The 72089-nt window shown below is 33.8% G+C and overlaps 1 protein-coding gene across 1 annotated transcript; it reads right to left on the bottom strand.

The window, feature by feature from the left end:
• Positions 1 to 13816: 13816 nt before the first annotated feature.
• Positions 13817 to 56971, bottom strand: LOC129223894 (methionine--tRNA ligase, mitochondrial-like). The gene is made up of 13 exons (XM_054858269.1): positions 56809 to 56971; positions 55635 to 55762; positions 41152 to 41267; positions 40969 to 41040; positions 39845 to 39931; positions 39643 to 39768; positions 38818 to 38923; positions 34334 to 34464; positions 25966 to 26075; positions 24627 to 24726; positions 21530 to 21641; positions 20340 to 20531; positions 13817 to 14241 (listed from the first exon to the last, which is right to left on the bottom strand). The coding sequence occupies exons 1-13, from the start codon at positions 56820 to 56822 to the stop codon at positions 13862 to 13864; spliced, it is 1674 nt and encodes a 557-aa protein (XP_054714244.1). The 5' UTR covers positions 56823 to 56971; the 3' UTR covers positions 13817 to 13861.
• Between the last annotated feature and the right edge of the window lie 15118 nt (positions 56972 to 72089).

Raw genomic sequence — 72089 nt, 5'->3', positions numbered from 1 at the left:
CAAAAATAAAGTACTAGAAAAGATGCAGTAGTTAAAATGAAGTAATGAGTTGAAAACTCCGACAATGCTGTGCAATGTTAGACTTTGCACTTTATAACATAGGAACATGAAATAAAATAAATAAATATCAGTTAAAAAAAGGCAGAATGAATTTAGAATGAATTAAGATATGCCAATAAAAGTATTTAAAATTTGAAATAAGCAATAGGATAAAATAAAATTACAAAATATTTCAGCTAAATTGCTTTATAGCGTATTTCTCCATAGAAGTAAAAATAAATCATTCAATTCTAAAGTGGACCGAAAAATAGAAACTTATGAAAGTTGGTTTAGTATCTGGGGAAAATATTTTAAGAGTAAAAAATAACTCCAAAAAGTTGAAGTAAGTCAATTTAATAACTGTCTGTAGAATTCAAAAATGTGGTTCAGTTTCAGTCACTTCAGTTTCACTACCTGGTTACCGGTTTTAAAGGGGTAGCCAAGCTCAGTATCAGTAGTCAAATGTGTTTAATAAAATATTTGTTTAATAAAATATTTTAGGCATTTAAAGAAAATTAAATTGATTACTGATTTTGCTCTATTAAGTTTGCTAGAGTTTATTTTTTGTGATGGAGAACTTCTTAGACGGTAAATATTGTGAAGAGTTTAAACATAAAGAAGCTCCTACACAAAAACATATTTATGTTTAAAATATGAGTTATAAAAAACTATTTTACATAATTCTAACTATACGAAATATTTTAGTTAAAATATAAAATTATTTTTACAACATGCAAATTTGAGAAGAAGAAAACTTATTTTTTTTCAACGTACAAGCTTTAATTTCCATGTCAGTTTATTAATATACTGCTATGCGATAACAAAAATATTCGCTTTTTTTACAACCAATTGTTCTAGCTCTTGTGGACATAAAAAATGATGTTAACAGATAAATTGAAAGATATTGTTTTCTCTTACGAGGTTTTATCACGCTAATACGAAATGCTTTTCTTTTGTTTAATCGGAACATCGGAACAATCAGCAACTGTAGTAAAAAAGGCAATTCATAAAGCCTGCTATTTATAAGAATTCACGTTCGTTAAAAAACATATTAAACATTAATTTTCTTGTTTAGTCTTTCCTATTATATTCATCGCTCAACATAAGCTTTCTCGTCCACATAAGGAAAAATTAAGTAGGGGAATGTGGGGAAAGTGAAATAGTGGGGCAAAGTGGAATGGTAAAATATTTTTACAGCTTGTATCGCCACCTTTCTAGCAATATTTTTTCTATGTTCTTAAACATTAAGTTGATTCAAAATAAATAAAAAATAAATAAATAAATAGAGCTCTTTGTGTAGAGATCAAGGAATATAACAATACAAGTCAAATTCAAAATTTGATACACATATTGTACAGGGTTCGGCTAAAAAACTCGGACAAGCAATGTTTCATGTAACTTTAATGAAAATAAATTATGTACTAGATCGTTAGAAATAAATACATTTAACTGGCTTTAAAGGGGCCGTCGTCTTTAGTAGCGATGCAGAGGCGCAACCGCTTATTGAAAATTTCAGCCATGGCGCATGCGTCTTTTACCTTCAATATATTCTATTCACAGCGAAGAAATTGCTGTAGAGAGTCCTAACTCTTGTGTGGTTTAAAGCAGACTTAAGATTCCTAAAATAGACCATACATTGCCATCTATGGGATTGAGGTGTGCGAGTAAAGGGCTATTCACTTATCATCCGTCCGTCCCGTCCATCCCGTTTTTTGACGTGACGGACTGCCGACGAAAACAGGGTAGCATTTACATACGGTCGCCGTACATCAATCGCGTGGTTGCATTCACTGACACGAGAGAAGAGTGCGCTACTTAGCGGAAACCAATGAAATGCTGTTCTACTTTTGACGGCCGTCAGATATCAAGGTTCTTCCGATCGAAACCGGTCCCGCCCAAGATGGCTTGCTGTCATGGCAACCAGCAAAGAAAACCTGTTTCGGGTGGAAAAACTCGGGATGAACGGGACAGGCGACCGATAAGTGAACACCCATAAGGTGTGCACTCTACAGATGATATCAGGTCAGGAAAATGCTCCTCGTACCACTCTTGTCGTTTTGGCCATGTGAGCAGGTACGGAGTCTCGTTGATACGTCCAGTCTATATGACCGAAGTGCTTATGGGAACACGAAAGTAAAACAGCTTCTAAAATGTCCCACTGGTACACGTTTTGATTCATTTTAACGTCCTCACCAACAAAATCCAGAGATTTTTTGCCGTTTACACAAATTGCGCCACAGACCAAGACCGACTTCAGATTTTGGCAATGTTCAACATTTGTTAAGGTGCTTGGAGTGTCTACAGACCAAATCCTACCGTTGTAGGATTTAAGAGCCGGTTTAACGGTAAAGAGCTGCCCATCAGTGAAAGGAATCTCTCCCAGGCCTAACTTACGGACGGTCCCAAACGTTTTTGGCATCCTCGGAGCCGACGAGTTAATTTCATTCAGTTAAAGACTGAACTTTTTGGAAATTGTAAAGCTTTTGTCCGAGCTCTGCTTTTGCCATAAGCCGCCCTGATCAGTCACATATTCCCGTTTCATAAACGATCAATCTCATAGAAGCCAGGGAATTTCATTGAACCCGCGTTTTGATGACCTTATGATTAACGTAAGCGCTCACTATTCACTGTACTTTATTGTACACTTCCTGGAAGTCGAGCGTCATTTTCAAGCTCCTTGAAACGGCAGATTGCATCTAACATTGCTTGCTGAGCCACATTAAGAGTAATTTTTTTTAAAAAAAAGCTGGACTAAGTGAATGGGGGCCTGATAGTTGACACCATCAATTTTCCTGAAACTTTCAGGATATTTTACTAGTATTGTGATAAGAAAATGTAAAGCTTCTTTCTTCTGAAATTTAACTTGTTCGCCCTCGAGTAGAGGTCAAAGTTTAAGGCCGTGAAAAATAAAATAATAGCTTAAAAAACTAAAAAAACACGCTTTCGTAGCAAAATGAACTAAAAAGTGAAAAATAATCTTTGGATGATAGTAGTTGGCCAATCACTTAATTTTAATGTAATACAAAAAACCGTGGGATGCTGTCTATTTACATTTTTGCATGGACAACAAATTACATTAAAATTAAGTGGTCAACTACCATCATCCAAAGATTATTTTTCACTTTTCAGTTCATTTTGCTACGAAAGCGTGTTTTTTTAGTTTTTTAAACTATTATTTTATTTTATTCTTTTTAGTTAAACTTGTTTTACGAAAAAATATTCATTTCAACATTGTTCAAAATCTTTTATACATGAAATTTGCCCAAAAAAGCGACTAAAGGTCTCGGGTGGCATTCGAAACGTGGTCTCTCGAACTCCAAAAAGAGCAACTGTACCCCTTAAAGTGTAATAGCCGAGCTCTAAAAACATTCAACCTCGCTGATAAATTGCCTGTGGAGTAATTGTTTAATCCAGCTAATCCATCTCAGTCATCGATGTGTATGTGTGCGGAAATCATATCTACATTACTTTGAAAATTTGAGATGCATTTGAATAAAAGTTTTGTTCAACAATGGTCTGATCAGCAATGAATTTCCAATTGAAGGCTCACCTAAATTTTGGCATAAAATTAGTTAAAAACAATTATATTTCATGTTCTAATTACCTTGGAACATTGGAACAAACTTTGTCTGATGCAGAAAAATTAAAGGTTTTTGTTGATATTTTAAAATAATTTTTGCGAGCATTTCTTAATGTATATTTTTTAATTTTTCCTTTTTCACATTGTTGGATTCATTGCAAAATATTGATTAAAATTGGAGGAAACTAAAAATTAAAAGAGTTAATTAATTAATTTGATTATAGAATATTGCATTGTCATCGGGTCTGAGGTCACGTGCCAAATTTCAAAAGAATCCGATTGCAGGAAGTGGGCGAAATTTGAGCTGCAAGATTCCGTTACAATATACATACACACATGCATACAGGTGAAGCTAATAAAAGCGTGTTAAAAAAGAGCTAAATATACTATGATTGCTTTGCTTCAAAAGCATTGAATGAACGAAGCCAATTGTTTTAAAAGTGGATACTACTTGATACTAGGTTCATGCTAGCATAATTATTTTGGTGGTTCACGCACGGCTTTGAGGACAAAGGTCAATTGAAAATGCTACTTTTTAAAAACTTTTTTTTTGCCTTGTTTGAGCCCAGATATCTGCTAAAGCCGTGAGTAACTCTCGGAAATAAGTGTATGATTAGCTACTCACCACAATATAGTACTACGAACAACATAAAATAGCATTGGTTTATCTAGGCTTTAGTAGTTTAACGGTCTCAAACCCGATGACTTTTTAAAAATATCCAAGTAATAAAAAAGCAGAGAGAAAAGCATTGGGCTGAGTACTGAGATTTGGGGAAACCCCTGACTAAGCCTAACTCGGTCAGAAAAGGTCCTGTTAAATTTTACTTTTACAGTCCTGTGGTGTAGGAAATCTGAGATCCAAGCCAAGGTGTTGCAGCGAATGTTGAAGGTGTCATGCAACTTGATTATCAATTTATGTTTCCACACTCTATCAAATGCTTTTGTAAGATCTAAGAGCGCCGAAATTGTGTGATGGGTAGGTTTCATGTTTTGAGCATCGCTGACGTTCTGGCAGAAAAACAGGACTTGATCGATGGTACTGTGTCCTCTCCTGTAGCCATATTGCTCACATGGCATTAAGTTCTCACTGTCTAGAAAGTATTAAACTCCATGTAAGAGCATTTTCTCCATAATTCTGCAAACTGTGCTAGTAAGTGCAATAGGTCGAAAATCTCCAGGCGTCCAAGTCTTTTTGCTAGGTTTTTTCATGGGGATCACCGTAACCGTTTTCCCGTCAGGTGGAAGGGGCCCAATTTTCCAAAGATTGAGGATGTCTAATAGTCTTTGTTTCCCTTGGTGGCCGAGGTTTTCCAGCATTTGGCTAAAGATTCCATCTGGGCCAGGAGATTTAGTCAAGTCTAGAAAGGCCATTGCCAACTACAATTCCTGCATTGAGAAGTTTTTTGTTGAAATACATTGCCTATATCAGCGCTTCTACAGCCGTGAATGATGTTTTTAGCTTTTCTTAAAATAGTTTTATTTCCTCTTGTGAAATCTAGCTTGCTGGTGCTTTGGTAGTATGCTGCAAGGCCGTTTGCTGCAGGTCTGTCGTCAGGATAAACCTGACCGTTATTGTCAGTAACAGAGTTACTTTCCTCAAATTGCTCTTGTTCTCGATTGATGTTCTTAACGATCTTCCATAGTTTAGAATTACTTGTTCTTGAATCAAGACTGCTACACATTTCTCCCCATCCAGCTCTCTTCAGTTGAGCGTATGTTTTCTTTATTTCTGCATTTATTTTGTTAATTTCAGGTCTAGAGTCATTGTTGCCGTCGTCTAAAGAAGTTTTCTCTTTTCAAGGAGAGGTTTTAGGTTTGGAGCGTAATGGGTGAAGATGGGAACGTGATGCTTAAAATTGCCTCTAGGAATAAAGGCTCTGGCATTAGCTAGAATGACGCTCTTGAAGTCTTTTCAGTTATCATTTAGATCATTTGAGTAAGAGGATGAGGCCATATGGTTATCTACTGCGCCTTTGAATGAGGTCCAGTCCGCCTTTTTAAAATTCCAGAACTTTTCGTGTATAATACGTACTCTCTGTTTTTCTTGAAGTTCGATAAGAACCGGTAAATGATCACTTACAATAGTGTCCAAGACACTCCACTCATGGGATCTAATCAGCTTTAATAATTTAACGGTCTCAAAAATTATGATTTCAATATAAAATAGCGTTTTTTCACGAGTTTGTATGCGTTCTTCTGAACATCTTCTGAGCTCCAACTCACATAAATACTAAAACGAATCAACAGCCAAATGTACTTTAAGCTCCCAAAATTTTATGCTTCCAGTGAGATAAAGCTTTTGCAACCTTTACCACAATATGGCAATTCGTCTTATAAGTCTGATCCGTCATTTTGGGGCACAATTTTTTGGTGATTCTAGATCTTCAGGATTACGATCTCCGAAGCTGAAAATTTGCATAGATTAGTTTCAAAGACATCTACAACTCTATAAAATTTATCCTGTTCGGGGATGATCGAGCAGAGACAATTTTAAAAATCAAGTCAGTTGACGTGGAAAGACTTTGATATAACATTACCCAGTTGCATTTTATTTATTATCAATTTGCACTACATTTCCCTACTTGATACAGACTTACTTCAAGGGAATGGGAGGAGAAACATACTCTGCCTTAGAATTTCAGGGCAAGCCTTACTTCTCCAGAAAAAATCCCATAAAGGTTAAATTTTTACCCATTTTCAATTTTAACAAAACAAGAAATGAATTTATTTAATATTTAAATAAAACAGGCAAGGGCACCCAGAACTAAAATTTTTGGGAGTTGAAAATTCTTAAATTACCGTACGAAATTCCAAATTTCACCGAATGATAAAATACGAAAATGCACATATTCGAACAGTTTCAAAAATTCAAATTTTTAAGAATTCCACAAGAAATACATATTTGAAGAAATAGGAGGTTCAGCAATTTTTGTCATGCAAAAGGCATGTTTCAGCTGACATGCTAAAGAAAAAAAAATAGGTAAATAAAAAAATGAAATTAAAAAAAAAAGCATCATCAATGCAATTAGGGGACCAGCAACAAATTGTAAAAACCAAAAAAAGTTTTTTGATAATCCTTCATCGTAAATAGCTGGGAATAAGCTGCAAATTTCAGAAGTTAGTTTACTTACTGAAAATATCACTTATGTTCACGAAGATGTAGGCATCTGTTTTGAAAATATTGACTTTGTTCATCATTACATTAAAATTTGAAATTAAAATATCGAAAATTTGATTTAAAGTAGCACTGCACATAGGTAAAGATAGCAGGTTATAACTTTCAAAATTTCCTTGATATTCAACTGATTTTTTTTTTTACAACTTAACAAATCTATTTGGCAAAGAAATTTCGAAAGTAATAAATTGCCCTGACAATGCCATCTTGGAACTATTTTCCTCCTTTGCCAAAAATTTTTCCATGGTCTCATGGCAGCTCTAGCGAAATATCAAGACAATATATGACCAGTAGTTTTTAAATTAGAGCATTTGAAATTCTTAATTTTAATTACAACCATTCTGTACTTATACCAAAATAAATGACATGATCATAATTTATTTTCCTTAGATTCCGACGTTCATCTCGCAAAGTGACTATGTCGATGCGCCTCTACCACAGACGATCGTCTGCTACAAAAGATCGTTTGCAAGTTCCAAACGGCCTACCTATACCTTGCGGACGTCGCGAATCACTTGGCATGAACAGACCAAGGTCTCAGTCACTGTTTCCTGGTAGTCCAGATTGCCTCATGGTCCCATCCAGGTCTAGGTCGATGTCCTTCAGCGGTGCATCAACAGGAGAATCAAGGACATTGACAGCAACAGAAGAGGAACATATATTTCAGTGCTACACCAGAGTGATGTACATAATACTAGGAGGACTGGCGGCATTGGCGACAGGCCTAGTGCTTTATGGGGTTCATTCCTTCGCCAAGTTGGCCTGAAATTATTTTCAAGCAATTCTGTGATACAATGAACTTCTTTGTAAATAATAGAACAGACTGCATTGTAGCAACATCTGAAGACTTTTAATAAGCTCTGGTTTTAACAAAAATGAAGTATTTTACAATTTGAGGAGATTGTTAGATAAAGATCCTTAAGTTGACTTTACCATACGTGGCTTTTCTTTGGCCGCTAAAATATATTTTAGAAGGCAGTTAAAAAAATGAAGCTATTCATTACACACACACACAAGATAGTTATCACAAAAGCAAAGTTAGAAAACAAATTTGTGCTGAAAGATATTACTTGGCAGTTTATTTTTCGCTCTTTTTATGGATTCTTCATTATATTTATATTGTGGTATAAAATTTTACAAGATCGGTAGATAAATTTGAAATAAACTTTCATGACTCAATTCAAGTACAGCTTTAATTTTTGTAAATATTCAAGACTATCAGTTAATTGTAATCGGCTTAACTGGTCTGTGGCTTATTTAAGACATACCCTGAAAATGTTACCACATTATTTAGAACAAGAGGAAGACACCACACCTGTAAAAAAAAAAATATGCTAAGAAATCGGCGGAGCAAAATATGTCATAGGGAAAACGAAAAGTCAGAAACAAACATCTACCCTAATGTTTTTTCATAAATGAAATTATAAACTAAATTCCTATAATATAGCACTAAAGATTTCATTTTTATAACTCTTTTGTTTAATTCTTTTTTTGCATTAATCTATGTCTTACTGTAAAATTTCATGTTTTACAAATTTTTCTAAAACTTTTCATGAAACTTTGCATATCTATTATTCAAGGAATTCAGTTATCCGGGTCAAGGCATTTCCTGATCATCCCAGAATCGATAGTCAACTGTGTAACTTTTATTCCGCAAATGAATGAACCCAATAACATTAAACAGTTGATAAATAATGCTTTCAATTCAAAAGTTTCTCGAGAAACAAATGAGGAAAATCAACAAAAAAAAAAACTAAAAAGGAAAAGATTATGCTTCTAAGAAATAACCCACAGTCTGGAACTTGCACAGAAATTTTGGGGTGCGTCACAAATGATTTTTCCGGGGCCCCCTTCACATGTTTACCCCTATATTTTACCCTTAGTTTTAAAAATATTGGGCCTCCTTCCAGCTTGGGATCCGGGACAACAGGTTTCAGTTCTCCCCCCCTCCCCCCGTACACGGTGCTGCCTACAGTTTAAGTACATAAGCTTCAGTTTATAAATTCCATCGTCAGAATTTTCTCCAAATATAGAAGCTCTGTGATAAAAATTAGAGCAGCTGGTTTGATAGTCTGTCTGTTGTACAGTAACTTAAATAGCTTTAAATAGATTTTATAATGGCACTTAGCAAACAAGTCTAGATGACACCGGTACTCTTAATTTTGTTAAAAATTTTCAAAGTTATTTTAAACATAATTTATACTTCTTGGAGAGAACGTTTTGGAACGAAGCATTTAAGAACTTAAAATATATCTTTTACAGTTGGAATATAGTGCAAATAGTTCTTCAGCACATTTCCCCACTACAAGAGTTTTGTGATATAAACCATATGTATAATATATATTAGAATATTACAAATGTTTGTAATACAATGCTATGTAAATAAAACTGTAAATAAATGGAAACTGCTTGTTTAGACAAACAAGAATTAATTTGTCTAAATTATTATTTGAAAATTTATTTTAACTTTAATACATGAATTACAGACCTCAGTGCTAGAAAGGGACAGCCACACATTTTAAAACTTTCAACAGTCACAAAAGAAAAAAAAATTTTAAAAATTTATTTTTAAAGATTGTCTAAATATTAAAAAATTGCTGGAATTTGCCTCTATAAAACCAATTTCAGTGATGTTTTAATCAAATATAATATTAGCTACGTGTAATTAATTGCTACATATCGTATAGTGTTTCCAATCCCGCGCCAAACTAAATACTGCAGGAATTCAGGATTGAGGAGCCAGTACCACGGGATTGAGTTTTCTTCAAAAAGTTAAATTTTTAATTTCAAATAGAAAAGGTTGTGCGTTTTAGGAAGGACTGATTTTGTTACTTGAATTGGTAGTTTTATGGAATTCTGTATGCTAGTTGTAGAGAACAACAAAGTCATATCCCAAATAGCAACTATCATTTGGTATGCAAAAGTGTGACCGTTAAAAGGCTAATGCGTCTTAACAAAGCTTTGCGCCTATAGGATGGGGAAGGATTTTTGCGTAAAAAAAAGCTTGATGAAAATGCAAGATCAAGATCCTTATACATATAATAGCCAATGATCTAGTAACGCTCCTGACGTCATTGACAATGAAACTCGCTCCATGGCATGATAATTTGATAAAGGTTTCGGTAAGGCCCCTATATAGCGGCTCTAGGTTTTGATAATGTTTAAAATGCAAGGAAAGGCTTTATTTTGACAAGGAAGAATTGCCTCTGGTAACTTAACTGTTTTACTGGTAAGGCTAATTTTAGGAGAATGAAGAAACGAAAAAGTGATCAGCAATAAAAACTATCTACTGGAGTTCAGGGTTAATCCACTGGAGTCAGGGTTAAAATTTCAACTATCAAAGTATCACCAAACAGGCAATTGCTTTGTTCAAATGTAGAAGCAATTTTTATCCTGCATATCTTGACTGTCGATTTTCTAGTATTGAATAATTGTGAACATTTAGCAAAAACTCCCTATAAACTTCACCACCTTCTAAAATAGATTTCTCTTTTCTCATAACGGTCATGCTTGGTTTTTACTAAAACAGTGCTAATTTCTGGGGAGAAAAAGAAAAAAAAAACGTTTTCTATTTGATTTGTGCATTGCTGTATCCAATTTAACTTGCATTGAGAATACCTTTGCTGCTTCATTAACGTTGATCATTTTACTTCCGCATTTGATTCATTACTGCAGGAGGTGAACATTGTTTGGTTTTACCGAGTCAGTCTCTAGAAAAATTTTTGGATCGCTAATTTTACCGCTTACTTTAAGACATTCAGAAACACAAGCAGCTTAACGTACTGCACCAGTCCTCCTGTGTTTCATCCAATTTTCTATCGCCTCTTTAAGGGTCCTGTCGGATATATACAGGGTTGGCAAAAACCCGGGTTTTTTTAAAAAAGCCCATGGACCCAGGGTTTTTTGAGTTTTTTAAATAAAACCCAAAAAACCCAACTAAAGCTGGGTTTTTTTGTCTTTTTTTAGGGGAAAGGTGGGGTACTCGTAGCATATTGTAGCATAAGTATATGGACAAAGCACAAAAATTGTCTTGATAAAAAAAGCTGGAAAATTCAGCGTTTTCTGAAGAAAGGTATAAAAGACAACAAAATTAAAGAATGGTGAAGTTTCAGATTTTTTTAGTTTCCATGATTACCAACAGTTAAGGCAAAGTTACTTCTTGAGTGATAAAATCTATTGTTTATTTGTTCGTTTTTAATTTCGATATTTTTTTTTGTATTTTACTTTATTGTATTTCATTTTGTTATGCAAAACTACTGTAGAACTTCAAGTAGTTTAAATCCCTTTTTACTGAATTCCAGCTTAATCAAGACATTTCTTTGTATTTTATGTTGCCTGTTTTTCTATTTCTGTGTACAGAGTAAGAAATATTAAACTTTTTCGTAAGATAATGAAAATACTGTACATCCTATTCCATTTTCTGTCCGACCATTTGTAAAACCTGTTAATTTCTAAAAAATATACCTTGTTTATTCGAGTTTTGCGACGTGTTGGTTTGCAGAAAATAATTCACATGAGAGCCTTTTAGCTAAAGTAGTATCCTTTGTACAATCTGCAAATATTGAGAAAATCTGACGTGACAGGACTTAGTCAAGATAATTTGAGCTCCTTATTGACCAGTTGAAGGAAAAAAGTTAAATATATTTATTTAAAATCTTTGAAGCATTTTTTAATGCCTTTAAGAGTTAAGAAATACTATTAAAGTTCAAAATTCATTTTTTATGTCCATTGCCTATTGTGAAGAAGAAATAAAAAAGAAGTTTAAATTGTAAAAGTATTTAAATTAATTATTTTTTAAAAAAAAGTTCTCAGAAAATTTTAAAAAACCCAAAAGTGGGCTAAATAATGGGTTTTTTTAAATGGGTTTTTCAAAAAAACCCATTGGGTCCAACCCAATTGGGTCCAATCCGGCCAACCCTGGATATATATATATTGCAGATTGCGCAGTTTACTCATCCAGCATAATTTTTTCAAGTTACCACCCACATTTACAATATTAACTTCTCGGTGACAAAGACATCAACAGACAGGGTTAGAGAGCATAAATAATGTCAGGTATTTTATTACTTCTTCTGAGGAAAATATTCTGCCCTTTTAGTAAGTTAAAGGTTTTGAGTGTATTCCTTAATCTTACAGAAGTGTTCCAACATTCCATTCAGACTACTCTAGCGGGTGTGGAAAATTGTAATATTACTTTCTCAATTTTTTTCTGAAGTGCAACTTTTTTGGGTTTCATGGTGATGTTTTTTGAAAACGCTTAACATTTATATGCATTCGCCTTGTTGAACGTAGGAAAACTGAAACCTCAAATGAGACTACCAATTCATTCTCAGAAAAATATACTTTATTTTCATTGTGCTCTAAAATGAGAAATTCACTGTTCATCATATGAGAAAGTTTTTCTTGCTCTTCTTGCAGATATATGAGGAAGGCGATTCACATGATAATTCTTAAAATAATCGTTTTATGAACGGAAAATGTAAGAAAACCTTTCCATGGAAAATCTTGGCGGGATTGGAAATCTGGAGAGATTTTGCTCTCAATTCTGCGGGATTAATTCCGCTTTATCGTGCGGGATCTAATGGCAGTTAGAATCGGGATTATGGGATTGGTAAATAGGTACAATACTAGGGTTTGTAGCTGTCCTGTTCTTTCTCCAAGTACATATTATAGTCCAATTATATTTTAGGTTATTAATCAATGCAAGTTTTGCGAAAAAAAGATCAATTTCAAAATTACTGACACTGCATAACAGGAAAACTGCCTCTGACACTATTCAGACTGATTCTCATGTAAATTGAAATCCTCAACCAGAAAATGAGCCCGTTTCCACGACCACTCTCCTTTGGAAACTCTGCTCCCTTTGTCACTTTCCGATAATTTTATTGCAATGATTTCAATTTGGAATGCAGGAATGGAGTATTATTTTAAGAGTTTTTTGTTTCTTCGGAAGTAATAGAAAAATTTAGGCAAGGAAGAAGACCTAAAGAGGGGTGGGGCAGGGAGGAGGTTATCCCTTAAAAAAATTAACAATCATCAACATATAACATTTTTCTTGTTTTTTTTTCCAACACATTTCTCAAACATTTTTTAGAATTGCACAGAACAGAAGTGAATGAATCCAATTTTGAAATAACTAATAAAATAAGCATAAAAAAAGCATAGTCCTATGCTTGTTGGGTAAAAATATCAATGGGAAAATTCATAAATTTTACACCTACTGGTAAAAATTGGCAGTTATGCCATCTGTAAAACAATAAAATATAATTTACAAAAGAATATTATTTTGTATTGGTGCAGAGAATACCAAACTAACTTTTGTAGCAGTTTTTCCTGTTTGGAGCTATTTAGCATAGTTGGAGCAGGAGTGTGATCCGTGCGACAACAGCTAGCAAGCAATAGTAGGAACATGACTTTCTCTCCATAATATTACAAATAGATTCAAACCAGTTTTTTTGGTTTTGGTCTGATAACAGAATTGTCCTTAAATGTAAAAATTAATTGATTTAAGAATGGTCTTGGTGCAACTGCAAAAGCAATGACAGCCTCTTAACTTGGTATTTTACTGCAATGGATAGTTAATCGCTCATGTATTTATAGCAGCATATTGAAGATTGTACCTAGAATGATTGCAGGGGTCATTGTGATCCTTAAGGCACTTTACAGGAGAAATAGTCACTTCTTATAATCATTGTAACATGGCAAGTGCCACCTAATCAATCGAGCTTGACTTTGAATTGCTAGTTGATCATTCTCTTATTAAGCCAGTCTGAATTTTAATTGCATTATTTTTGTAGGATAAATATATTGACACTTTTTTTTTACATATTACCTATTGCATTTCAGTCATTTTCAGAAAAAATCCATTCAGGCACTATTCTTGCAAAATTTATGTAAGTTTTTTAAAGAAAAAACACTTTGAAAAATTTAATTATGAAAAACAAATATTAAAACAAACAAAAACATTAAATTAATTGGGATGATAAAGAAATGGCAAAACTTCAAGAACATATTTTATAGAAATATTTGATGCAACAATACTACAAGTAATATTACAAAAACTAATATCAAGATTTCCTTCTTTCATACAATGGAATATTGTCATTATTCAAAGGCTGCCCTTCTAACTTGTTTGGCAAATTATGAAAGGAAGGGAAACAAATAATATTTTGCCAACTTCTCTCCATTTCTGAAACACCAATTTTTGCCAAAACTTTGGCAGTCAAGGTTGGAATAATCGGCTGAAGCAACAAACTACAGATTCGTAACACTTCCAGTACAGTGTGTAGTATAGTGAATAACTTTTGTTGAGCCTCAGTGTCTTGCTGTTTAACAAGAACCCATGGTTTGGTGTGTTGAACAAATGCATTTGTGTCTCGCAAACAATCTAACATGCTGTCTATGCCTTTGTAGAAGTAACCTTCAAGAAAATGTTTTTTAACTGTTTCTGAAAATTGAAATAAAGAGTATTAATACAGTAATAATTAAAAAATAAAGATAAGTTAACAAATAAAAAGGGCATAATATTATGAACATAAATACACATATTATATATGTGTGAGTGCAGATATATTTTAATGTTTCTGCAAGCATAATTCACACATTTGTAATACACTTCAAAGATGTAGCCAAGTATTTTTTCATGCATTGTATTTTAAATAAAAATTAAGCATCATGGAAAATAGGCGGAAAAAAATTGAGTTTAAAAAATACATTATATTACGCTTTTTGGGGGATGAGGATAAAACGCGATCTATCCGAAAGCGCAATAACGAGGTTTGTCCAGAAAATACGTATAAAAGTTGAATAATAACTTTATTTTACAATTATTCAGGTATTATAATATGGTCTCCTCAAAGTAGACTGAGAGGCCTGAGATCCCTGAGACGAGATGCACTTCTGCCAATGCGGTTTCCACTGTTGATAACAGTTTCGAAAGTCTTCAGTTTTGATGCTGCTCAGTTGCTGTTGTTTCTGCCTTGATAGCTTCCAAATCTCCCAAGTGCCACCCCCAAAGCACCATTTTGCACTTCGGGAACAGGAAGAAGTCCCAAGGGGCTAAATCAGGTGAATAAGGTGGGTGGTCTGTCCGGGTGATTGAGCTTAGGGCCAAAAACTCAACCACAATGAGCGATGTACAAGTCGACACATATCTTCTTTTTAAGTTTTTGCGTCAGAATTTCATGAACGATTATTTTGGGGATTGACAGCTCCTCAGCTATCACTCTGATTGTCAGTCTACGGTCTCTAAGAACACCAAGCCTGAATTCGTTCAACATTTTCATCAGAACTCAATGTTGAGAGGCATCCTGGGTGAGGGTCTCCTTTCACATTTTCTTGATCTTCCCAGAGCCTTTTTAATCACTTGTTCACGGTTGGTTACTGTCTTCTTAAACTGGTTTCAAACACAAAAATCTCATGGCCATTTGTGAATGGTAATGAGCTGTTCCTCAATCAAAAAGAGCTCCATGAAAAGGGTAACTTTTAACAAGCAGCCGTACAGTGCTATTTACACGCTGAGCGCTCTGACCCGAACTGAACGTAGAGGGGATTGGCTACAGCGGCAGTGCCACCTGGTAGCTCCTCCACAATGCCTTGATATGTCACCATGACTTATTTATACGTATTATCCAAACAAACCTCATATAACCAAGGTCATTAAAAAAAGTTATCCACCCAACATACAAGTAAATTAGCATTGATTCTTTTTGATAAAATTTTCAAATAGTTTCAATGCGGTTCACAAATATACTATCACACACATTAAAATTTACACAGGATTAAAATTTAAGTAAATTTTAGCGTCAGAAATGTACAAAAAATAAATGAAGATCATCTTTCTTAGCTACTGTGAGATAAGAGTCAGCATTCCACTACCCTCTTATTCCCATTGGATTTTCTAATCCTTTCGCTTTGATGTAGAAAGGATGTGAAAAGTCTACGTAACCATACTGTTTCCAGAAAACTCTGTCGCCCATCCAGATCATTCTTCCTTTCTTTGATGCAAATCCTAATTTGTGCAACCAAGTACAAATCTTTTCTGTATTAATGGGCAGTCAGAGAAGGGCGTATGTTTTCTTCGACCTGCTGTATCTCACTCACCAGAAAGGCCTCAGTATCAATACAAAAGAAAATGTCAAGCAGTTTACAAACTATCTCACACTGAAATATTCTGCGGGTATGTACATTCGGATGACAGGAATTGTTGCTGCTTTTCCAGTGAATTCGGAAAAGTAGAAGCATTTTTGTTTTGTTCATTGACAAACTAAAGAAGAAAGAGACCTTTTCTGAGTAATACCATGTGTTTTCATAAATGATTTCAAACTTGAAAAAAAAAAAAACTTTCTTTAAGGCTTTAATGTTTCAGAAAACAGAAGAAAAGAGCCTTACTGTCAGCCCTGCTTAATCAGGAAACGGAAAAACAAATACCCCGCTTATACGAATAAAACCTCTCGGAACCGAATATTTCCCCCATAGACACAATGTTAAAAATCCCCGCTTAATTAAATAATTTCCCTGGATAATCGAATTATATTTAACAGCTTTTGCAAATATTTTTCTTAAATCTTTAAAAAATAAATTAGGAGTAAGTTAAGTAAGAACAATTGTTGGCATGAAAATATAAAACAATATTTTTTGCCTTCAACGGGCTTGAAAAAAACTTCTATTTTTCATCAAAATTTATTCTATCTAATTTCTGTTGTCCTTGCCATTACAAAAACAATAAACAGCCGAATTGATAATTAAACAACACAAAGAAATATACATTTCACACGATAATAAATTGAAAAATATTAAACCTAAAGCATGGCAGACGAGAAGGAAGAAAAGGACTTGGAAAAGTATTCCCAAAAGACCTTGGAGCGAGCAATCCACTATAATAGAATTTGTTTCCAAAAATATCTTAATGAAATAAGGTGCTATGACAATTATTTCATAGTTGAAGGTGAAAGTTACTTTTTAATTTTTATATGTACTATAATATCTGAATAAATTAGCAAACTATTTTGTTGTTTACTTAGCTTATTTAAAAAATGTTTTACAAATAACATTAGTTCTTTCCTTCATATAGCTATTGATTCATAATTATTATGTTTAAGACAACTGTTGTCAATTTAGAAAGGTAAAGAAAATTTAACCGCTTTAACAAATATCACGCTTAATTGAATAATATTTCTTGGAACTGACAATATTCGATTAAGCGGAGCCAACAGTATATCCGAATGAGCAATATAACGAGAGGCTACTGTATTACATTTGAACTTTCTTTTTTTTTTAAATATAAAATGTCAAGACATTTTAAACGTAAAAAAATAATTATAGTACAAAGTTCGTCCTTCTCTAACCCTTCTATCTCATCCTTAGAAAGTTTGGCATCTTTATGGAATAGATCATTATTATGGTCTAGTAAACTATCAAGGAGTATTTTCATGCCTTGAAAAAATCCTTAATACCATTTGCGTGTGTAAGTAAATACAGAACGTACATAACTTAAAAGACAAACCATAAAATAAAAGTATACCATGTGAAAATTTCATGAAAAGCGTTAATATTTCAATTTCTGTTTAGGGTTTTTTCACCTACTCATGGGATGAAGGACGGAGGGGGGGGGGAGGAATTTCACATCCAGCAGACAACATTCAGCCTCTGGCAGTAATTTAAATTTTTATGTCTTGAATTCAAATTATGTTTTTCGCATTCACGACATTCCATTTGCGATAACACCCAATTTATTGCAATTTTTGTTTCTACAAATTGCCCCTATCACAATCATAATTGCGAAAAACATAATTTGAATTCAAGACGTCAAAATGGAAATCAATAAGAGGGGCTGGATGCTGGATTTTCTTTTTGTCGGTAAAGTATTGTGTAAAATCAAGAGGGTCAGGTATAAAAAAAATTGATTGCAGGGGACATGGATGCCACCGCTTAGGAGGTGGGATATGCTTTCCCAAGAGGAAGGACCAGTGGAGTTTGCATTATGAGCCTAGATATATAAAATCAAAGGAACAACAATGGAAGTTACATAGAGAAATGAAATTATATAAACCGTAATTCAACACACACAAAAGTGTTAATACAAAAACTAAGTAAATAAGAAAATCAATAAAATTAAATAACACCTTTATACTGTAAATGAGACTGGAATCCTTATGCATGGAAATTTTACTTTAGAGAGAGAAAGATGAGTACTGAAACATTAAATTTAAAAAAAAAACCATGAAAATACCTAGACAGGGTTGCCACGGAAGTTCAAGAATGAAATTCCCCGACATTTCCAGGTTTTCCAGGTGGTTTTGAGAAAAATTCCAGGTTATCGATCTCCACCTTCATTTTGTAACATTAATATATCCATCTCAAATTTTGATAAAACTTACCTCATTTTGAACCTTTACAAACAATGGTTACCAAATTTAATTTACTCAAGCTGAAATAATCAAAAATATGTACTAAGGGTGATTCAATTTTTTTTCTCTCAGCTCGAGTCCAAGACACCCTTTATGTTTTTTAGACTTACTAATAGTATTGTGCTGTAAAAGTTTTAGCTTCTTATTCAAATTTTAAGAGGATGCTCAATGACCCCTTAATTTAACATTAGCTCTAGCATAGAAAGAAAGTCACAAATTTAGAAACATTTAATTTCCCCAGCTGTTTTTTTTTTTTCATGTAAGTAATTATTCTATTGCAATGAATATGCATATAACTCGTGTAGATTATAGTATGTAACATTGTTTTTTCAGTTCAATGTATTTTTTAACCCCCTCCTCATACTTATGAAGTTTGAGGGAGGGGGTCGAGCACCCTCTTTCAGTTGGAATAGGAAGTTAAAATTCTTCCAGTATTTTACTATCCACAAGTCTAAAAACATTGAGTGGTGTCCTGTTCTTTTTTTTTTAAGTGTAATTTTGAACTACCGTAATGTACTCACACAAGTGAAGCAAATAACTGTAATAAACAATTAATGTAAATGTAGCATATCTAATTTTCAATAGCGAGGAGCCACTGCCTTACATCAAGTGAAAGAACTGCAAAATTAACAATTGTGACATCTGTATCACAAAAATAAAGTTAATTGCTAAAATAATCTGGACTGAAAACTTATGAAACGTAAACTTTTTCAATTATTGCCTTCTACCCCTCCAATCCATTGAACTCAAAGCGCTTTTAGACTTTGGCCTGTGAAAAAATCATGCATATTTTAGCTTCACATATTTCCCCTGTTTGTTCCTCATAAAACAGGGGTGCTCCCCCCCCCAAGTTCAATGGCACCCCCCCCCCCAATATTTCTGAACGCCTTAGCGCTTTTTTTAATTTTTAATCCTCTTTTTTTATTTATTTTTTTTACCAATTTATTTATTTTTAATTACTATTGTTTTGAAAGAAAAGTGCGCTCGCTCCCCAATAAAATACACACACAGAGATGAAAATAATAAAGTAAAATAACATGAGTAAATAATTTGAATAAAAATAAAGTAAAATAAATAATTAAAAATCCCCCCCCCCCCAAAAAAAAAATTTTGATGGCGCAACTTGCGCCATAATTTCTCCTGTGGGCACCCTGTCATTAAGTTAAATTTTGAGCATTGATCAGAAACTTCTCTGATGTGCAAATTTTTTTTTTTAATCGGATTACTTTTATTTTGAAAGAAAGAAGCGCATTGGAAGTCTTAAAAGATCACTATCAAAATACTAAAAGATTAGCAATACTTCTGTAAAAAATAAACTTTCTAAGTTTAAAATTGTCTAATGAACTAAATTTACAGAACAAAATTGTTTAGAATAATACGATTTCATTAATTAATTTAAAGAAATAATATAAAATATGAAAAGATTATTGCAGCTCATTAAAAACTTCAGTCGCACTCGCAGACAAAACAATGTGCTGTGCATCATAACAACTTCAGAACTGCCGACGTAAACAAGAAGCGTTTAAACAGAGCCTGCTCGCTCAAACGAGGAGGAAAAGAAATACCTTCTGCGCATGTCCGCCCCCGCCGACTGCTATGGCGCACGCGCTAATGGCAGAGAGTTGATAAAAAGAACTGCAGGGGGAAGAAGAAAGAGGGGAATGACAAAACGACGAATGGGAAGGGAATGGCGGCGAAAAAAACAAGGCTGAAAGTTTTTTTTTTTTTTGGACGTCGCGGGCCGCGCTAAGAACGATCGTAAATATGCAATTTTTCATTTTCCCTGACATTTCCCTGATTTTCGGCCATTTTCATTTTCCCTGACAATTCTAGGTTTTCCCGGTGCGGTGCGTGGCAACCCTGCAAGAGCTTAAAAACAAAATAAAAGCGAATCATGCACCATCAATATGCAAACAATGTAATGCAACTGATGCAACAGACAACCGCAATACATCATTTGCAGCTTGCAACAGACTGAATTACTTAGTCGGTTAGTGTTGTTAGTAGACTGATTTACTACAACATACTTTACTATGACTTACTAATCAATGACATTTTATGTGATGTTGATTTACATGATGTATACCATTGCCACATTATGACTTAATCAAAACTATCTATGGCAGAAAAAACTAACCTGGTAATTTGGATGTAGAATCAATTATATGCTGAATATTTGTTTCTTTTAAAGAACAAAATGCTTCATGAGAGAATGGAGGAAATATTTGCTGAGGATTTAAAGATTTGGCACAGCTACGGCTTAACAAGTTACCAAGTGTATCACACAATTCAGCATTCAGCATTCTGTGAATTTTTGTTTCACTATAATCTGCAAAACAAAATCTCATTTTCAGAGAATATTCAGTAAAGGTATTCTATAAGCACATTAAAATAAAATAAAACAATTTTCAAGAAAATATTTACACAAAAACTTAAACTTATTAGTTTAAAAACTAATCGAATAAAAGATAACCGACTGATAATGCAAGTTTAAAATGAGGAAAGCATTTTACAAATTTGATACTTAGTGCTAAATGGGCAATGATTAATAATTAAAGATGTAAAGTTTACCGAAGATGGCAGAAAAAAACTGGTTTCTTTCTGAAGAAAATTGAGAATTGGATTTTTTGTGAGTTAAAAGGAATTTAATAGCTATATTTTCTTAGAAAACATAAAAAACGAAGCCATAAAAGATACATGCAATCCATGTTATTTTTAAATTTTAAGCATAAATTTATATGAAACTTTTTTTGTTGAAAAAAAAATTTTTTTTTGTTCAGAAAGAAAAAAATTATCTGAATTAAGTCAAATTACTAATCTATTAATATTCAGTAAAATGTGTTTTTTTTTTTTTAAATTGTTCATTCATTTTTTTTTTTTTTGACAAAGCTTTTTTTTTTTTTTTGCAAATTATGAGATTTTGAACAGAAAGTTTATTTTATTAATATTTTTTTTAATTTGTTACATGCATTTAAATATATTTGTGTGTGCATATACACACATACATTAAAAAGAAATATATTTTAAATGTTTACTTAAACATTTCTGCTATCTGACAATAATATAGACATTCTGTTCCGAGTACATTAGCAGCATGATTTTGTTTTATAATACCAATTTCAAATCAGCGATAGAAATCTCCCCCCTCCTTTTTAATTACTTTTTTTTTAAACTTCTGGCAAAGCATTTTGTATGGCCACAACTTAATGATTACAATTATAAATCATTACTTAACACATTTTACTGTTTGTGCAGAAATTAAATTTTAAGTAAGGGTATTTGCAATACATACATACATATTCCTGAAATATTGGTTAATATACTAACTTGTATCAGAATTAGGCACAGATGCTCGCAGCAGGAAATACCTAAAACCATCAACGTCATACTTGTCAATCAACAATTTTGGGTCAATCACATTTCCTTTGCTTTTAGACATCTGAAAATAATAGACATGAGGTATGAGCTTAAACATAGAAAATATGACAAAAGAATAAATTTTTTGCAATACAATAAAAAAAAAAACATTACAGAGTTAAGTGCAATCATTTTTACTTTCTTCTATAGGTAATACTATATAGAGGAAAATATTAGATTCGTGAAAATTTTTGCATTTTGACCGATTTGCACGCTTTGAGGTGTGCTGAGTCTATGTTGACCATTTTTGGAAAATGTCTCTGTATGTGTGTGTGTGTGTGTGTATTTTTATTTGTTTTTTTTTTTTTTGCCACTCTAGAGCAAAAACTATTGCAAAATATTTAACGAAACTCAATACACATATGTACCCACATGTGCTATAACTCAGGAAGTAACAAGAAAATTCAAACAAAATTTTGTTCATATGTTGATCCTAGATGGTACAGGCACCGATTTGATTTTGGTGCAAACAGCTCAAAAGGAAGGAGAGCAAACGAATGTTACTTCTTGTTACTTTTGACCGCTATATTGCAAGAACTAATAAATGGAATGAGATGTATTTCGATAACTATTAGAAACTCACTATCAAATTTTCCCGACCATCAGTAAGAAATTCTTAAGTTGTACAGGGCTTTAAATCTACACGAAGCTTAGAGAAATTATTTTATGTTTTTAAGTACAATTTAAAAAACATGGTATATTAAAACTTAATTTTATTAATTATTTTCTGATTTTTAGTGTTGTGTCTAGAACGCTTCTGTCATTTTTAAATATTTCATTCAGACAGTGACATAGACTGTTAACTTGATGACAGACCATGGCAAATTCCTTCAGTCGATAAAATAGCCTTTAAAAATAAACTGCACCATAATTAAATAGCATTGCAACCCCCCCACCCCCCAAAAAAAGCCCTATTTACATTTTTTGTGTACAACATAAGTTCAATGCGAGTAGATTATTTTTAAAGTGGTAATACTCTACAAATGGTATTTCTCTGCATATCAACTGAAAACACAGAGCAGATTACGAAAATGTACCAGCTATAAGCCAAGCTGAAACAAAAACATGTCTGCAAAAAGATGCAACTCAACCTAATATTTAAAAAAAAACTAATTTTTCAGCAATTGCATTGAAAGTTTGCTAATATGCTTTGCACATACTAATTTGATATTGTTTCAAATTGTTTTTCACCAATCATTTCTTTGGACTGCCAAGCTTATACATCACCAAAAAAAAAAAAAAAAGAAGGCACGCAATATTAAAATAAGTGACACTTATTACTATATTTAAAACTCCTTTTTGGCGAGAATTATTCAATACAATATATAGAATTAAATGAAGCGCAGCCTTCAAATAATTTTGCTTACAATCACTTTAACGTCACGTCATTATTCTATATAAGCATTGTCATACATATTTATTACGAACAAATATTTTCTAGAGTACTTTTCTTATGGACTTTCCTATGACAAATACAAAACTACTTATTTCGTATAGAAAAATTTTTGGCTTTAAATTTAGATTTTGAACACTTTGGTATATTTCAAACTTATTTTCTTGCACTGTCATCTGATTTTGAACTATTTACAAAATTTTGCGTTTCTATCTCACTAGAAAGTAAGTCAAAAATCAATCACAAGATTCCTCCTGAACAGACACACACCAGAGTTAATGAAAACATGGTAAAAAAAAGGATTTGTGTTTATAATTTTATTTTAATCCTAAAATCTTAAGGTCTGAATAGGTACAACATAAAAAATAGGCCTCTTTTTATATTGTAACAATTTAGATAGTCAGTAAAGAGGGAAATTTCTTGGTCTTTAGGATTCGCTCTAGTTGTCACCACTAATTAATGTAGGCAAAACCATTGGTCTACTCTCAAACGAAACCAGTGGATTAGGGTATAATATAATAGAAAGTATTGATGGGTGAGGTCTAATGATTCTCTTTAAACTACTATGGAACATGTCAAGGTCGACTGCAGCGCCACATCATATCATGCTGCAGATGTGTTAATCAAAACTCATGTTTCTCAATCTGTAAACATGTTATTTTATGTCTCTGTGTGTCATTCGTTGGTATTCGTGATTGAAGGACTATGTTTTTGCCTCTGTAATCTTATTGCACATTTCCACACTCTGCTCCTCAGCCCAACAGAAAGTTATTTTTCTCACATTATGTATAAGCAAGAAATGTGTTTTTTATATTGAAAATTGGAAGAAGACAACTACAGGAACATCTCTATATGGTTTAAAATATTTTCAGGATGGGCACTGCTCTGATTGGCTTCCTTCTGGATATGGGTCTTAATATGACTAGCTTAATAAAGGTAGTTTTTTAAGATTAATCTAGAGTTGCTTTTAAAATCTAATAATCTATTAATTTATCAATTGCAATAAAGCCTATTTCATTATTTTTTTCAGTATTAGTTCATTGAACTTATGTTCTATTCATTTCATTGGTGTCAATATAATAATGAATACATTATATAGCAGGAAAGTCAACCTGTTAAAAAAAGGCACAACCACCACTGCTTACTTGAAAATTAGTATGACTATTAAATTCAACCAAATTTTTGACACAAATTATTTACTTTAAAATGAGATAATTTGAAACACCATAGAGTTTTTAAAACAATGATAGAATTGAGAATATCTTAAATAAAATTGATTTAAATCAAAACCGGCTGACAGGGGCGTAGCTAAGGGGGGGGTTTTGGGGACAAAACCCCCCCCGAAAAGTTAGTCTCAAAAAAAAAAGAGAAAAAGAAGAGAGAAGAGAAAGAAAAAAAAAAGAAAAGGGAAAAATTCCAAGCGATTATACATATATATATATATATATATATATATATATATATATATATAAGAAGTAACCCCCCCCCGAAAGTCGGGTCTAGCTACGCCACTGCCGGCTGACTCACTATCATCATATCAAGAGGAAACCACTCAAAAAGCGAGAGGTAGAAAAAAAAAATATATATATGCAAAGCAAATAACACATCTCATACCTTTTCATAATTTACAGTCCAATGGGAGTGACAAAATATTTCCCTAGGAGGTTCGTAACCAGCTGCAATTAAGAACGCAGGCCAAAAAATAGCATGAAATCTAAAAAGTGAATTTTTCAGTTTTATTTACTTTCATTTGCATTTAAAGCACTTTAAAAACTCCATAAAACATTAATATAACTGAAAAGACTGTTTCCCTTTTAATAAATATTAACAACTTTTATGTTAACATTATTCTGCATGAACATTGTAATTGAAATCAAATTTCAATTGATTTAGCAAACCAAAAACTTCAATTCAGTGACCAGGGGCGTAGCTAAGGGGGGGGTTTTGGGGACAAAACCCCCCCCGCCCCGAAAAGTTAGTCTCAAAAAAAAAAGAGAAAAAGAAGAGAGAAGAGAAAGAAAAAAAAAGAAAAGGAAAAAATTCCAAGCGATTATATATATATATACTATATATATTATATATACCCATTGTTACTCTATATTGCATGTACTGGAGCTTAAGCATTCTCTTCTAGTTTATAGTTAAAATTTTGGTCTTTTGACCATAATTAATGAATCCTCCACGGCTGATGAGCTCTGGATTCACTCTTTTTCTATTCCTACTTAATAGCTGTTTGCATTTTTCCTTTTTATCATCATTTGGTATTTTTAATTTGTTTAATATTTGTAATTCTGTTTGCTTAATTTTATATATATATTACATATATATATATAATATATATATATATATATATATATATATATATATATATATATATATATATATATATATATATATATATAAGAAGTAACCCCCCCCCCCCGAAAGTCGGGTCTAGCTACGCCACTGTCAGTGACGCAAATGAAAAAAATAGTACAATTAATGAACTGCATTCTACTACTGAGAACCTTTTTAAAGGGGTCAGGAGACGATGGGTACTGATAAGATATATGTACATGAAAATACAAACATACAGCTCCACATTTTTAGTGCTTGATAAGCATAGAGTTATGACCAAAGACAGACAAAATTTGAAAGCAATTAGAATACAGGAAACATTTTTAGGCTTTTGATAAAATATTTCCAAGATTTAATAGAAAATTCAGTGTAGCACGACTTCAGAAAACACATTTTATTTTAGTCCTCAGGGATTTAACCGACCCTGGTTATGACCCCCCCCCCCTGAAAAAAAAAACTCTTGCTACAAAACCAGTATTACTGTTAATTTTTTAAGGCTTAGAGTAAGTTATAAATTTTATGAATCAAGATTGTCATATGGATATTCATCTAAATGATTTTTCATTTACAATTTATCAATGCAGCAAATTTAAGTTAGAGAGGCGTTTAAACTCACTTGAGAATGTCTTTTCCAATCACATGACAACTTGCTGGCCATTCTAAACTTTGCGCCGCATTCTTTCCAACGGTTAAATAGTTTACAAGTGCATCAAGCCACACATAAACCTAAAACAAAGTTAACAAAAAAGTGAAATGATTTTCAAATTGACCTTTTTTAAACTGTTGTGGAATTTGAAAAAAAAAAAAAAAAATCAATAGTGGTAATTGAAGAAGTTGCTATCTCTGAAAACTTAATATCTTTTGAAGAAGGAATTCCTTTCTAATAAGTCTGATCAAATGTGAAACAGATTCATAGTGTTTTTTTCTGTTCTAAATAGACTAAACTGAACCTTTCTGACAACTTAAACTATTACATGTTATGACACTCAAAAGTCACAACTAATACACAATGATAGATACTTGTATACCTGGTACCTTTTTTTAGTAGCTTATGATGGAAATTAAGCCTACAAGTATATTCAGTAAATTACCGCCCTTTAGACAGGGCTAAGGCAGGGGCGACAAATAGGGGGCTCGAGAGGGGGTGGTCGCACCTTCAAATTTTTTGAGAGGAATGATAAAAAACGAGCAAATTCAATTTACGTAAATCGCAAACAAATGTTCATGAAAAAAGAACTTGCTGTTTCTCCGTAATGGTTGAAGAAACTCGACATATTTTCAGACATGAGGGTTTTCCGTTTTTTAAAAATAATTAGAAATTCATCAAGCCTTTACCGGCCTTTTCAGAACAGAAAAAACTGCTGAAGAATCATGGTTAATTTTAACTAAAGAAGTAAACCTCATATAGGCTAAATATTTCGTTCTTGTGTACCGACGGTTATGAGAGACCCGTACAATAGTGCGGCTGCATGATTTTCACTAAATGCCTTGGTATTTTACATTCATTATTACGCTCATACTTTAAGTGTGTCCATTTAATGTGAATGTTCACCACTTTCTTCTGCTAGAAACACATTTCAACTGCTCAATGCATAGTATGCTTTCATAGATACTGTTTAAAAATACATACTGTTTTTGAAAAAAAAAAAAAACAAAGAAAAAAAACCCACATCAACAAATATCTTTTCTGTTGGTTCTATAACAATGCAATCTCAAGGTGACACAAGAGGGTCTTCAAGAGATTACACAAAATGGTCTTTTAAACCATAAAAACCTTTCTCGGTAATTTCAAAGCAGTGATTTTAGAAAACAACTCTTTCAATAATGAAGACGTTAATGTCCTTTGATATGTCTTCATATGAATTTTCATTCGTTTTGTTTGTATTGCGGAGAGTTTTTGAACAATGCTTTACTCTATCAAAGCATCTTTAATCTGCTAACCTTAATTTTTGGACTGTTCAAGCTTCAGTTTAAGCTACAATTGAAACTATTGATGAATTTCACGTGCATGTATATTTCAACGAAGTGCGCATGTGGATCTTTCCAAAAATATTCTTACTCCAAGAGAATTTCAAAAAGGTGCAAAGAATATTCAAATAAATTTCGAAGAGGTGACCAAAATGCACATGATAATGTATGTCAAACCTTGATTTAAAATATTGCATAAAATAATAGATTCAGTTTCTGATGAAATTAACACAAGATTTGATTACAAATATTTTCCTGTATTGTTGGCTCTATATTATCTGGATTGGATATTGAAAACAAAAAATAAATTGTTTCAATTATGAGTAAAAATTACTGCATGAGGCAAGAAGAATAGTTTAGAGACTAGCCTAGAGTAGACTATTCAATAATGAAGATGAAGATCATCACAATTTTTAAAGCTACCTGGGTGAAGAGCAAGATGTGAAAAGGTGTTTTCATGCGTAACTTTGTTACATCAATTATTTTTCAACTATTCCTATAGGACGGTAAACTACTGAAAGTATTCCAATCAGTTCTCATAGAGAAAAATCATTTACGTGTTTCAGGAGGTTAGAGAACTATTTTTGAAGCACAATGCGAAACAATCTTATCTGAAAGATAGCATGACACTGGGTATGGCTGGATTAATAACAAGATTTCTTATTTTTCCGTACTTTAAAAATCAAGCATCAAAGCTTCATTAAAAGGCGGAAACTGTTGCACCCAAACACTTGGTATGATAACATATTATAAAACGAACTACAAATTTTATCATAAAAATTTAAATTGTTTTTGAACACTTATTTTTATCAATTCTAAACCCATATCATGATTACTTGCTGTTAGCCAATATGTGTTCTGGTTTCATACTGTAGTAATTCATATTTAAGAAACTCAACCCCCAAATTAAATGCTGAAATGCCGCCCCTGGACTAAGGCAGAAATACATGAAATACACCGCCAACTCAGTCATTTCCAGCCGAGGACAGCAGTTTCATGCTTATTTGCACTCATCAGCCCAGCATAAGAAAGTGACTGAGCTGGAGGTGGAAAACCTCTTACGCTCATATTAACCAGCGCGAGTTGAGGAAGAGTAACTGCCGAGTAGGTGAACCCAGGGCTAACTCAAACCGCAAGGTTACTCACAGTTGATATCATCCAACAGCGAGTCACCCAGACCGCTGATTTTTTTCTCCCTAGATGTAAAAGACCCTCTCATTGGTGGATTTTGGTCATGTGATATTGTTTATAGGAAAGGCAAAGCCGACGGTCGGGGGGCACGGCTAGCACGGCCTCGTTGTTGATTTTGAAGCACGTTGTTAAGCTGATTTTCGCACGAAAGTGCCTTTTTTCCTTCTATTTATCACTAAAAGATGAATTTCGCTTCCACAAAAACAAATTATACTCCTTTCGAAGCTAAAATACTGGCTTCACTGGATGACAATTACAAAGAATTCAGTGCAAGAACTATTTTTCATTAAATATCTTGGGAAATTCCATGAAAATTATAACTTAAACGATTTTTTTTAAACTAATTTTATTGATATGATTTTACAAATTTTCCACCATTATACATATTCACTAAATTTATATGAGCCAAGTGTGATTTTTTTTTTTTGATTGTTTTTTTTTACTTAAAATATTGTTACTTTTATCGTTATTAATAGAATTTAAACATTCTTGTCATGTCGTCACAGCACCTAAACCTCAACTATTTTAATCCGAAGCATAAATCATTATTCAGATTAACAGTTTCTTATTGTTACTTCGGTATCTTAAAAGTCTCTTCACTTAAAAGAATTAATTTATACCGAATTCACATAAATTTCGTTTGGTAATAAGAAGTTCGAAAACTTTGTTGACAAAAATGTCACTATATACACCCATGAAACAAACAATAGCGTAAAAATTGAAAAATAAAACCTATAAAAATACTATATCTTTCTGTTTTTGTTTTAGTACTTTAGTTATGAAAAAAGAAATGGAAAAAGAAAAAATATCAGTTTTAATGAAAATTATTTTACTATATAATACCTCAGACTATTGTTTTTAATCAAAAATGTCATTCAGTCACACATGAGTTTGCACAGCTATTAATGAATAGACTTTGTTATAGATTGTGCTGCATATTCATGGCTGTTTATTATCAATTTTAACCAGTTATGCGCCAATTGCAGGAGAGTCGGGGAGGGTGGGAGGAATGGGACAGCTGTATATACACCGAAAGAAACTGTTTCAGGCTCTTTCCTGATTCTGACTTGTTACGTTTACTTGACAAGAAATAGTTTTTCTTTTATTTCGGTATGATTACAGTTCTCTCATTCTTCCATTTCTTCTCATTTTTTAAATGACAATTAACCTCACGGTTTATGTTTGAGTTATAAGATTTAAATAGTTTTTAATTAGGAGAGAGAAATAATGGAGAGTTTTTACCAATCATAGTGTAACAATTCACTTAAGCTAACGCAGAAAAATATTTTAAACAATAAAAAATTGAGACGTCCCTTATACTTAAAAAAAAATCTCCAGTTATTTCCTCATCAAACTTTGATTTTTCTGTATGTTTATATCAGAACAAGATCATTTAAGCACTTTTGACCAACACTGCTTTTTAAATAGATCTGACCTTCTTAAAATTTTTTAATACATCAAAAATTTCCTTTACCACTCTTTCATCTTCTACACGATCCATTCTCCTGATAAAGTCGAAACACTGGAACTCGCTAAATTATTTGAGTAAATTTCAACAATTGTTCTCAGTTCAGAGAATTCTGATTTGATAACTGCCATAGAATAAGTCTTCAAACAGGACGTTAAAAATCAAACAGTATAATAATACAAGCAATGTTTTTAAAAAAATGATACGTATATTGTAATATTTTGTTGTCAAAAAATATTTTTGGTAATATTAAAGGATAAAGTTCTTGTTATTAACGTTTGAAATATTAAATGACACCTACTAATATTCAGTGCAGCATTATTTGCTTAATATTAAGCATATTTGTATAGTAAATGCTTTGTACAATGAAGCATTTCCTGTCCAACCGGAGCAAAGTGGATGGGGCTATGTGAAATAGTTCATATCATTTACTAATTCAGTCTTTTATCAAATCACGTACGTGTTCATTTATTAATTAGTTCAGAGGTTCCCAAATTTCAGACTCCCGTGTACCCCCTCCGGAAAAATTACGAACTTCGCGGAGCCCTCCCCCCCTTGCCCCCTCGCGCAAAAAAATGATACAGTTAAATCTATTCTTTTTTCTAATATATTTTCACGCTTTTTTCCCATAAAATTTATTTATTCATTGTTCTGTATATTTTTCAGAAGCACTTATCTGGTTTTCATTTCTTTTTCTAAAATTATTTTTCTGAGTTATGGAAGTAAATTCTATTTGAAATTCAATTAGGAATAAAAATGTTATCAACAAATTTCTACAACAAGTTTACAATTAAAAATGAACTTTTGAAGTTGTGAGCAAAACAGTGATGAATTTTGGCGCATACTCCACTGGCTCGCTGAATGCTTACGCTTGCTGTCTACCGCGCTTTCAGGTTATGATATTTAAGAAGCGAATTAAATACTGCGGTCTGTGCTAATGGCGTCAGTGAATGCTAGTCAGTTGTGAAGCCTTGTGCAGAAGCGTAAAAAATGAAATTGAATCTGCGCACTGATTAAAATAATTGTTGAAAAATATTAAACTTTGTCAAATTATTTCAAAAATTCTCAAATCCTATGTTTTTAAGCATGCTCTTTGAGAGAAAAAAAAATACTTTAAAATTTCGGAAACGATCTCATTATTAAAATCGACTGCAAATTATAGCATTTGATCTATTTCAGCCATTGCTAGAAATTTTGAATGTTGACTATTAAATTCAGTTTTAAAATTTTTGGAGCAAAAGTTTTATTTAAAGTGTAATATCACAGTTGTAAAAATGTTTGCACTTTCCTCAATAGTTTTGTAACAATATGAACTTCGTCACGTACACAAAATTAATTAATGTGTAGTGTGTTTACTTCTAATAGTTCCGGGGTGAGGGGGGGGGGATTGCTGCGTCCTGCATGTACCTAAGCAAGAACTTTTTATTCCTCATAAATGGGCTTTCTTTTCGAATTAAAATATCGTTACTCGTCCTTCAATCTCAATTATATTTAGCGTTTTAGCTGGTAGCACCGCGAAACCCCTGGCATGGACTCGCGGACCCCGGGGGTCTGCGGACCATAGTTTGGGAAACTCTGAATCAGTTCATTTACATTCCTTTATTTAATAATTCCCTTATTTACTCCTTCTTTCATTTATTTTCTTATTAATTTGCTATTTTATTCACTCATTTAAATTATTTTCGTTTATTCTTTCATTTTCTTCTCATTTAATTCACTTTTTTATTTACCCATTTATTTGATAAAAAATTTCTTCAATCATGAAATTAAAAACAGTTTATTAGAAAAATATTTCATTTTTCACTTTGCCCCATGAAAAAAAAAATGAAAAATTTCCACCTTTTTTGTGAGGCACAAATTTACTGCTAAAAATAAAAAATAATATTCCATTGTGAGTTTTATCGTAAAATATATTGGTCTTCCTTCATGTACCGTAATTTTCAGAAAAAAATTCCAATTTGTTCATTTTGAAAAAAAGTAAGTTACCTTAAATGTTTCACTTTGCCTCCATATACAAAAAAAAGACGTGCAAAATGTTTAATTTATTCACATATCACCATTATCAAGATAATTTAGTTTGTAATTACTAAAAATCAAGTATATTCGATTGTCATCGCTGATTAGTGTTTAATGTTAAATAATTGCAAATTTCATCACCAGAGTCAGTGGCAGATTAATCATGTCGCAGTTGCGAGGAGTCCCCATGACATTAAGGCCCCTTTCTTTTATTTAAGCCGAATTTTTCGAGGCTTACGTTCAATTAATTCCAGCAGTTCCAAATCCTCCAGCATAAACAAGTCGTAGTTGCGTTGTTGTCCGATGTCTGCCATCTTTAGTAGCTCGCTGTCGGAAGTTAACTCGCCGAAACCGAGGGGTTAGATTTGGAGCTGAAAAACCTGTTCACAACACGGCGTTAACTCCAATCCGCGTTGGTTAATAACGTCAACCCTTCGATTGGCAGGTAACCCTTGGACCCCAGAGTTACTCGCGTTGGTTGATAAGAGCGTTAAGGAAGCCAAGAGTGCCAAACAAACTGGTAGCTAATATAGAATTAGTACAGACCAGATGAGTGACTGAAGCAATGGTTCGGCTCAACTCAAAGATTGATGGCAAGGCATGGTATATTCAGTAAATTAGCCCATTAGCTAATTTATAGCGCTAATTCTATATTAGCTACCAGTTTGTTTGGCACTCTTGGCTTCCTTAAGAGGTTTTCCATCTCCAACTCAGTCACTTTTTATGCCGGGCTGATGAGAGCAAATAAGAATGGAACTAAAGTCCTCGACTGGAAATGACTGAGTTGGCAGTGTATTTCTTGTATTTCTGCCTTAGCCCTAGCTAATGGGCGGTAATTTACTGAATATACCATGCCTTGCCATCAATCTTCGAGTTGAACCGAACCATTGCCTCGGTCACTCGTCTGGTCTGTGCTAATTCTATATTAGCTACCAATTTGTTTGGCACTCTTGGCTTCCTTAAGAGGTTTTCCATCTCCAGCTCAGTCACTTTCCTATGCCGGGCTGATGACTGCAAATAAGCATGAAACTGCAGTCCTCGGCTGGAAATGACCGAGTTGGCGGTGTATTTCATGTAAGCCTACAAGTAGTCTAGCATGGGCAGGTAAATGGCAGTATCAGCAGAAATGAGTTTCAGATATTTGAGGAAACGAGTTTTGGATTCAATACTAACAATAGGTAATTTTTGGAAGGGTTTTTTCAAGGGAAAACAAATAAGCAAAGCTTGTACAGTAAAGCTAATGTACAAAAAATGCAAAATTTGCAGTTGCTGCCTTTTTAACCTGCCCAGGGCAATAGTCTGCAAGGTAGATCACCATTAAATTTCTCGTAACACTTATTATGAATTGACAAAAAGGAATGCTTGAAAATAAAATGATAAATTGAATTTGACTTGTAATTTAAAAATTACAAGCAAAAAAATAGTTGGGAGTTGTCATTTTCAAGTGTTTCAAAATAAACAAGCAAAACGTTTCAAAATAAAATAAAAAGCTTCAAAATAAAAACAGAAAACTGAGACACAGATAGTTGCAGGAGAAAGTGCTTTTGACCTCTTAGCCATTGAGGACTCCTGCATAAATTTAGGGGCCCTTTTTCATTTTCACTTTGAACTGTATTTTTCTGCCCGAAATTTTAGAAATTTGTGCAGAAAAAAAAATCTTTCGGATTAAGAAATAGTCTGAAAATCTGCAATGAGTGTCTCAGGATCAAGCTGCTTCTATTACCGGGCGTGCATACTGAATACATTACGATTTTCCAAGGACAAGCAAAATATACCTTTCTTTCAGTTTTTAACTTTCAACACAAAACCCTTGAATTATTAGACTTGTATAAAAGTGGCATGTCTCAAACACATTGTACTTTATACCATTTGTACATATACCATTAAGTTTTGGAACAAATTCTGAGAAAGATAAAGTAAAAAATTTTTAAAATTTTTTCCACAGTATATTTTAAAACATAGTAGCTGTAGAGCTGTTTAAATATACCATCTATTTCAACATTTTAACTAATATTTTCACACAAATATTCAATAAGTCATTAGTTAAAGAAAATTCTAAAACTAGTACCAATTCTAAAACTAGTAGCTTAACTTATAATTGCTTTAAATTAAAAAAAAAATTATGGAACTCTGTAAGAGTTCCATAATTTTTGCATTGTCTTTTATTTTCCACCACTGCATTGTCTTTTATTATACATTGTCTTTTATTATGAGTTTTTTTTCCTATTTAAAGAAAGAGTTGAAAACCATATTATGAAAATGATCAAATAAGGTTAACTCTTAAGGTCATTCTGAAGGATAATTAAGCATTATTAAAGAAATGTGACTAAAATAATCTTACAACTTGAGTTTCATCATTTGGAACTGGTACACCCCAAGAACAACGAGTTCGAGGACGTGAAATCGACAAATCTGTTAAACCCTCTTCAATCCATTTTTTCAGATCGTCTGCGAAAATCAGAGGCTTAACAACTGAGAAAAAAGAAAGAAATGAATTTCTAAATTGCATAACTAATATCTGTTTTATGTGCATTACAAATAAATTTTTTAAAGGGTTTAAAAAAATCCCTGTGCTGTTGCAACATTTCTGAATTAGTGACATAAAACTTGACAATGAGCTGAAAATTTCAAGAACATTTGAGGTAGAGAGAAGCAAAACGATGCAAGTGGCAAAATTAAAAACTTGGAGATAACCAGTACAAACGGTAGGTGAACCTCTCCTCTGTCTTGGGGCAAAAGATTGTACTAGTAGCCCTGGTAGGTGCTGCTGTACAGCATGATTTAGAAATTTTTTTTAATGAAAGTCTACCTAGGATCTAATCTTTAAATGTGTTTTACTCAAAACTTAAAATAGTCCACTTGCATCCCTTTCTTTCTCACTGTTTCATTTGAAAATTTAAGTTAAACATTTTAGTGTTACCATTAAGTTTATCACGCTATCAGCAGCAAAAAGACCAATTGTTATCGAAGCTTTGTCACATAAAGGTTATGCTCTAAATGTACTTATACAAACAAATTAAACCACCCATTCATTTAGAAGACCAGCAACAAATTGTAGAAACAAAAGGTTTTTTGATCATCCTTCACCATAAACAGTTGAAAATTAGCTATTTTAAATTTTTACTTTTTTGTAAAAGTATTCATGAAACCCTAAGTCCGTCAATCCTTTAAGAACTAGGATAAATATATTGTGTGAAGAAATTTGATTACTGACATCAACTTCAGGCCACATATTTTTGCATTACAGCATGAAGATCTTAATTGCATTCCCAGCATTTATACTTCAAAGTACTACCAAAAACTGCCTTTCATTTAATACAGAAATTGCAAGAACATTGCCAGGAAAAAGTTTAATGAAAAATCATGGATAATAAAACTAATGGCATTTAACCAACAAACCCAAATGTAATTTTGTTTTAGTGTTTAGCAGAATAATATGATCAGCAAATATTTTAATGAAATAGGATTAAGTATGACTGAAATAGAATATGATATGACATGAGGTACTGTATTACATCCCAGTAAATCATTCTGTGTAAAAACCATTTAACCTATCAAGAAATAAGAGCAGCGAATGTCTTTGAGTTCTTTGTTTGGAAAATGTTCTCATGAATTGCTGTTAGCTAGGCTAACTTTGACACTTGTAGGTAGTTTTGGCTTAGCAAACATAAAACATCATTATACTTAGACAAATGAGAGTTCTTGAGAGACCCCAGCTGGCCTAAGAAAAAAAATAAGTAATAACTCTTGTGGCATATGTCAGAGAGCACATAACCCAACTGTGCACACAGGCCTTGAGGTCCTTTTGGCTCAGTGGTTAAAGCACTGGGTTAGCATCCTAAAGGTCCATGGATCAAACTCTACTACAAACACGTTGCTCCCATGAGATTCACATTTGTATGCCACACTCCTTTATCAAGCTGCAGTACATGCATTCCTTTCTGTTTTCTGGGTCATAGTTACTCCAGTTGGCATACCTTTCATATGCCATCCTTGTTATGCTACTTGGAGCAACTTAGTTTTGACTACTAATTGCATGAGGAACACTATTTTATCAATTGTTAAACTAAAAGACTATTTTCCATGCGCAAAATTAAGAACATTTTGCATATAAATATGAAGATTTAATCACTGGTAAAATATAGCTACAGTTGGATCCCGAATTAAGTGAGGAATGCGTTCCAAGACTCCTCGCGTAAGTCGAAATTTCGCATTGTGGAACAACGTGTGTTAAGAAATTTTTTATAAGCATACCCAATTGTTTCAGACATGTGTTAACACTCCTCAAATTCTTTCAAACGATTAGTTAACTATATATTACCGTATCTTTTATAAAAAACTAATTTCTTATTGTATTTCAGAAAAAGCGGTACTATTCAGCAAACTGAAGGGCTTTTGACCGTGTGTAAAGAAGATTGCTCCTTAAAAAGCTTTAACTCGATACTTTCAAGTTATAGAATCTCTTTAAATGGATTAGAGACTTCTTATCATAGAGCTTCATAAATATCAAATTTGGAAATTCTCGTTCGGCTATTGTTCAAACCAGGCAATGCCTTCCTCACAGCTCAGTTTTAAGTCCACCTCTATTTAATATCATGATAGATGACCTATTAAGTTTCCTTGACAAAACTGTTCCTGAAATTAATTCACTGCTATATGCTGATGACCTTGTCCTATGGTCAACTAGTTGATATCCCTGCTTTGGAAAAAAACTTAATAAAACCCTTGAGGTAAATTTAACTTGCTGAAAAGAATAGCTGGGGTAAAATGGGGAGCTTCCCAGAGTGTTCTTATCTCCACCTTTAATTCATACATGAAACCAGTTTTGAAATTATGTTACTGAAATCCTTATCACTGCTTCTGATAGTGCTCTAGAAAAACTAGACGTTGCACAAAACAAGGCATTAAGACTCATTACTGGTACAGAAAAAACAACCCCTGTTGCTGCTATGGAATTGCAAATTGCGACTTATTGTTTGTCAGATAGATGGACCTACAGTGCTTTATCCCTAGGTGAGATATTGTTCAGAAAAGAGGGTTTTTGGAACAGCTAATTCCTCCTCAGATCACACTCAAAACAAAACATCTTTTCTTATTCGAGTTTCACAGACTTTCTACAGACCTTGATGTCTCCAGCATCAGAAAGCCCAATTTTAGACCATACATTTTCCCTGGTACTTTAAATTACATTACTGCTAATTTGGAATTGATGCAGCCTCTACGTAAACATTCTTCTTCACAGGCTGAGTTAAGGGCTTCTGCCCTGTCTACTATTCATAAAAGGTATCCATTTCAAGATTGGCTTCACGTATATAAACCGATGGATCTGCCATAACCACCTCAGGAAAGACTGGTGCTGGCACTTTTTTGAAATTTTTCAGCCTAAAGGATCCTTTTAGTGCTCGGTCAGACAATTTTGACGGTGAAGTTTTTTCAATTTATATGTTCCTTAGGGCTGTCACAGAGATCTCTTGCCAAAAAATTGTCATTTTTGTTGACTCTCCAGCTGTAATACAGTCACTTATAGACAATAACCTTTTCCCAAAAGAGAATGAGTTTGAATGTAAACTCAGTATAAGTTCACTTCTTGATTCCGATAAAGACGTTGTGCTCCTATGGATATCAAGCCACTTCGGCATCCGTGGCAACGAGCAAGCTGACTTGTTCGCTTAAGAGGCTTCAACATTAAATCCACCTTGTCTCCTCATCCCTCTTCGAAATGCCAAGCGACATCTTAGGAGTAATATCAGGCTCAAAAGAATTTCCTCTCTCTGTGACATTGCCAGCAGAAAATCTTGGGAGTGTCTTCTTGAAGACCAAACAAGACTGCAACTTTCCCTCCTCCCTAGAGTTGAAGTGGTTACATCTTTTCGTCTCATTACTGGTCACGACTACTTACAAGCCCATCTTTTTAAAATCAGACTGGCCAATTCTCCGCTGTGCCCACTATGTGAAGGGACTACGCAAATGACAGGGGATCATCTTTTGATTGCCCCGTTCTTTTCGACGGGCTCAAGGATGTCGTCTTCAAAGAGCTTTCCCGCTCTACTACTACATAATTGCTGTATTGGGTTGCAAGGTGCCTTCTGTCCGAGAGAACATTGGCGGGTTCAATTAAAAAAAAACCTTGCTTATTTCATATTCTTTTTACCAATGACAATTATTACTTTCTTTATATAGTGTTTGATTTATTATTATTAAATTTTAAGAAAAATGTTGTCAATTTGGAAATGTAAAGAAAATTTCCCAACTTAATCAAGTAATATTTCTTGGAATCGAGGGTATTCGTTTAGACAGGGTCGACAGTATTGACAAAAATGTTGAAAAATCACACATTATGGAACTTTAAATTAATAGTAGCAATGCAGCACAGACAAAGTCAAATAGTAAACTAAAGATCAGTAACATTTTATCAAAGCTACATCATTTATTATTCATGTAAAAAAATTAAACTGCACTTAAAGTATGGTAAATAAAATAAGAGCATAATAAAAAAATACTCACAAATAGAGTAATAACAGAGTAATATATATACAGTACAGTAAATATATTTTAACCCTTTCTTACTAAGAAATAATTCATTTTGGTTTCACAAATTTAGTTTGAATGCTTTTTCAAAACACACTGATGAGTGACTAAATTTGTCTGGACATATAGTTACTGCAGCAAATGTAATTCCACAGTATACTGAGGTGCAGTGTGTTACAGATTCTACAGTATTACCAAGCTTAAAGGAAGCAATATAGTAAAATATGTTTGCATTTTACACATTTAAGTAAGAGTATATAAAAATGATATTATAGGAAGTAAATATGAATTATATACCATCTTTGGACAACCAATACAAGAGGTCATTCTGGAACTTAGGCAAACAAAATACGTAATTTTCTTCTTCCATTCTCTCAACAGGAGAACCTGTTTCAATGGACACCTAGAATGTTCAATCAAAAATTATAGGTAAAATTTAAAATAGGTCACAAGTCCCTAGCAAGAAATCGAACAACTCACTGACTTAATTATAATAGATAACAAAGAAAGCTATTTTACAATCTTTAATTAACATGTTGGCTGCCAAACTAAAGGTTATTCCTAACATGTGAGCTTAGCTAGAAGAATTTAATAACAAGTTATCTAATGGATTTGTCGCTTTTGAAGATACATAAACATTGAATTAAAAACCATTCATATATTCAAAAGATGTTTTGCGAGATGGCAGCAAAGTTATTTAAGGAAATATTTATGTGTACAAACTAAATATGATAAAAAAAAATTAATTGGCTTGCTATAGTGAATTATTTTCCCTACATGCTTCCTTTTTGTTAGCAGGTAGGTACACAAAATTGTCAGTAACTGTGCTCTTTTACTATAAAATTTTTCTAAAATACTGAAAAGTAACTAAAGCCATTCTACAAAGTTTTTTTTTTTTTTTTTGAAATACATATATTTTTTAAAAAAGTAATTATGAGTAAATAAATAAAAAACCATTCACCTTTTAAGCTCAAGTAAATATATATATATATATATATATATATATATATATATATATATATATATATATATATATATATATATATATATATATATATATAGGAATTAAAAATGCTGATTTATAAGTTATACGAATCAGTTATAAAAAATAGGAATGCTTACAGTTTTAAATTGTGAGCCTTCTCTGACTTCTTTAACTTGTGCAGTTGGAACAAAAGCTTCTTCTATGACACTGTACCATCCAGTATATTTTCCTTTGCTAATATGACCATTTTTGTCCAACTTGCACTAAAAAGTTATTTTATTAGTATGAGTTTAAAAAACATAGGGAAAAAAATGATAAATGGATGTTTCAAGCACTTACCCAGAAGTCTTGAACCATTTCTTTATGTTTCACATTAGTTGTTCTAATGAAGTGAGTATATGAAATATTTGCTTCTTTGAAGGCTTTCTAAAAGAATGTTAACATTGTTAGTCAAATATAAAACTACTTACATAGATGTTAATCTTTCAACCAGAAAATGTTTTTAAAGTACAAGAAATGGAAGAATTTTTCACTTCAAAAATATAATTGAATAACAAAAACCTCTTCAAATTAAACAATCTAACTTTTGAAAAATAACAATTTTCACTATTATTGCTCTATTTCATAAATTATGAAGAGGGGTACTTTTATATTTATACACAAAATTTCAACTTTATTGTTCAAAACAAAACGAAAACTGAATATAAACAAGAATTTTTTTTCAATATTAATGGTAGAAATTAAATCTTCAAAGAAAGTATTTTAATTGTCAATTTTAAGGGTTTGCATCGGGGTAGTTGTAACTGAAGTTCAAAAATCTTGAAAATTCCTGAAGTGAAATAACATTTTTACTGCATACATAACTTATTTTCTTTCACTAACCTCTCTTAGCAATTTGCTTGACACATTCAATCAATCATTTATTTAAAACTTTTAACTTAATCTAGATGTTTAGTGGAATCTATATTTTTGATTTTATTGTAACTTAAGATTTACATTTTAAATCAAAAGCATTTGTTTGTCATTTTTGTCAAACTGAATAAGTGCTGCTTAAAATTGCAACTCTGTGTAAGCTCATGATTTTTTACACCTGAAAAAATAATAAATATTTCGAGATTTAACATTAAGCAGGAGAGATTTCATGGTCAAATACCGTGGAATGACGATTACACTTTCCATAAAAAAGGTGGACATTGAAATGAAAAATTTCTGAAAGACATGTCATGCTCATTATAGGACGAATATATTTAATGTTGCCAAAAACCTAGTTTTTCATAACAAATCAGAACTTCATAATAGGTATAAAATCACTAAGGAAGATTTTGTTAAAAAGACTTTGTACTGTAAACTATACACTTCTTTAAAAAAACAAAATATGTTTCCATTACTAATTAGCTTAGTTTGTACATTATACAAGTATTCCAAAATCAGTCAATAGGTATTAGATATTTTGCTCCTACTACCTCAAAAGTACTTGACATTTCATCACAATAATCAATTGGAGTTAACTTGTTTGTTTCAGCTGCTTGCAACACCTACAAACAAAAATCATAAAATTAAAAAAAAAAAAGAATTATTGAAACCATTTACTAAATATTTTCACAATAAAAATAAATGAATAAATAAATTAATTAAATCATAAAAACCTTTAATCCATGCTCATCTGTTCCAGTAGAAAAAATAACTTCCTTTCCAAGAAGGCGATTTATTCTTGCAAAGGCATCAGCATACAGACAGGACTGTAAATGCCCAATGTGAGGAACTAAAAGTATTTTTAAAACTTGTTGAAAAATAATTTTCATATTAAAAAAACATAAATATGAATTTTAACAATAAAACATATTGTAAAAATGCTTTGAATGCAAACATCTTATTCGATCAAATAATTGTTCAAGATAATTCATTATAGAAAAATATATATTTCCGCTTTGGACCATTTCAAATGTAGTTTGTTGTTCTTCATGAATAATAACAGGATATGAACTAAAAAACCGTATGCTATACATAAAAGTATAGCATACGGTTTACAATCTATATTATACGATATAGCAATCTATATCAAAAACTCAACTCACTGAAAGTTGACGTTTTATATGAAAGTAAAAAAAAAAAAAAAGGATGCAATGAAATCAGTACCTATGTTTCTTATATTTTTAAAAATTTTCAGTCACACTAGTAGCACAAATTTAAAGATTTATTGCTTTAAATATTTTATTTAAATGAATGTATAGTGAAACTACGATTTTACGTTTCACAAGGGACCGAGTTAAAAAAAAATACAAATGAGGGAAATACATTAAAAAGAAAAATAGAAAAAAAGTAAAAGGTGTAAACGATAACTGTTCCAAAAGGTATAATATCTATATTTTAGGAAAAGAACATAATTATACGTGTACCTTTTTACATCATTTTAACTTTTAGTTGTGAATCCAGGCGTTTAGGTTGAAAATAGTCCGTAATAGTGGATTGTTTTTAGCTATTAAGTTCAAAGTAAACCAAAGTAAACGTAGCATTTTCCAGGATTGAAATACTTTGCAAGTTAGTTTCTTGGTATTTTATGAGAAAGAAAAGTTATTTGTAAGCTTTTGTATGCAATATTGAAAAAAAGAGACGGGCTGTGCTTCTGGTTCTCCATTGGTCGACCAAAAGTCCATAAGGATGGCTACCGATGGCATTTAGTAGCATTTCTGTTTTAATAGATTAACTTTCAAGAACGTGGATTATTTTTGAAAAAGCACAAACAAAACATAATTTTTATTCTAATTTTTTACTTCCCAGGAAAAAATCAAAATGCGGGAAATTCATAAATAGTAAACTTAGAATCTGGGTTAATTTAATTATTAGTGTACGGAAAAACTGGGATCTGATTAGTGATGTGGATCGGGTAAATACCCTGTGGGTAGGTAAATATTGTAACGGATTCAGTGCGACTTCCACTTTCTTGAAAGGATGACACAGTTCTTGATAAAAAACACAGGAAATTTATTTACACTATGTACAGGAGATATCGTCAACAACTGCTAAATTATTCATCAGCAATTAAGCAATTATCACACAACACCGTAAACTCAACGTTTACACACGTATTTACTTCCAAATACGAAAACAACACAGCGAAATGCCTCGCAATAAACAGAGCAAAAATGCTCTCAGTTCGAAATATCAATCGAAACTCTCCTGTTTATCCATCGCTAACGGCTTATATAGACACCGAAAAGAAATTTCTCAAATATTCCACAACATTCTTTCGCTTCCCGAAATGCGTAGACCGTTATCAATGAAAAGAAAAGAAAATAGGGGTCGTACTTTAGCCGAATGAAAAGGGGTTGTATATTCATTACGGGAAACTATTTACAGGTTACGTTACTACAATAATTACTATTTACAGGATTTGTAACATTGCCCCCTTCCTAAGGACTGCACGTCCCGGGCAGTACAATCCCCAGAAAGGGTGACAAACTTCTATCACATGTTCACAATTACACACATTAATTAATAACTAACAGATACAGAAAACACAATAATAACAAGAAATATTACTAAACAATAAAAGCAAAAATTATCTACAACTTTTATGTTATCAACCATGGTTGTTTACGTAATACTCATGAACTATGGCCATAGTATGGGGCTAACCGAACATAATGTACAAACCTAGGCTTTGCATTAGGTGATTTTTGGATCCTCACTACGACATCATTCAGTCGGTTAAGGACTTTGTAGGGTCCATCCCAATGCGACTGCAATCTGGGTGAAAGACCTTTTCGTGGGATGGGATTCCATAACCAAACCTTGTCGCCTTCGTTGAATTCATGTCCAGTAGACCTTGTGTCGTATCGGGTCTTCATCTTCTCCGCTGCGATGTTGATTCGCTCTCGTGCGAAGTTATGAACGTCTTCCAACCGGGCCTGGAGATCCTGGATGTACTCCTCAGGCGATGCAGGCACATCCGGAGGACGACCGAAGACGAGATCACAAAGTAGCCGAAGCTCTCGTCCGAAGAGCATCTGAGATGGGGCATATCCGGTAGTCTCGTGGACAGCACTGCGGTAGGCCAGCAGGAACAAAGGTAGCTTCTTGTCCCAATCCTGTTGATTTCTGGATACCATAAGCGAGAGATTATTTAGGATTGTGCGGTTAAATCTCTCCACCATGCCGTCCGATTGTGGGTGTAGTGGTGTTGTCCTAGTTTTCTCAATTCCGAAAATTTGACAAAGGCCCTTAAACACAGCAGAGATGAAATTCCTCCCTTGATCGGAATGAATCTGCAAAGGTGTTCCATATCTTGAGATCCAATGTTGGACTAGAGTCTCTGCTACGGTGGTAGCTTCTTGATCTGGAATGGGATATGCTTCCGGCCATTTGGTGAAGTAGTCGATGGAAACAAGAATGTATTTGTTCCCATCAGCAGTTCTTGGTAGAGGACCCAGGATGTCGATCCCAATTCGTTCGAAAGGAGCTCCAACGTTGTACAGATGTAGCTTCCCTCTGCTTCTCTTCTTCGGTCCTTTACGAGCAGCACAAGCGTCACAAGAATGGCACCACTTCTCCACGTCATCTTTCGCCTTACTCCAGAAGAAGCGCTCCCGAACTTTATTGAGGGTTTTCAAGACACCAAAATGTCCTCCAGTCGCACTACTATGTATTTCTTTCAGAACATCTGAAATCCTTGATCGGGGAAGTAGTAACTGCCACCTAGATGTTTTGGAGTTGTCAGATTCCCATTTTCGGTGTAGCACGCCGTTCCGTAAATGGAGCGAGTTCCATAAAGCCCAGTATCTTTTTGTTGCAGGACTGAAGATGGAAACGTCCTGCCAGCTAGGTCGCCGACTGTCACTTTCCATGAACTCCAAAATTGGTTTTATGTCGGGGTCTTCAAGTTGATCTTTTCGAACTTGGCCGTCACTCCATGGATCAGGATCTGATGATATTGGAGTCACTGTCACCTGATAGGTGGTAGGGCTAGTCATTCCATACTGTTTCTCGATTCGGGAACAATAGTGGCAGTTCTCAGGAGAGGGTCTCCTTGATAAAGCGTCTGCATTACCGTGAGACAACCCTTTTCGGTGCTTGATCTCCATGTCATATTCCTGGAGCCACTGTATCCACCTGGCTATCTGGCCTTCCGGATTTTTGAAGTTCAAAAGCCAAGTTAACGAGGCATGATCTGTCCGAAGCAGAAACTTTCGGCCGTAGAGGTAATGATGGAAGTGTTCTACAGCTTTCACTATGGCCAGTAACTCCTTTCTGGTGACGCAGTAATTTCGCTCCGACTTTGATAAGCAGTTGCTCCAGTAAGCGATGACATGTTCATTGCCGTCAATTTCTTGGGATAAAACAGCTCCAATGCCCTCGTTGCTCGCATCAGTGTCCAGGATGAAGGATTTTTCAGGCAGAGGATAGGCGTTGATGTTAAAGCCTCCTTCAGTCGTAGAAATGCATCTTCGCATTCTTTGGACCATTCAAACTTTTGCTTGCTCTCCGTCAGCTGCAAAGGTCATGCAATGTTGGAAAAACCCTTCACAAACTTCCTGTAGTACGTGCAGAGTCCCAGGAAACTTCGCAGCTGATGGATGTTTTTGGGACGACTCCAACCCTTGACCGCAGATACCTTCTCTGGATCGGTTTGTACACCCTCAGAAGAGATGATGTGACCAAGGTAGTTCACTTCCCGGCGGAACAAATTACATTTGGACGGGCTTAACTTCAGATTGGCTTCCTGAAGCTTTTGCAGCACCTTCCTGAGATTTGCCAGATGTTCTTCGAAGCTGCATCCCACGATGATGATATCATCTAAGTAGACCAGACAGGATTCGTAAGAAAGTCCTCTTAACACTGTCTCCATAAGACGCTCGAACGTAGCTGGTGCATTGCAGAGGCCGAAGGGCATCACTTTAAACAGCCATAAGCCTTGTCCAGTTGTAAATGCTGTCTTTTCTCGGTCATCAAGGTGTATCTCAACCTGCCAGTAGCCGCTCTTCAAGTCCAGGGTCGAAAACCACTTGTGTCCGGAAAGAGTGTCCAAGGTGTCGTCTATCCGTGGAAGAGGGTAACTGTCTTTCTTGGTGATTTCATTCAGCCGTCGGTAATCGACACAAAATCTGGTGGAGCCATCTTTCTTTCGGACTAAGACGATGGGAGAAGCCCAAGGACTGGATGAAGGTTCGATTACATCATTCTCCTTCATCTCTTTCAGGAGGGTCTCAACTTCTTCCTTCTTGGCGAATGGTAGTCGTCTTGGATGCTGCTTAATAGGGGGGTGTTCTCCAGTGTAAATCCTATGCTGTGTTAAATTCGTACGGCCAACATCCTCCGATGCTGATGAAAACAGATGCTTGAAGTCATCCACCAATTGTTCCGCAGCAGTTCTTTGATCTTTCGATAATGCCGCACTCCCAATTAACTTCGATGTCAAGGACTCGGAAGACACAGTCTCGGGGGAATTGATTCTTCTAATGATGCAGTTTACTGGAGTACAAGTTGCCAACACTTCACCCTTTCGGATATTCCTTGGCCTTTCACTCACGTTGGCGACTCTCACAGGAATTACAATGGAGCCAGGTATCAATGATTCTGACCTTGAGGGAATCGATAAATCTGTTTGGGCTATTATTTGATGAGCGGACTTTACATCACTTTCTGCGGGTAAAACGGCTATGTCTTCTCTCGTCGAGTGCAGCTCATTAGTCTTGAAGTCGAGGTTGAAGTCATACTTCTTTAAAAAGTCCAATCCGAGAATGAAGGGGTCCGTGATATCAGCAACGAATGCCGTATGATGGTAAGTGGCATTTCCAAACACAATTTCTAAGTTTACTTTACCTTCAATCTCGATCTTGTCACCTGTCACAGTTTGGAGGGTAACACAGGGCGGCATCCATAGAATGTCGAGTCCAAATTGACGAGCCACATCTGTTCTAATGATTGTAACATTGGCTCCAGTGTCAATAATCAGTTCGCAGGGAAACCCGTTTACATATGCGTAAACAAACAGTCCATTACTGCCGCCACTCGTCGATGAAATTTGGAAAACTTTAAGATGGGGCTCATTCCAAGTTGGCGACCTCCGCCCCGCGAGATTGCCATGGCTTAGTTTTCCTGGACCTGCGAGGGAGAGGTGCTCTTCCCTCTGGTTTCTTGGTGAGCTTCGCAGTTTCTTCGTAAGTGACCCTCGCCGCCACATTTCCAGCACTTAAGTGATTGTCCATTTTGGTACTTGGGAGCCGAAGTCCTTTTGAGGATTCCTGCAATTTCTTTTATTTGCTTTTCCAGTTCAGCAAAGCGTGACGAAACCGGATCAGGCTCATCAGTTTTCACGCCGCGGATTGAATGGCGATCCTTGCGGGTTGCTTGCTGGGCGGCCTCCAACTTCATCGCATACACAACAGCAGAACCCAGGTCTTTGACATCCGCCATCCGTAGAGCCTTCTGGATTTCCGGATCTCGAACCTCGTCGATGTAGTAGTTGAGTGCCATGTTGTCTCGAACATCCGCAGGACAGTCGCAAAAAGCAAGATGCGACAGTCTCTCGATATCCGCCGCTAGCTCTTGCAGGGTTTCCCCAGTTTTCTGGAAACGGGACTTCAACTGGAGTCGGCTGAAATCTTTCTGGCACTTCTCACCGAAGCGAAGCTCCAACGCAGATGTAAGGGCGGCGAAATCCAGGCGCTGGCTGTTCGGAAGGGTCTGGAGAATGTCCGCTGCGTCACCTCTCAGGGATGCTGCAAGATGACAGGCCTTGGTAGCAGAGTCCCATCCGTTCGCTTCCGCCACTATCATGAATTGAGTTTTGTAAACCTGCCATGAAGTTTTCCCATCAAATGTGGCAAGTTTAATGGACGGTCGAGCAACCGATGTGGGAGCGCCAAACTGTACAGAGCTGCTTTCTGCGGTCGCCAATCTCATTTCCACGTCCTTAATTATTTCTTCCTTAAATGAAGTCAATTTCTTGTCTTCTTCTTCCAACTTATTTTCCACATTGGCGATACGCTCTTCCACAGTATCAAATTTTTCTTCCAGAGCATCGACTTTATCTCCCATGGCAGTTAGTTGATTCTCCATCATGGTTTTCATCGACGTTAGGTCACTTTTTATTTCATCTTGACTTGTAGTAATTTTAGCAGTTAAATCACTATTTAACTGTTCTTGGTTAGTCATTTTTCAATTGTACTTGATTTGCAGTCAATTCATTTTTTAATTGTTCTTGATTAGCCGCCAAACTTTCGGTCAAGTCACTTTTCACAGCATTAATTGCTTCCAGAAGTTGTTTTAATTGGTCATCCATTGCGCGAGTAATCACCATAAAAACAAAGTCTATAAATTCAAACAGTCTTTATGAAAAAAAAACGTCCAAAGTCACACTTACTCCAAGAAAGTCCAGAAGTAGCCCCACGTTGGGCGCCAAATTGTAGCGGATTCGGTGCGACTTCCACTTTCTTGAAAGGATGACACAGTTCTTGATAAAAACACAGGAAATTTATTTACACTATGTACAGGAGATATCATCAACAACTGCTAAATTATTCATCAGCAATTAAGCGATTATCACACAACACCGTAAACTCAACGTTTACACACGTATTTATTGGGTTGTTCGGAAAGTAATTTCGTTTTTTCCCGTCAGAGGACTTAATTACGTTATTTCGAAACCAACCTCACACTTAAGCCGCATAACCATTATATGTCTTGAGAGCTGATATTGCAAGGCTTGTGTGTGAAAAAGTTCTATTAATTCTACGCAGTAGTTTTTGGTTGGTGCCCTTTTAAATATGGAGAGCAATAAGCAGCATTTTCGTCATATTTTACTTTTTTACTTCAGAAAAGGTAAAAATGCTGTCCAAGCGAGAAAAAAATTGACGGATGTGTATGGAGAAGGCGTGTTAACAGTACGCCAGTGCCAGAACTGGTTTGCAAAATTTCGATCCGGCAATTTTGATGTCGAAGATGCACCACGGTCTGGAAGGCCGGTCGAAGATGACAAAGATGCGATAAAGGCATTAGTTGATGCAAATCGGCGAATAACCACACGAGAGATCGGTGAGAGATTAAATTTGTCGAATTCGACTGTTTATGACCATTTGAAAGGCATGGGCTTAACCTCGAAGCTCGATGTGTGGGTGCCCCATGTCCTTACGGAGCCTCACACAAGTTTGGTCACTCGCCAAAAACTTTTACAGCTTGAATGGGACGTACTGCAACATCCACCATGTTCTCCAGATCTTGCGCCTTCCGACTACTATTTGTTCCGGTCCCTGCAAAATTTTTTGGATGGCAAAACCTTTACCTCAAATGAAGATGTCAAAAACCACCTGAACCAGTTTTTTGCCAGCAAGGACCAAAACTTTTATGAGAGGGGAATTATGTTACTGCCAGAAAGATGGCAAAAGGTGTTGGACCAGAATGGCCAATATATAATTTAATAAAATATTTATTCATTATACGAAAACTGTCTTTCATGTTCCCCAAAAAAAACGAAATGACTTTCCGAACAACCCAATACTTCCAAATACGAAAACAACACAGCGAAATGCCTCGCAATAAACAGAGCAAAAATGCTCTCAGTTCGAAATATCAATCGAAACTCTCCTGTTTATCCATCGCTAACGGCTTATATAGACACCGAAAAGAAATTTCTCAAATATTCCACAACATTCTTTCGCTTCCCGAAATGCGTAGACCATTATCAATGAAAAGAAAAGAAAATAGGGGTCGTATACTTTAGCCGAATGAAAAGGGGTTGTATATTCATTACGGGAAACTATTTACAGGTTACGTTACTACAATAATTACTATTTACAGGATTTGTAACAAAATTTTTTGGGTATTTACCCAAAACCTGGGTAAACACCCAAAAAACTGGGTATTTTACAAAAAAGTGCAAAAAGTGAATACAAAATTTTTTTCCCTAAATCTAAATATGAAATAATTGGTAAAACCGATACATACATATGTGTTTATACAGTTTAGAATATATTTTTTTGAAAGACTTGATAAAATAATAAAAGACACATTTCGTGTGAACCAAAGAATCTTTCTTTTCAATGTTATAATTGGAGAAGTATAAGTAATTCAATGATGAATTTCAGGATTTCAAAATCACAACCTAAGTTAGTCATATCCAAAATGAAAAAAATAAATAAAATAAAGGAAATATGAGGGATGTTTGGAAGAATAAACTGAGAAGTTATCCAGCCCCCAGAGGGTTGGATAGTAAATGTCAGCATTATCAAAAAACTTGTCACCTTTTATAACAGCTACTCGTTTAATGTCAACCAATACAAAGCCTACCACACAGTTGAAATAAACAAGCAAATTCTTGCGAATTTGATAAAAATATAATTACTAGCCGACTTGTTCGTTACCTACCGCTATAGAAACCTGCAAATTATTATAATATGCCAACTGCTTCAGCTCTTTGAAAAAGTAGCAGTTACAGCCCATTCCATTAATTATCTTAGTGTTCATATTGTTCAATTTTTTCCTATTTACATGGTTTTCAATTTACATTGTTAATATTCTTTTGGGTTTCTTGTTGTTGTTTAGTACATTTGCCACTGTGCTACCTAGGAGTGTGACATTAAATTGAATAATATATGTAATAAACATTTAAAACTTTAGCTGCATTTGCGCTGTCTAAATGTAAAATATTTTTAATTTCAAAGAACGGGATTTTACTGTTTTGGTTGAGCACGATAGAATTGAGCCTGAACCGAAAAAATTCAACTTTTGAATACAATGTATTTAGATGAAAGCATGGAAATGCTTCAGTTTTCTCCATCTGATTGGAGAGTTCGATCGTACTTGATGGAAACATTAAATAGAGCATAATGTGTGCATTTGAACTATTTTTACTTAATTTTCTATGCTTAGTTTCTTTACTATTTAAGTTCAACTAAGAGCTATCCTGCTTCTTTTCTGCTTCACCTGAAATTATATTGACGCAAATAGACACAATAAGTGCAACAGCGTTGCTGTCAGTTGCGACAGTGAGGTATGTCGCGTCATAAAAAAAATTACAGAATTTAAATATTAAAATTTGTGTTACATGAAAAGAACTCACAAAATTTGAGCAGAAAAACTCGTGTCATAAGTAAGCATTGAAATATTTTCATCGGTAAAATGTACCGTTTATGTAATAACAAGAGTTAATTGCAGATGTTTCTACTATTTTTCAAAAAAATAATAAAATAAAAAATAACCATGCATTTTATTCCGCATTTTAGCAAAAGGAAATTCTTCAGCACTAAAACAATTATAATGTACACATTGTATCCTTATCAAACAAGTAGATTTCATTGGAAGAAAAAACTTTTTGTTAATCTGAGACATTTTCTCTGAAAAATATTTTTTAGACCATTTTTTTGATTGCCAAATAAATGTACTGTAGTGATAAAAAAAGACCTTTCAAATTTTATGACCCCGTTTGGACAAAGTTTCTGTGGGAAAAATGAATTTCAGCATGTAGAGATAAAAGAAGGAAATTAAATGCTGAACCTAATGTACGACTGAAACTATCAGACAAGACATTAGAGCCAAATTTTGAAATTCTTTGTCCCACAACCATTCCATTACGGATTTTTTCAAAGTGACGTATTCAAAGTGAACCTCAAAGAATTTATCACTCTGTTTCGTTGTATTTCTTTGTAATAATATCTTAGCTATCACTTTAAGCTTGTAGCAATGTTTGTACTTCCATATTTAGTGATTATTATCAATCATGTTTCCATCAACTGCAAGGATTTTACTTTTTAATTTTAATTAACTAGAATGGAAAAATGCACTTATTTCAAATAACTTGAAAAGTTTCGCTTGAACAAGCTAAAATTTACGACACCTTGTTCCAGAAAATTCATTTCTGCTCTTTCTTTGTAAAAATTTCAGTTACTTTTGCATGGTAGAATATACATGGTAGAATACACAATAACAACACAATGAAACAATTGTCATCATGCACAATAAAGTATATCTGATGTTCAAGCACAGAATAAATTCAGTTATAGCACCATCTTTTAACATTTTTAAAGCAGAAATGTTTTTGCAGCTGTATTATTGCAAATTCTTCCCCCTTTTTGTTGTAATAAACAATTCCAAAATAAGTTGATTATAATTTTGTGCTTAGGTGCCGATTATATCAGCTTGTTGGGGTATTTTTATTTTTTTGCAAGCAAGGCTTTTCTCAATGACTACATTTATAAATTCGATTTCTCTTGCAGTTACAAGATAGACAAGTGAGGTTGATTTGTTATAAAAATTGAATTTGTCTCCTTATTTGGTACTTTGGGGATTTGTATTAATTTGTTGCTTATTTTGGTTCTTGTTGTGTGCCATAATTAAATGCTGACATAGTTCATCTTCAAAGCTGAAAGTGATTTGCTAGCTAAAAGGGCATGAGAATTCAGCATCAATTGAAGATATATTATCCAATGTTGCACTTGGAGCATTAAAATTTTTAAATGACAGTTTGGCACAGAAAAGGATAAGTTGAAGTTAATGTCGATATTTTTTACAGAAAAAATAACAAAAATCTAAAATACCAGAAAATATACTGACCCAGAATTACCATAATAAACAGGGGTATAAATCAGCATACTTTTATGATAACTTTCTTTTAAAAGAAGAAAAAATGTATGTAGGTATGAAAAGCTTAGACCATTTGCTATTAAAAAACAGCACCAACAAAATTACTCTTTTAACAGTGTTTCATCGACGTAAATCTTGAAAAAATTCATGTCTTTCCGAGGCAATCTTTTTTAAAAATGTTTTTATAGAAGCGTGAAAACTCTTTTTTTCTCTCGTTTACTTGGCTGTTGCATTGTTTTAACCTTAGTATAGGAAAACTGAATAGATAAGGATGACTTAGCTAGCCTAATTTAGTTTTTTGCAAAAACATTTACCAGTAAAAAGTTGGTGACCATTATTTACCCCAAGATGAGAGTGATCCATAATTCCTCCGTGTAACACCATATCAACAGTTTGAAAATTATTGAAAAGCAGAACTTTTGAAAATAAGAAAAATAATATATGAAGCAGAAATTTTTTTCTAATACTGAGATGTCCTTCTGATATTTGGTACGGACTTAAAGGGTCATTCTCCAGAAAGTGCAAACTTTTAAGACAAAAAAATTGAAAAAATAAAATTCAATAAATATTTTAAATATTCAGGATTTCAATTTTACTTGCACAATACATTGTAAGTTTATCAACAATCAAGATCGTACAGCATTATTTTTTGTTAAAATTTAAATTTTTAAAATTGCTAGACCACGGACATGATAACCTATGCGACGGACATGATGATTTGCATCAAGCACATGATAAATCATAAGTTATTTTAAAAAAGAAACATGCTTATGATAGAATAACACATTTTGGGATTATTATAAAGTAATATGTGAATTAAACCTGTCAAAATATATTTTTACATTTACTCATATTGTTCATTTTCATATTTTGCACCGAGTGAGAATAATTACAGCTGAAAACAAGAAATATGTACAATAAAAATTGAATGCAGTAATTTATGACGTTTGATTATTTTATTTAAATTTACGTTATTTTACAGATAAAACATTTTTGCAAATGTTTTTTAATTTGCTTAAATCGTCACTAAACATGTATTGATGATGGTTATTTACATTTGGTACAGTTAATACATGAACTACATAACTATGTTCAATTATGCAAATATCATCTTCATCCGGAAATATAAACTTATCTTTTCCAGATTTTCTCAAAAATTTGACTTCAAGCTCTTCTTGTTGATTTATTACTATTCCTACATAGTGTCTCGTGATTTTTTTTTTTTTTGGCTAAACTTCACAAGTACATAAACATTTTTTCTAACTTGGCAGTAACCCTCTGTATCAGAGCCCTCAATATTTGTAGAGGCTTCTTCATCTGCTAAAGCACTTAAATTCAAAAGGACACCATCTGTGGTTGGAATACTCAGCAAGCCAGTAAAATAATGTGAGCATTTCTCTTGAGAATGACATAATTTGCAAGTAAGTCTTCTTGCTTCGACGATATCATTATTTTTTTTGCACCAGTGTATTTCGTGAACTCCAAGTGTTCCTTTAAATGTTGGTAATTCGGTACAAATACTATCAATTTTAGAAATGTCATTCTCATGTACTTGATAAAGATGGATTCCCTTAGAATTTTCTTTTAACTGTTTAATAAGAACTCCTATGTTAGGTACATCAACTCCTCTTGCAACAATGCTGTCAGCTTGTCTTTTGAGGCAACCCCCAATTCCGTCTGGGGCACCTTTCCCATGGCCGGCCTCAAAAAAGTGCCAATGCAGGTTATTTACTTTAAGGATTTTAGCAATGAATTTTGCTGCCAAAACAAACATCCTCCTATTGCGGTATTGACTAGTGGGTCCATCACTCAGAAAATGAATGGTCTCTAAATTAGGTACCATTTTCTTTAATTCTAATAATATGGGTTGTAAATGAGCACATATTGCTGAAGAATTGTGTCTATGATCTTCTGACAAAGTGCAAAATGGTACACTTTTTGCACTCTCTTCTTGCAATAGTACAAGACAGCAGTATGTAATGATACTTGCTGTCTTGACCCTCGTTTGGTGTTGAATATCATTTTCAATATTTATACACCAGTTTTTGCAATTTTTCATGTTTTCTTTCTTAAATACAAAATCTCATTTTTCATCATAAGCCTATTTTTTATTCTGGTTTTCTTTCCACTTGAAATTCAGGTGGAAGGACATGAACTTGGGGGGGGGGGGGGGGGTGTTCATTTCCAAGTTTTGCGTGAATTCCTCATTCTTTTTTTGTTTTTCACGGTATCTTTTTGAACATACTTTCCACTGCTTTCTTACTCTTCTTTTCTCTCGCTCTGACATTTCTGCAACAGATTTCCTCTGGGCCTTCTTCCTTTCTCTATCTTTCTGCTTTTCTTCATATTTTTCAGTATTACTTCTTAATTTTTCCCTAGCATGCCTCATGCTAAGTTTTTTTGCATTCCTCTTTTCAGTAAGGGTCTTCTCTGATAATCTTTTTCTCTTAGTTGGAGGCATTTTACCACCTATAAATATATCACAGATTATTTTACAAGAAACTATATTAAAATAAGTTACTTTTAAAAATATTGATGCAATTATATGGTAAAATAACTTTTTTTATTTATTTACCTTTCTTGTACTAATATTAAAAACCATTCTAATTTAATCTTTAAAAAAAATGAAAAACAAATACTTATAAAGGATGTAAATAATTAGTTTTTCCATTAATTATATTTATTATAATTTTTAACTCCCATATAATTTAAAAACAACTCTCAAATCATGTCCGTGGAGCAACAGATCATGTCTGCGGAACCATAGGACCACGGACATGAAATTTTTCACTGAAGCTTATAGAGAGAAGAGATTTGGGGTTAATAACATGTGACAGTTAAATTAAGCTTTAGTTAGCTTTTTATTTTCTATTCTAAATGAAAAATAAAAAAATTGACATACCTTGTTTAATTTGATGACCACAGATATGATGGTGTGATCTGTAAAATTTTCAGTTTAATCTTTTATCTAAAAATAATGTCTGAACTCATTCAGTAAAGGAACTAATGTTTTGCCAGTGTGGCTCACTAGATGATTTCAGTACAGTAGTTAACTAGTGCTGCCATTTATTGAGCTTGAAAACAAGTATTAATATCTTGACCACGGACATGATGAGATCTGAAGGACACACATATTTTTATAAATTTAATGAACTTATTCATAAAATAATCAATTCACATTTTATAAATATTACCCTAAAGGCATTTCAATTTGATAGAGTGAAAATTAATCAAACCAGTGGGATTTGTTGTGAATTTGGAAGCCAATAATAAATTAAAAGCTGAGAGTGAGACATGCAACGGACATGACTAGTCATGCTCTGTGGACTCAAATTTAGATTTTAAATTATATTATTTTTAGAATTTATATGTTATAATACATAAAAAACAGTGCCTAATTCTCAATAAATTTTAGTTAAAAAACAAATTATATGAAATAAGGAAAATAATCAGAAGGGACTAGATTTTTAACGTTTTCTGGAGAATGACCCTAAAACATATGAATGAGAGAGACACATAAAAGAAGTGATACATACATTATAAAGTATCTTACCTCCATTTAAGTAAAATATAGGTGTAGTCACAAAATAACTACTTGAGTTGTTAGTTTTTACAGATGCAAATGCTCTGTTAATAATTTTTAGATATAACAACTTCATTTTATTGAACTGGAAACATTTCCTACAAAAGATAGAAAATATAAATAGCTTAAAAAATTATAATTTCTTACAGTTAAAACAATTTTTTTTAAATCATAATTCATTAAAGCACTTTGTTACAGGGCAACGGAACATTTTTAATCTTGATAATTATTTTTTAAATTCATTGCCACCACTTTAGGTCAAAATTACAGATAACTACTTGTGGTACCATGTTATTATGGTTTTATAAACTTGTAAAACAAATTAAATGAAAACACTAAACTGAAATAATCATTAAAAACAGGCAATAAATAAATTCAAATAAAATATTCAATGAACCAACATAAATGAAACACTAAAAGATGCATTGAAATATGAAATTCTTCAAATAACTATGTCAAAATATTAATAAAGTTCTGTTAAAATGCAAAATAAGAAAAAGAGCAGCAAATATGGTGTGACAACACCATGGACACAAATGCTTTTTTGCCAAGGTAGAAAATAAACAAGTCACCAAGCAAATTGGTTAGAATATATAAAGGTTCTAAAGGTACTTTTAGGTTACAGTTACGTCGCTTCGATCATTTTAAATCTTATCTTGACAATTAATTTTCATTTTATTTATTGTTGGTGTGTTTCCTAAAAGTTACTGAGGAACTACTTGTTTGTATACCATAGGACATTTTTCTCTTCTTGTACTTTTGAACAAAACAAAGCCGTTAAACAAGACTAATATATAAGCAGAAAAAAAAATGCAGAAATAATCTATCAAATGATTGAACTAAGCCATAAAAAGGTAAACTACTAAAAAATAGCAGGTCAAAACGTGAAAATGTTGATTAAAATCACACCACATCTATTAAGGAAAACATTAAAAGCACTAAATTACAAGTAAAAGTCAAAGAGCCTGAAAGAATAAGTTGAAATAGGTCAGTTGAAGTTCTCAACTGATCCGGTCAGATCTTGTTTTTTACCCCCACTAATTATTTTGGGAAAAGCTAATGAAACTGATTCAACATTAGAACAACTTAATTTGTGAATTTATCAAGACTGAATCTTTCAATAATTTATGGTACAAGTACTTACATGTGAGCAGTCATAACAGTATATTTAATGTAATAGTATTCAACCACCCAAACTTCGAGCAGGAAGTTCAAAATTTTTTATATTCAATTCGTTGAAAACTAAAATACATGCTACAAATTACATGTAAAATAATCACACAACTGAAGCCTTTCTCAGAGCAAGATAAGCGTTAATTGTTTCTGGTTGTAGAGTACGAATGAGTTGAAACTCTGCTGCATTGGAAAATCGTAGCTTTGTTTGAGGGTCAGTATATTTCGCATTCAAACCACTAATGTCCGAATACTTTTTGGCCGGTTTGAGAGAAACAGGAGCATCTATACTTGAATAGGTAATTGCTCGAGGCATATACCGTTCACCAGCAATAAGTTGCTTCAAAGGTTTCCAAACACGATTTTTTTTCAAAGCAGCTTTCGACTGAGCAAATTTTAGGCTTTTAAATACCGGGATTCTTTCCACGCTAGGTTCCGGTTCTTGAACAATAGTAGAACTTTCTTTGTTGACGCTTGAGGTAGTAGCATCATTATCTAAGCTTGAACCTTCTGCATTTGTACCTCGTTTTTTTTTAGCCATAACTAAATAACTTAGCTTCTTAAGACCATACTGCCGGTTCTAACAAGGAATGTACCGCAACTTCAATTTTCAGTAAATTGATATGTTTACGTTTTGTTTGGAACTGAATGTTACAGTCATAGAAACAGTTAATCTATTTTTCTTGCAAAGAATGTGTTCGAATGGATTTACCGGTAAATGCAAGTAGTTGAACACATGACAATTGAAAACGTGAGTGATTCGTGCGGTAAGTGTTATTCGAGTGATTTTATTTACGAATACGACCATCTAACCATCTAACCTGGCTAGCGTTTGACGAGCTCAACCAGTAGCTACCGGTTAACAGATCACGTGACAGCTAATGATGACGTGCTTCAATCAACCAATCAACAGCATTTGGCGTCGTCAGCTGAAATTTATTGGGGGGGGGACCATTCTGACTCTGTCATTTTCAAGTTGCATTAAGAAAAATTCATATATATATATATATATATGAGACAAAAACTTGACATCAAATAGAAATGAGTTTACATTTAATACAAAACTTTTAAGCGGGTACATCTTGATTTACATATTACACAATAAAAAAAATTAAATACCGACAAATACATTTTTTCTGCACATGGGATACGAATATCCGTGCTATTTTTTTCGTCCAAGATGTTTTTGTGAACGTAACATAAAGCAACGTGATTCAACTGCTTTTGTGTCCTAGTCGACCTTAGATACAATTTCAGCTTTCTCAGCGCACTGAAGCTTCTTTCAGCTTTACACGACGAAGGGCGGCACACCAAGAGTAGCCGCACCAAATTTTCAACATTTTGAAACAGTGGGCAATTGAATTAACTGTTCTTAATGAATAAAATCATCAAAAACGAAATCCAGCTTTATCGAATCAGCCGCTTTATGGAATCAAAGCTGTTTCGAACAAAATGTGACTCATATATAAGCCGCGACAACTGTATAATTAAATTTTTATATTACATAGTGATCAACCTGCAGCTCTAAGTTCTTGGCACAAGTTGGATTCAAAGGAGTTTAATTTGATGTTTTTTAATTAAAAAATTAAGGTATATAATTCACTGTTATGATATTCACAAACCTACAAAAAACACTACTACAAAAATAAAATAAGACACAAATAATTAAGCAATTTTAATAATGCAACTTCTTAAAGTATTTTCTTAATTTTTTTAGGTTTTTTGTAACAAATGCCCCAAAATTTTGCTTTTTTGTTGAATCCTCCATATACTCAATACATATGAAACAAAAAAACAGCAAAAACCATGACAGGCCTGCCTTTTGAGAGACACACCCACACATTGAAAAGTACTGGCCTACGCAGAGAACAAACAGCATTTGGTGTATAATTGAATTCTGATCAGCGGACGATGGGAAAGAGATAGAGAAATGAACTGTTTTTTTCTGCCACGTGACAATAAGTTTTAAAATGGTTATTGCAATAAAATTTGTTCAGTAAAGCAAGATTATTAATGGAAAATTTTCTGTTAAGCTTTAATAACTATAAAAGGAGTATTATTTATTCAATAAAAATTTATAAAAGATGAAACATTAAAAAAAAAGAGAAAGTTGAACGCATTAGCTCTGATAGGACTCATAATGTCAAAATATTGACTGTAAAGCATACCTCATTAGCAGACATTGGGGGCTCCTCGATAGGAGGTCACTCTGAACTTTCCTTTCCCAGAAAATTTTGTCTGACGAGTGTTCAAATTTCGAGTAGTTTTTTGTGAAATATTGCATTAAAAAGATATTCTCATGTAGTGTTGTGTAGGAATTTCATTCGGAAAATCGAGAAGTAACCCCATCTGAATAGTATAAAATCGGGGAGCCCATGCATATATTACACTAAACAGAATGGTACTTACCTATAACGGTCTTTTGACTTTTTTAAGATGGTTCCGTGGATGTTGATGATGATGCAGTAGTTAAAAATTGCTCGGATTCATTTGATGTCGAAGGTTTCCTACATTTTCACGTTTCAAGCCACCTCTCCATAGCCGTAATCGAATATGTAAAAAAAGTATTTTTACCGAAATAGGAGCGCTCTTCAAGTCACCTACTCTCCAGAAGAACAAAAGACCACATGAAATTATCTTTATTTTTGTCGGAACGTTTCCCCAATAGGGAAGCTCCTTTTATTTCTGTCTTTTTTTTTCTGGTCATCTTGCGCTTCTTTTTTTGTTGTTCTCGGAAGTGACATCACAGTATCCATCGTTATGCTGGCTTACGATTCGCTTTTGAAATTGCACGTTAATTTTTAGACTCCTCCCTTTTTTTTTGTAACGTAACGCTTTTTTGGTCAAATTTGAGATGCCGCAAACACATTTGAGAAACCGCGCTTCAGTAAGGTACTTTGAAGCCACATGTTGAATAATTTCAAAACACATGACACGTCCTTTCCCTTTCTACCCCAAACTTAACCTTTGACCAGCTAAGTGGTGTTTCAGTATCTCAAAGTCGTCCCGTCCTTTCCACCTAAATAGCAACAAATACCCTGGAATAACTTTCAAGCCGGGGAGACACGACTATGTTTGCATTAGGGAGAAGGTGTCCCCTATCTAGCATCCTCCACTGAAGCTAGTGTGCGCATAGAGCAGAGCAATGGTTTGTCATTGGAGTTCACTTTCCGACTTTCCGTTCACTATACACATCACCTATTTTGTTTTTTTTTAGTTCATTTTTTTTCGATGTTCATTTCGTTTTATTTGATATGAATTAAACATGGTAAATTATGTATTATGCAACTGTTTAAAGTCTTCAAAGCAAAAATAATTTCCCCGAAATAATGAATTTCATCTTGACAATTATCGAGGGGGTCCGATTTTCAAACATTAAAGGGGTCCGGTCCTCAAATATTGGGGGGGGGGGGTCTGGACCCCTTGGACCCCCCCGGCCGCGACGCCCATGATCAACAGCTTAAAATAGTAACAGCTGCGGTTTGGCACCGGTTACCCTCCGGTTGACCGGTTAGGTTCGTCGAACGCAACCCTAGTCTTTACGAGCATGGGCATCGACTTGCAAAATATAGGGGGGGGGGGAGCAGACGTCACCAGGGTTTTTTTTTGGGGGGGGGATATTAAATCTGCCCTTTCCAAGTAAAAGTATTCTGGGTCAAAAGTTTTTAGATTGTTGTACTTTGAAAATGCTATACCTTTTCAGGTGTGCATAATTTATACAAACCAGCATTATGTGACATGGCGTATTTGAGGTGAAAGAATCTAAAAATTAATGATCCGAGGACATTTCTATTCTATTTTGTGATGTGCAGTGCAGTAGACGTATTACTCGACTGTAAATTTAAACCCAATTTTGGAAGTCCACCAACTTCTTTTTCATCTTTGCCGCACGATCATCTTAGCTTACGTTCGACGAGCACGATCGGTAGCGACCGGTTAATTAATCACGTGACAGCTAATGATCACGTGCTCCAATCAACTGCTTAGAATGGTAACCGGTTGATCATAGAACGCTGCGGTTAGTAACCGGTTACCTACCGGTTAACCGGTGAGGTTCGTCGAACGCAACCATAGTAGGCCTCTTAAATCCTGAAGAGGCAAGTCAAACAAGAATGCGTCTAAGTTGCATCTATAGGAGGTCTTTGCCTTCATATCCGAGTTTCATAAAGGAATAACAAACTCCTCATAAACTTCACAATTCCCAATGACATTCTTCAGGCAAAAAGAAACTCCTTGACAAGTAAAGCACTTGCCACGCTATCCAAAAAATACACACACAAAGAATTAGGGGGAGGGGCTCAAGTCCCGTGGAGTCAGCCCTATTCTAAGGACTCTCTCACACTCTCATCACTTGTTTTTATTTAAGGTGAATTAGCAGCTGGTACTTATGTTTACCTTACAAAAATTGTGAAACATGTAATTGGGACCGCCGTGACCAGGGCCTAATTACCTCACAGGCCAACTACAGACCTCGGCCTGAGGCCTCATCATCTTTAGGGGCACCAATTTTTTTCCAATTTCGGAACCCCCACCTACATGGCGTCCCCCCTCCCCGCCAAAACGAATTCATGAAGAGGAAAAGTCAAATTTTTGTTCGTTATCTACATCGTCCTTACTTTTGAACATTCAGCTATTTTTCCAGTAGGTAAAAAAACAGAAAGGAAAAATGCATTGTATTGCAAACGAAAAATAATTTAAATAAACTAGTGTAAGACATAATTATAGTTCCCAGAACGGGTGATACCCAGGACATTAATTTGTTGTGTCACCCCTCCCCTCCTCCCAGCAAAAAAAAAAAATCGTAGAACAATATATTGTGATTTATTATTGCAATAAAATTGATGCGCATAACGTTTTCCGTGTAACAATTGTTTTAGTATTGCCTTAATAACAAAATGCAAAGGAAAGGCGGTGCGCGGATGGTCCTTTAAGGGACTGTTTATCTGCCATTTTTCGGTACTGTAGTTCAAAAACCGCAATTTCAGTCTATTTTCGATGAAGTTAGGGGAAGGTGGATGGGGGTTCTTCAAAAATTATTCGGAATTGCAGTCTTAAAAACGCGATTACATTCCATCTTTATTGACGCAGGAGAATTGAAGTTTCCAAGAAAAGCAGGTGCACAACCTGAAAATATTTTTTCTTTCCTTTTAAAATAGAGGAAGAGCACTTCTAAAAAAATGCTCAGACATATAGTACATGTAATACATACACATAAATACAAAAACTTGACAGGACTGTTGGGAGATCAAAACAGGGAGACGATCTTTGGTAATGTTAAAGGAAGCAGAGGTTCGCCCATTCCCTCCAGAATTTTTTTAAAATTTATCTCTCAAAAACATGATTATAGACTGCATTTGTGAGAGTTAAAAAGAGAATTGGGGTTTAGGACATGTCACCGACGCAAATATGCTATTATCAAACAACAGACTTCAAAATCGCTACTTAGACGGTCTTCGGTGTTATTCGGTGGCGGGGTGTTCGTTGGCACTTCCTCCTGAATAATCTACAAATTTGAAGACCAGGAAACAAATATTGAGACTTTCCGTAATTATTTACAATGAGGGGAAGGGGCATCGCGCACAGCATTTTTATTTTCAGAAGGGAGGTGGAACAAATTAGCTGACTAAGAATCTGCAACTGTTAAAGGTTTTTAACTTAAAGATTTCTTTTTAAAATAATTAAGGTTTTTTTTCCTAACATTTCTTTTCCTTCTTAAAATCTCTTTTCTTTCTCTAAGACATGTTCATTTCTCCTTTCAGTAAGAAAGAATACTTCTGCAGAAAAAAAAAATCAACTCAGCATTCTGGGGTAGGTACGGGCCCTGTGCCCCCCCCCCTGGTTGCGCCGCATAAGAAGAGTGTAATTTAAGACTGTCTCTTAGATGGTATTAGCGAAATGACTTGTTCGGCGGCCTACTTCCAAACATTTTTCAAAACTTATGTCTTAAAAACGCTATAGACTATCTTTCGTAATGTTGAAGGTAGGAATGGTGTTCATGTGTACTTTTTTGAAAAGTTTCATGAACGCAATATCAGACGATCTTCGATGATGCTTCGCAAAAACAGGTTAGGAGGTTCTCCTCTTGGAAATTGTGTCGAAATTGAAATTCTAAAGACGTATTGTACTATTTTTTGATGACGGTTAGGCGTTGTAGAGGAAGGGTTTGGATCTGGAACTTTCTCCCGCATATTTTTCGAAATTGAAGTTTCAAAAACGCAATTTTTGACGATCATCGGTGATGGCAGAGAGGGGAGAGGTCCGGCCCTTTCTCCGGACATTTAAAAAACTAAAATCATAAATAAAAACACAATCGCAAGCCAGCTTTAACGGCAGACGAAGAAATGGAATTCTGAAACTCTCTCCCGGAAATTATCGAAATTGAAGTCCCAAAAATGCAATTTTTGACGATCTTCAATGATGTTAGGAGGATAAAGGAGAGCCTCCCTATTAGGAGGACCTCCCTCGCAGTTTTTTTATTACTGAATGATAAAAAACGCAATTTTAGATGAACTTCGAAAATTAAGGGAAATTGAGTGGGAAGTCAGAGTTCTCTTGCGGAAATGTTTCAGAATTGAAGATCTAGGCATTTGTTATCAACATGTGTAACCAGGATACGTTGTAAAGGTTAAACGATTAAATTCAAACACCCTTCATTTGAAAAATTTCTGTATCCGCTCTCTCATGATATTGCACCCCTTGGGCAGCAAGAGTGGGGAGCAGATGAGTCCCACCCCTCACTGGTTGAGAAATGGTGAATAAAGTAAATTTTTTTTTAAATATTTTTAAAATGCCTTTCTTTTGTACCCAGTTCTAAAACTTCCTCTAAATTTAGAGGGACAGTCATAAGATGCAGATACTACGCCCCCTAGAGGGCGCGGGCTCCCCTTAGATTGAGAATCGGTAAATGGACCAAATACATTTTCCAAATATCTCTCTCTCTTTTGTACCCAATTCCAAATATTGCGCCCCTAGGGGAACGCGCCCCACTCCCCACGCAGATTGAGAACTACTGAATGAACCAAATACTTTTCTGAATGTCTTTCACCTGTACCCAATTAAAAAACTTTCCCCCAAAATTTCGAGGGAAAATTTATAAGCTGCGCAGATTGTGCTCCTAAGAAGGGCGTGGAAGCGCGCTACTTGCTATTGGTTTGGAACCGGTAAATGAGACAAATTTTCTAAGTACCTTCCTTTCTTTTGTACCTAATTCCAAGACTTCCCCCCTATATTTAGAAGGAAAACTCCTTAGTTGCGGATATTGCACCCTTAGGGGGACGTGCCCTACACTTTGAGAACTTGTTAAAGAGCCAAACAAACTTTCCAAATGTCTTTCTTTAGCACCCAATTCTAAAATTTTGCTACTAAATTTAGGGAAAAAAAGTTCATAAGTTGCGGATATTGCGCCCCCTAGAGAGGGGCACGGTAGCGCCCCACTCCACCCAGGTTGAGAACTGATGAATGAGACAAATAAATTTTTCAACTATCTTTTGTTCTTTCTTTTTAGTATTTAATTATTTGTTTGCAAATCTACATTTGCGTTGCACATTAATACTATTACATACAAATTATTTACTAATTTCTATGCTCTATGCCTGAAACTTAAGTGAAAACTATTGAAAACATAATGCAAAATCAAAACCAATTTAAAATTACCCTAACGAAAAATAGCAGGGCAAAGTTAAATGATGCGGAAAACAAAATTTTACAATCATTGATGTGATTGAGTAAGATTATGCTTTTCCTTTGATCAGTGCTTTTTTCCTTTGGTGTGCGGGGGGGGGGGGGGGAGAGTTACCACTGTTTTTTTTTTTGCGAACAAAGTTTCTTGTCAATATAATTTTTTAGTAAATCTTTCTGAGTGTTTAGGATCTATGTAGCTGAAAGTAGTAGCAGGCGGGGATGCCTTCGGCGCCCCTTTCCTACTGGTGCCCCTGATTTTTCCACGGAAGGGCAATTGCCCCATTCCCCCCCCCCCCTTGAATCCGCTCTTGCTTAATGGTGGTTTTAACTATGACAGGACATCAAAACTAATAGTAAAAAAAAAAAAAAAAACGCACACACACAAAGCTTAGAAAATTTACAATCAACGCAGATCTCTCAGAGTTTATTGAGTCTTTTGGACTCGATTTCAAATTCAAATTAAAAGAACATCAAACACGGTCAAGTGAGGATAAGATGAAAGTCATCATTGCTCAAAAAAGTATATATGTACTTGGTAGGTTTTATATTTAATTTTCCAGATTACAATGACAACGATAAGTCTAGCTTGTTGTTTTTAATATTTATTTAGAAAAACAATTTTTCGTCGTCATGGTTATAAGTCATATACAGTTTTGAATTCATTGAAGGCAAACTTAAACATGATTTAAATTAAAAAAAAACGGTGTTCTTTGTGAAAAATCAAGTACCCCCCCCCCCCCCCAAGAAAAACGCCTACATAGAGGAATTTAAATAGCAAAACTTCACATAAAAACAAAATTTCCAAATTATTTCATATCAATCTTAGACGAAGGAAAGTCGTAAAAAAAACACAACTGTATACGTTGTAAATATAATCTTTATGATGAGTAACGGTGCAATTCGTGATTTCGAAAAACATTTGAATTAAAGACGTCAAAATTCAAATGAATGACAGGGACTGGATGCTGGAATTTTTGCTTTTATAAATAATAAATGAAAAGGTGTAAATACGGGCAATGGTGTAAATATGGCACCCCTCCTTAGTGGCCAAGATTAGGGTGGGCAGAAAAAAGGATATTTTCGGGAAGCAACTTCTAACAGCAAAGAAAAAAAAAAAAAAAAAAAACGTTGTATATTGCCATCCTTAACATGAGAAAAATAACAATAAAAAAATTAATATTTATGTCATCACATCGCGCATCGGCTGCAAAGTTTGAAAAAAAAAAATAAAATAAAAAATAAAAAAAAGCCAAAAAATGGTCAATTTCCAAAAATTTTTTTTTGATGAAAATACAAACGTTCAAAATTTTTGTTCTAATACCGTTTATAAGAGTGCTTCCTTTTAGCACTCTTCTCATGTATCTTTGAAAATAATTGCATTCTTTGCAGTTTTTAGTTCGCACGTAAGCCGCAAAGTTTCGTGACACAAACCAAAAATCGACATTTTTAGATAACTTTTTGCACATTGCAGTATTTCTTCTTTTAGATTCCAGTTACAATTTTTTAAACAATAAATATGGACTTATACAACTCTTTGTTGGAAAACGCAATTATGTTTCATTGCAGAAACAACACAGAACCCACCACAGGTAGGTATTTGCTCTTTCTGTTCCACCCTCGAATTCCCAAAGAAAAGTAAAGTAGTTATTTACAGGACTTATGTATTTCCAAAATAACTTAAACTATTATTTTAAACAAGTTTGTACGTTTCAATCAAGATGTAAAGTTTGACTTATGACTCAGCTTTGACATTGATGTTTGTAAGTGTAAAGTTTTTCATATAAATCCATATTTTGCGCCTAAAACCTCAAAGAATTTCTGCAGAATCACTGCACAATTCCACAATCCTTTCGACTGCCCAAGCATATCATGGGAATTTCAAGAATGCATACATAAGCAAATGTATAATTTTTAGAAACAATGAAATATCCTTGTATTCTGATGGTAATTGAAGTGGAAGAAAGTTAACACTTCGATAAATCACCTGTTATAGTTCGAAACTTCAAAACCTAACATCGGTGGAAGCAATTATCTTATAGCTATAGAAGTGTTTCTTAACGGGTAATCTTTTGCATTGCATACTTTGCTGTAGTACGATTCCTTTATATTTCGTCTCTAGTCCACATCCATGACCAATTACATTTTCTCAAAAACATAAAAATCAGCATTTCTTTGAATCACCGGATCCACGATATTAAGATTATCAAACGCAAACACCCGACTTGTAGATTTTGTAACTTTAAATAAGTTTACAGATCCATGCTTCACGGAAGTTAGTTCTTTTCTTAAAATTTTAATTTTATCGAACCGTAGATTTTAAAAATATAGTTTACGAGTGTCTTCATTTCATTAGTAGTTTAGTTTGAAAAATATACAGAACCAATACTTCGTTAGCACGCGTTAACGAATGCGAATGACTGAGAGGTATTGGTTTTAGCAGAACGAGGTCAATATCACATTTTCCTTTCTGTATTACAGTGACAACCAAATACTTTTGCATGCTTTTCTGTCGGTTTTTTCAAACTGACTACAGCCATAAAAGAATTTCTTCCACCAATATTAAGATTTGAAGCTTCGAACAACAGTTGATTAATCAACGTGTTTATTTTCCTCCACTTCAGTGATCATGGGAAAAACAAGGATACTTCATTATTTTTAGAAACTACAAATTTGCTTAAATATGTTTTCTTAAAATTCATATATAAAAACAGGCAGTTAAAAGAATTGTGGAACTGTTCAGTGAATATGCAGAAATTCATCTGAGGTATAAGACGCAAGAGATGGATTAATGTGAAAAACTTTACGTTAGCGATCATCAATGCGAAAATTTATCAAAAGTCAAGTTTCTAGCCCTGCTCTAAACGTAAAAACTTCTTTAAAATAAGATGAGATTATTAAGTATATTTATAGAATAATAGTTATTGTGAATGTATTTTTTTTTACCAACGCTAAGTTCTGTAAATAACTATTCTTGGGAAACAAAGTGCAACTACCTACCTGTGGTGAGTCTAAGTTGTTACTGCAATAAAACATAATTGCGTTTTCCAACAAAACGCTGTATATTCCATATTTATTGTTAAAAAGAGATTGTGACTGGAATCTATGGAAAGAAATACTGCGATGTGCAAAAAATAAGCTAAAATATGTATTTTTGGTTAGTTTCACGAAACTTTGCGGCTTATGTGCGAACTAAAAACTGCAAAGAATGCATACATTTCTAAAGTTACATGGAAACAGTGCTAAAAGGAAGCACTTAAATGGTATTCGAACAAAAATTTTGAACGCTTGGATTTTCATAAAAATATTTGAAAATCGACCATTTGTTGCCTTTTTTTCAAACTTTGGTGCTAATGCGCAATCTGAAGACAAAATATTATTTTTCTTATTTTTTTCATGTTAAGGATGCCAATACACAACTGTTTTTGCTATTAGAAGTTGCGTCTCGAAATTATTTTTTCGGCCCACCCTAGTATGGTGTTTTCCCTTACACCAATTGATTCTATTTCATTTTATCGAGATATTCTAAATTATTCAATAAATGTTCCACAACAGAAATATATTTAACAGCACTTTTCTTTAAAACAATTCAATGTAGGTATTATTTTCCTTCAATAGTTCTATATACCGCTTCTTCATTCCCAAAACAAAATCACTCGCACTTCAACCTTTAAACTAGTTCACGAGAGCGCTCATCAAAAAGAATTGAATCCCGTTCTCTTCTTAAATTCAGCGAAATTGTTATCCAAGCTCAAGTTCCTTTTTTTGCACTTGATTCGCAATCAACGGTAAACAAAAAGAAGAGTCGTTGGGAAATCTATAGAATAATAAAAGAAAGCATTTTCCCAGTGGTAAAGAAAGACTGAGAACAATCTAATGCTGTAGTATATTTCAATCGGATGTTTTTCTTTTGGTGGTGGGGCAGTAACTTCAGAGATCACGGATTCGGCTGTAAATCAAACTGTTTTATGCAGCGCCTATGCCAATCAATGTTGTGTATTCTGCAATTTTACTGATCGATGTACGATTACTCAGTTGGTTATTCGGTTTGCGCGCTATCTTTTTCAAAACAATTTATTATTTTTTTTAAATTTAATTAGTCGGAGAATGCGGGGCATTGTGAAATTGTGAAAGTAACTTACCTTTTCTTTCAAAATGAACAAATTAGAAATTTGTTTTGAAAATTACAATACATAAAGTGAGTTAAAAAAAGTAGAAAATTCCATCCTTTGTTTTACGCTATGTGAAAGTTGAAAACAAAATATGTTTGCAATGAATTTTTTCTTCTTTGATCTTTAAAATATTTTTCATCAAATGAAATTATAAATAAACACATTAATCAATGAATGAGTAAATAATAAAACAAACGAATAAATGAACAAATTAATGTATGGAGAAAAATAAATGAATTGAAAATGAATAAGAAAATAAGGAAATTAACAAATGAATTTTTTAACGAATGATGACGTAATTTAATTAAAAAACGGATGATTAAGCAAAATGAACTATCCCATTTTGCTCCGCAAGCATTTGACGCATGGGGTTGTTTCCATCAGTCAAAGGTACTGCTTTTATTCACTGAAGTTGACAGAATGAGTCCCCCCCAAAAAATGGAGCAAGAAAAACTTATTTCAAAACGTTTAATTTTTAATTAATTTTCTAAAATGTCCAATTTTTCAAATGAGGCGTGGTCTTTATGACGTCACAGAAGATGAACTTTGACGCGCACTCCACTGGGGCGCTGAATGCTTACACTTGCTGTCCAGAATGTGATAACTTAGAAGCGAATTAAATATTGTGCTCCACGCTTGCTATTAACCATGTCGTTACCAACACATGTGAGTAAAGATGCGAATTAAATACTGCGCTCTGAGCTAATGGCATCACTGAATGGCATTTCATCACTTGTGATGAATCATTCATCGCATGTGATGTCATGTGCAAAGTTTAAAAAATGAAATTGAATCTGCGCACCGATTAAAATAATTAAAAAAATATTAAACTTTATCAAATTATTTAAAAATGGTCAAATCCTATGTTTTTAAGCATGCTCTTCAGAAAAAATACTTTTAAAGTTTCAGAAACGATCCCATTGTAATAAATATTTAAGATAAAAAAATCATGATATTAAATCGATGGAACATGATCTTGGCGAAAAAGAATGCAATATTAGTCTCTTAGTATCTGTATCATGCTTTGCTGTGGTATAGTTTTTTTTTTTTTAACAAGATTTTCATTATTTTTTAAAGTAAAATCCAAAATATTTTGGAGGAAGATATGTTTTTTGTACGAAAGTAATATTCTTTAATTTTCTTACTGCTTTATTTTGCGTTCCATTTTTTTTACACGCCTATTTTTTTTTCTCCACTAAATATTTTCAGTTCCGGTTTATAGGGGAAACGGTTTATCCATCTTTTTCATGCTATCGCTATGTGCGAATACTAACTGAAGTGTGACTACCTGCATGTCAACGTTCAAAAGCATGTCAATTTGTCTATCATACTTTATTTTGGGTTTTTTCAAATTATTTTATTCTTTTAAAGAAAAAAACTAAGTGTTTTGCAAGACGATTTTTTTTGTATAAAGTGACGCTATTCTTATTTTTTCTTGGTGCTTTATGAGCGTTCGATTTTTCTTACACGCATTACATTATTTTAAAACAAAACATAACTCAGATAAGGTTTATCGAGGAAACGGAGTATATTTTTTTTTTCATGCGAAAGCTTCGTATGCATACTGATCAAAATTATACTGTCCGCATTAGGGTGGGCCGAAATAAGCCGAAAAAAAAAAATTTTTCGAAATCAATTTTTGGATAGCGCGCAAAAGTTGCGTAGTGAGCTAGTTAGCACTCGCAAAAAATTTCTTGGATATTAAAAAATATCTAGCCGGCGCTATTTGACATTGAAAAACCGTAAAAAAAGAGAAAAATGATTTTTTGTCGAAATTTTTTTAAAAAACTAAATTCCAAATATTTTGCTGGAATGCACCGAAAATGTTATATAATGAGCCAATTCGAGCCCATAAAATGTTTCATTGATTTTAATGAGCATTTAACCGTTCCTTTCCGACATTAAAAATTGGAGAAAAATGAAAAAATATTGAATTTCTTTAAAAACCAATGTGAAAATTATTTTTCAAAATTAAATCATAGACTAATTAATTAAATAGCACTATTAATCATAGTAATTATTATCACGTAATAGTATCATACATTTTCTAGAATTACATATATATAGATAATAAAATTTTAAAAAAGAAATCTTCAAATTTGATTTATAATACCTCATGCATAATGAATATTATTTTTTGGAATAATATTGTCCCTTGTTATCAAATGATGGAAGTTCTTTCCTAGCTTGAAGTTTGGCACGAATGTATCCATCTCGTGCAGTTTCACCACGAACTTTTATTGCAGCTTCGGTTATTAGTTTCACACAACGTTTCACAGCTTGCGTGTGACAGGGAAATTTCTCGAAAGTAAACTCTGTAGAATGTTCTTTGCACATTTCTTTCCACTGTTGGTCTTTTAGATGCATTGTAAGAGTTGGCTCTGTTACAACACAGTTTGCCCAATCAACTAAATCAACGGCTTCAAAATTGAGTTTAGGACGCTCAAAAAATCGTACACCATCCGAGCTCTTCGTCTTCTTATTTCTAGAGTTCAGAATGCGCCTAACAGCTAATTCCCGAATGTATTTTCTTGAGTCAAACAACATTGCCAACAGTAGCTGTTCAGGATGAGCGAAATATGCATTACTTGAGAGAACTTTGAAAATTATCTCCTTAACGTTGTCTGGAAACTGCCTTCCAAGAGAAATCATTTTCCAAACATGTTGGGCGCCGTACTGGCAGTTCGGTTTTATTTTTATTTCAAACCACATTGGAGCATAAACTAACATTACATACTTTACAAGTATTGTAAGATTTTCTGATGGAGTTGGAGTGCCTATATACAAGCCTAACAAATGGTTTGCAGTTGTCAGCCATCGCGCATGACTGACTGAGTTTGCCTCGGCTACTGTCAGCCACGCTTGAAGGACAACTGACCATCTTTTACGGCAAGACAGATTCTATACAAATATTGTTGTTCAATACTTAAATTTTTTATATCTTCCATGTCCAAAACCAGAAGATTGCAGTCCATTTTATCAAATTTGACCACCGGATTTTTTTACAATCTCTAAGAAGTTGTTCGATAGCTCCAGAATATGAATGTGGCCACTTTGTGCAACCGTCCAATTCCAGTATAAGATGCCTCAGTGGCAACTCATTGCGGACATTGGACGCAAGAGAGGACCCCTTTAATTGCTTAACTCTCAGCTGTGGAGGTGTAGAATTACAGCATTTCTTAAAGAAGAATACTTGCGTTCAATTCATTAATCAGTTTAAAGGACTTCAGAGGATTCACATTTTTTTAATACTCAAGGGCTCTATTTGTCAAATATATATAAAATAGTTATAAAATAATCTTAGGAATAATAGAAGTAGTTGAGCGCCGTTTATTATCCCGAAGAAACTACTGGAACCAAAGATTAAAAAATTAGCATCTTATGTAACTATTTTTTATTTGAG

The sequence above is a fragment of the Uloborus diversus genome, chromosome 6 (genome assembly GCF_026930045.1).
Source record: "Uloborus diversus isolate 005 chromosome 6, Udiv.v.3.1, whole genome shotgun sequence".
Lineage (NCBI taxonomy): Eukaryota > Metazoa > Arthropoda > Arachnida > Araneae > Uloboridae > Uloborus > Uloborus diversus.
The sequence above is the reverse complement of the archived record's forward strand: the minus strand, read 5'-3'. Positions and strand labels throughout refer to the sequence as shown.

Excerpts from the sequence above, each read along its gene's own strand:
- LOC129223894 (XM_054858269.1), bottom strand. Across the intron at positions 41,268-55,634 it reads TATATTTTACTTAAATGGAG|TTCCTCACATTGGGCATTTA; the intron begins GTAAGATACTTT and ends AAATACTTTTAG. Across the intron at positions 20,532-21,529 it reads TGTGCCTAATTCTGATACAA|ATTATAGTGAAACAAAAATT; the intron begins GTTAGTATATTA and ends TTTGTTTTGCAG.